Source organism: Oryza glaberrima, chromosome 11 (assembly GCF_000147395.1).
Source record: "Oryza glaberrima chromosome 11, OglaRS2, whole genome shotgun sequence".
In the NCBI taxonomy this organism is placed as follows: Eukaryota; Viridiplantae; Streptophyta; class Magnoliopsida; order Poales; family Poaceae; genus Oryza; species Oryza glaberrima.
The window spans coordinates 4,345,691-4,417,375 of record NC_068336.1 but is presented as its reverse complement, the minus strand read 5'-3'; the positions used below and the strand labels follow the sequence as shown (position 1 = coordinate 4,417,375).

General features: G+C 45.6%; 5 protein-coding genes and 1 pseudogene across 5 annotated transcripts in view; 2 read left to right on the top strand and 4 right to left on the bottom strand.

The window, feature by feature from the left end:
- Positions 1-15,884: 15,884 nt before the first annotated feature.
- Positions 15,885-21,274, bottom strand: LOC127754249 (uncharacterized; annotated as a pseudogene).
- A 1,582-nt stretch (positions 21,275-22,856) lies between these two features.
- Positions 22,857-23,468, bottom strand: LOC127754652 (uncharacterized). Its single transcript, XM_052280220.1, has one exon. The coding sequence runs from the start codon at positions 23,466-23,468 to the stop codon at positions 22,857-22,859; it is 612 nt and encodes a 203-aa protein (XP_052136180.1).
- Positions 23,469-44,903: 21,435 nt separating this feature from the next.
- LOC127754384 (heat shock cognate 70 kDa protein-like) lies at positions 44,904-49,942 on the top strand. The gene is made up of 3 exons (XM_052279888.1): positions 44,904-45,198; positions 48,099-49,581; positions 49,717-49,942. The coding sequence occupies exons 1-3, from the start codon at positions 44,979-44,981 to the stop codon at positions 49,748-49,750; spliced, it is 1,737 nt and encodes a 578-aa protein (XP_052135848.1). The 5' UTR covers positions 44,904-44,978; the 3' UTR covers positions 49,751-49,942.
- Positions 49,943-53,948: 4,006 nt separating this feature from the next.
- Positions 53,949-57,884, top strand: LOC127754275 (heat shock cognate 70 kDa protein-like). Its single transcript, XM_052279754.1, has 2 exons — positions 53,949-54,298; positions 56,066-57,884. The coding sequence occupies exons 1-2, from the start codon at positions 54,049-54,051 to the stop codon at positions 57,511-57,513; spliced, it is 1,698 nt and encodes a 565-aa protein (XP_052135714.1). The 5' UTR covers positions 53,949-54,048; the 3' UTR covers positions 57,514-57,884.
- Positions 57,885-62,734: 4,850 nt separating this feature from the next.
- LOC127754273 (heat shock cognate 70 kDa protein-like) lies at positions 62,735-65,391 on the bottom strand. The gene is made up of 2 exons (XM_052279753.1): positions 65,132-65,391; positions 62,735-64,420 (listed from the first exon to the last, which is right to left on the bottom strand). Exons 1-2 carry the CDS (start codon positions 65,379-65,381, stop codon positions 62,952-62,954), a joined length of 1,719 nt encoding a protein of 572 aa, XP_052135713.1. The 5' UTR covers positions 65,382-65,391; the 3' UTR covers positions 62,735-62,951.
- A 5,596-nt stretch (positions 65,392-70,987) lies between these two features.
- LOC127754277 (heat shock cognate 70 kDa protein 1-like) overlaps positions 70,988-71,685 on the bottom strand; it is a 1,982-nt gene continuing 1,284 nt past the window's right edge. Inside the window, exons 2-3 of the mRNA XM_052279755.1 lie at positions 71,213-71,685; positions 70,988-71,086 (exon numbers count right to left, since the gene is read on the bottom strand). The exon at positions 71,213-71,685 is cut by the window's right edge and continues 409 nt beyond it. Coding sequence (XP_052135715.1) covers positions 71,292-71,685 — 394 coding nt within the window. The 3' untranslated portion in view covers positions 70,988-71,086; positions 71,213-71,291. The remainder of the gene's footprint in view (positions 71,087-71,212) is intronic.

Sequence of the window (71,685 nt, the reverse complement as noted above, 5' to 3'; positions counted from 1 at the left end):
AGAGGGGGAGAAGCCGGCTGTAGCGGCAGCAACAACGACCGGAATCGAGCTCAGCCGGTGACAGTAACAGCAACCGGCGGATCAGGGCGTCGCCGGCCTTAGCCTGGCCGCCGGTGACAGCGCTCGCATAGGCGCCTACTCTCGCCCATCCCGTCTCGACGCGCGGTGCTATCCACGGAGGTGAGGCGGCGCGGAGGAGGGCGCCGGCGGAGGGGCGGCGCCGCCGGCGACAGCGCTCGTACAGGCGCCTCCTCTCGCCCATCCCGTCTCGATCTAGGGGAGAGAGGGTGGGGAAAAAGCTTAGGGATATGCGGGGCCCACATTTAGCTAGCGATTTTGGCTGGCCAAATTTGGCCAGCGCGAAGAGGAGTTTGGCCAACCGGATAACTTATCCAGTTGGCCAGTCTGTTGGATGCTCTCAGTCATGGTGCAGAGAGTGGATAGGCGTTGCGCGCTGAACTGGACTGTTTATCACTAATGCAGAGAGTGTTAGGCGTTACGGCCTATTTATTGCTGAGCATGCACTATTAATAAGATAACTGTATTAGTGATGCTGAACATGCCCTACTACAGGTCTTTGTAGTTTTCCCCAAGAGTGTCTTTGCATATATAGATGGCCAACAGTGATGGTATGGGTAACGTGGGGATTTACATTGTAGGCAATTTATTGCTGAGCATGCACTACTACAGGTCTTTGTAGTTTTCCCCAACAGTGTCTTTGCATAGATGGCCAACAGTGATGGTGCAATTCACCAGCTACAAAAACTGTGGGTAATGTGGGGATTACATTGTAGGCAATTGCAAAAATTGTAGGGAAAGATGGAAAATTATACTACGTACAAACCCTATTAGCCACTTAGAAAAATAATACTAATAGTGCTAACACTGCTGGCCACCTCAAAAAAACTGTCGGGAAAGTTGTAGATTCTTGTAAAGACTGTTAATAAGATAAGTGCATTAGGAAAGAGAGTTAATAACTACTCTCTCTATCTCAAATTGTAGATCATTTTGGCTTTTTTACATACATAACTTTTGCTATATATCTAGACATAATATATATGGATGAATAGTAAAATATATGAATCTAATGCCACAACGACACACAATTGAACGGGAGTATAGCTTACTACCCTCCACTTATCTGCGTGGTGTCCCATGTAGGCATAATTTTCTCTGTAATTTATGCATTCTGTTAAATTTTACCTTTGATCATAAATATTTTTTTACATAAACTCAGAACATATTTATATTATAAATATGTTATAAAGAATAGTTACATATTATAGACAACTGTAATATGGTAATAGCATTCATCAATTTCTGTCGAATATGAAAGTATTTTGCAGTATACTTTCAATCAAAGAATACTTTTATAATACGTAATAATTTATATTTTATATTAGAGCATCAATTTTAACATATCCATGCACCTTCTCTAAAATTTAATTTATGGTTTAAAGAGCCAGAGACATCCTTTTGCAGTTGCCAAAATGCTTGCTTAATATTATTATCAATTCAAACCAAGTCGCCAACGGAGCATATAGAGAAGGTTAGGCAAGTTATATCCTCAGCAATGCACATACATTTTTTCAAACCAGCGCCGATTTTTGAGGAAAAGAGGGGGAAATGGTGGAGGTGTGGGCAGCGTGCATGTCCGAAACTCGTTTTCCCGTCGCCGGTGAGTCCCTTCTTTCTTTTTCCTTTTCGGCCGGCCATGCTCGCGCTTCCTCCCTTTTCCCTAATCCCTCCAATCGATCCCCAGGTCCCGCCGGCCCTCGGCCTCCCCTCCTCCTGTGCCGGACACCGCCAAATCGTCGCTGTCGTCCTCGCCCGTAGGACACCGTCGCCATCTCGCCTCCCTCCGTCGGCCGCCTCTTTCCGCCGTCGCCCCGTGGTGAGCACCCCGGTTTCTTCCTCCTCTCCCTCCTAGCATCGTGCGCTGCCGCTTCCATGCGTGCGTCGCCGCCACGCCGTGTGCTCGGGCGGCCGGCTTGCCGCTACCCCGCTCGCCCGGGCCGACCGGTCCCCTTTGCCGCGCCTCCCTCGCGTGCGCCGCCGCTCCCCGTGCCGTCGCCGGTGGCCGCGTTGCCGCGCTCCGTCGCTCGGTCGGGCCGGCCTAAGCTGTGCCCGTGCCTAGCCACGCCACCCCGTGGCCGCCCGATCAGCTTGGGCTGATCTGGGCCATCGGTTCCCGTGGACCGGCGGTGGACCGCCTCTGTGGTCCGGTCCACGTTGGACCGACGCACTTGTGCCGCTAACCGGTGGGGCCCGCTTGCCGGCGCCGCCCCTCCTCCTTGATGTCGTCAGCATACCTTTTCCTTTGAGAAAATAAATACTAATTGCGCGATAAATTGATATTAATTCTAGAAATTCATTTAATGGCTCAAAACTTTCTAAAATTCATATCTAATTCATACGAACTCCAAATTGAGCCATTCAACTTGCAAAATTCATCTAAAATTGAGCTCTACATGTTTGTTTACTTTTTATGTACTGTTTCCTTGGTTTTTATTAGTGTTTTTCCTCGTTTTGCATGCCAGCGTGTAGAATCTATCATTTCGGAAGATCACGATCGCAAGGATAAGAGTTCAGAAGATCCAAGTGAAGAAGCAAGGCAAGTCACACATTCCCCTTGAGCATGTTGAGCCTACTTTACAAATAAATATGCATGTTTTGCCAATTACATGGGAATCGAGTTTACCTATCTGCTCGCTTGTGCCATGTTTACTTGATATTTGTCCTTTGTCAACCTTGGGTGATAAATCGACTAGCTTTTATTACTTATGTGACCTAGCTAGAACCATACGCTTAGCCATGCTTAATTACCACTAGCTCAGTTGATGGGATAATTATAGTATTAGACCTTTTTAGTATCATGATGAGCTGCGTGCTCGAGACATCTGGCCATGCTTCATGGTCGTAATTATCCAACTAAAATGTGACTGAATGGTGGGCTGTGGGTGCATGGTTTTGCTAGTCGCACCCATGGCAATTAAGGACCGGCTTGCGGGATGCCCTGGAAGAACTTATCGTACTTACCACAAGCCAGCGTGGGAAACAGCTGGGATTGTACTGTAGCTTTTCTCTAGCTGATGCTTCCAGGCAAGGGTGGGCGTGATGGAGCGGGGCGGGCACTGTGACGGCCTCTGTTGCTTCCGGATTCACCTAGGCACGAGAGGGGACTGCCCGTTGCCCGCTGGGGACGGGGGTGAAACCTGAGGTGTGGTGTGCTTGGTTAGAGGGGGTTATGCGAAGGGTCCTGTCATGGCCTGTTTCCGGTTTGTCGTGGTGGCATGTCAGCGCACGGAAACGTGTCGTGGGGCTGTGTCTTGTGGGTAGTTGTACACCTCTGATCAGAGTAAAACTATTCGAATAGCCGTGCCTGCGGTTATGGGCGGTCGACCAGATTCACCGTGATTAGTCCCACCTTAATAAATCGACTCAATACACTGTAGTTCATGTGAGTTGGTTGGACCTGTTCAACGTGGTGTAGCGTTGATCAGTGGAGATTTAATGTTACTTTAATTACTCAACAGTTTTACTGTTTTGCTCAATAAAATATTTTACAACTGCCTTTATGCAAATAGCCACAAACCGTCCTTGTGTTCCCCTAGCACGTCTGCATCGTTGGTGTGGCTTGCTGAGTACGGTGGTTGTACTCAGCCTTGCTATTATTCCCCCTTTTCAGAAGAGTAGTGTTTCCGAGCTGAAGACGAAGTTAGAAGACCAAGGCTCAGACCCCAGTTGAGTTTTGCCTGTGGAGTGGAGCTGAACCCCTGCTAGGATCGCCTTTTCCGCTGCTGTTGCTTTCTTTTCGGTGGGAGGACTAAGTGCCTCTTCTGTAAGTATTTTACACTTTATTTATGTTTGGAACTATATATTACTTGTCGTTTTGTGTACCCTGGATGGTCCTGGACAAGGATTTAATACACAAAATATTCTGAAAATTTGGGCTAAATTTCTGGGTGTGACAGTCACAAGCTGCCAGCGTAAACAGGTCTTCGCTAGCGGTCGCCTTAAGAAGTCCGCTTGCAAAAATAACCCTGTTTTTACTGGCGGACCTTTTATCCTGCCGCCAGCGAAAATCGATTTTCGCTGGCAAAGACCGCGTCGCGACGGCCCTTGAAAAAGTCACATTAAAAATCCACCTACCCATCCTTATCTTTATCTCCTCCGTCCTCCACTCCACCTACCCATCCTTATCTTATCTCCTCCTCCCTCCACTCCCTCTCTCCCTCCATCTAGATCCATAGCCGCGGGCGGTGAGCTCGGGCGCGGGTGGCGGCGTGCTCTGGCGCGGGCGACAGGGAGGGCGGAGGAGAGGGCTGGTGCAGGCGGCGACGAGCTCGGGCATGGGCAGCGGAGCTCGGGTGCGGATCCGCCACCGCCGGGCCATGGAGAGGGCGGATCCGCTGTGGCGGGGCCACGGGGAGGGCAAATCCATGGCCGCCGGTCCACGGGGAGGGTGCGGGCCGACGGTGCGGTGGTGGGAGAGGCGGTGGAGCTCGGCGTGTCGGTCAGCGGCCATGCGCATGATGAGCTCGAGGTGCGCCTGGTGGTTGCGGATCCGGAGATGGGTGTGGTCAGGTGGTGGGTCGTCGTCACGATCGCGGGAGGCCATGTGGAGTGAGATGAGGCGTGGCGGCTGCGGGAGGTTAGCCATCACCGGCCGACGCCCTCCGATGAGAAGGAGGAGAGTCCACTCCAACCCCAACCCCAACCCCAAGGAAAACAAAGGAGTCCCAGCAAAGGAGGGTCGACGGCGACAGCGGCGGAGAGCCGACGCCGACGACGGCAGTGTAAAATGAATGTTTGGATGTGAATTTAAATTTGTAATAGCGATGTTTGATGTTTGGATGTTTGCTCTTCAATGTTTGAATGCTGAAAACGAAGTGTAAAATCGATTGATTTTTGGATGTGAATTTAAATTTGGATATGATCTGAGATTTGGATGTGACGTGGGATTTGAATTGATATTTGCACCTCTAGCAAATTATTTTTTTTAAAAAATACCCTTTTACTGGCGGTTGACCTAAAGGTGCTGCCAGCAAAAATGGAATTTTGCTGGCGTCTAGCTTAAGACAACTACCAGCAAAAAAATAAATTTTTACTGGCGTCTGGCTTAAGACGTCCTTTAGCAAAAAAATCTATTTTTGCTAGTGGCTGGCTTACGACGGACGCTAGCAAAAATATTTCTTTGCTAGCGGTCAATAACCGCCAGCGAAGTTCTTGATCTTCACTGGCCTTTACTTTGTGGCGGCTTCAAATTTCACCAGCGAAAACCCGAAATGGTCGCCACTTAAAATGGTTTTTTAGTAATGTTCTTCACCATAGTGCTTGAGACAAGAACCAGAGAATAATTTATGTTGATACTATGTCTGTGAGCACATACTCCATTTCACAACTGCAAACCCCGAGGATGATTATAATCTACGTATAATAAACATATTAATAATTCATCATTTCTTTAGCTCCTTATATATTTAAATAAATGTTGGGTGTAATATAATATTAACATATTTACATATTACAGATGATTCGGATTAAATATCAACTCATTGAGGAGGATAGACTGTTGGCAGTTAATTCTGATGGACGAGATGATAAAATCCCAATAGAAAATTTTATTACGATGGACATCCACTTGATCAACTGAGCAGCTCCACGTCGAGAGGATCCTAGGAATTTGGAGGATAATGTATTGTATATACATTAATTTTACAAATACTAGCTAGTTTGATGTGTGTAAATTACTAAAAAATTGTAAATATAGTACTTATTACAATTAATGCGATGACATGCATAAAATACGAGCGAATACTTCTGCAAATACGAAGCAACAACTCGGATTAATATATGAAGCAACAATTATAATTTAGATGGAAAAGTTGAAAAAAAACTAGGATCTTTAGTTACCAAGTGGGAGCAGGGGTGTTCCTACACTATAGTACCCCGGGTCACCGGACACCGGGTAGAATTTCAATCTTTAGTTGTTTTAGCCTATATTAACTGTATCATTAGTTAAATATTAATAGAGTATTATATGTGTTATGACATGTAAAGGATCCCGGTAATTTTTGTTTTCGCCACTGATCTGGAGTAAAAGACCACGTGCGTCGGGACTAAAGAGACACCTTTAGTTCCTGTGGGCTTTTAGTTTCGAATGATTAACTACCGGTTAGCTTTTGGATATACTATATGTATGAACAGGCGCGACTTCACGCCGCGCACGTAGGTATATGCAAGATAAATTATGAAGATCAGTTAATTATTATTCTATAAACGGTGAATAAGCGTATGATTTATTTGACTGTGCCTCGTAGCAATGATTGAAAAAATCACATTACAAAGCCCGTGTCAATTTGAGCATGTTCGTTTCCAACGAACATACGCTTATTAAGAAGAATATCTGGCGACATGAGAGCAAGTTTAACAGTATAGTCCATAATAGCTCCAATTTATCTATAGTCAATCTAATAGCGAATTCATATAATAGTTGCTTACTATACTATTAATATATGGTCCCACATATTATACACACACTACGTCTTAAAGTTCGTGCTGCAGCTGGCTATAATCTGTAATCCGCTGCTTTTCTCTCTCATCTTTTATCTCATTAAAACATGCTTATAGTTGGCTAATAGTCTGCTATTGCTATTGTACCTGCTCTGACAGAAGCACGGCAGAGGGAGAGCGGGACATGGCGTGTCGCGATCGACATGGCTACTGTTCAATAAGAGGAAGTTTAATACTAAAGGTAACTACTAGCTACAATTCATCTATAGCCAATCTAATAGTCCATTCATATAATAAGTTATATACTACACTATTAATACCCAATCCCACATGTCATAATACACACATTATGTTTTGGAGTCCGTGCTACAGCTAGCTATAAATCTGAAGCCTATTGCTCTTCTCTCTCCTCATTTATCTTAAAATATGTTTATAGCTGGCTTATAGCATGCTATTGTACATGCTCTAAAGCACCGTAAGAAGTGCTAATCAAGATTCCCAAGGTAATCAAAATACTCCCTTCTTTCCCTCTCAAATTGATTATCATATAGATTTATGCACCTGGATCAAGGATAATTTAAATCATACCGATCAAGACACCATGCACACATTCTCCCATAATACATGCGTCGATCAAAACACCATGCTAATTACACCTTACTATACGCATATTCTCTCATGCTGTACTAATTGTATTTTGATGAAATCCGTGTCCATGCAGTTATATAATGAGCAATTTAAGAAATTTTGAATTCCATTGTATGATGATTAATTTGGGAAGGAGGGAGTAGCACACAGTAAAACGGCCACAACGGCGCTAATAAAGATAAGCTAATCAAGATTCGCAGACATTCAATTCATCCAAACACAAAACAGTACTGCCTCCGGTTCCATTTTAATTGACGTGTTGAACAATGACACGATCTACAAGATAGATCTTTGATCTTACTTTTCTATTATAATATATATTAAATAAATAAATACACGTTTACTTTTATTATAGTACTTTAAAAGATAAATCTATATATGTTGTTCTAATTCCTTTAAACTATTTATTTTTAAAGTTATTAATGGTCAAAGTTATAAAAGTTTAACTTTAATCTCGTTCAAAACGTTAATTAATATGGAAAACGTCAATTAATATGGAAGCTAGGGAGTCAGTACACACAGGCGACATTTCTTGCTAATCAAGATTCCCGGCAACAACTTTTGCTAATCAAGATTCTCACAATTAATTCACCCCAACCGGCACGCAGCCAACCCCAACGACACTAGACAAGCCATCGCTACAGCCACTATTAGCAAGGGTGTGGCTAACTATATTCTGATCCCTATGCACTTTCCTGAGAAGAATTTCCCTGTTTCCAGCCAGGAGATCACCTATCTCACTGACTAAATAAGTCATCTCCGACATTTCCTTCAGCTTCGATTGAATCATCTGAACAGCAAGCAGGCAGTCCTTTTCCACAACAACCGGACATAGATCGAGTCCACTGATAAGCCATAATAATTCCTGCCTTAATAGCCAAGAATTCAGCCTCAAGAGCACTGTTACATCGGCTAAGGTGGCTGCACGAAGCAACTATTGCTGCCCCATCAGAATCTCCCATAATAGCTCCGACGCCTCCCGATCCCACATGCGCATCAAAGGAACCATCAACATTAATTTTCATCCATCCCAGTTGTGGTTTCTCTCATGGGTTTACCTTGCCACCGGTAACCGTGCGGTTACCACGGTTACCGGGCTTAACGCGGGGTACGGTAATATAAATACCGCTGTAACCTCCTTAAATTTAAATAAATTTAAAAAATAATTTGAATTTTTGATAAATGTTGCACGGTTTTTTATGGTTTTTTACGGTTACCGCGTCTCATCTCTTCCTGGGAATATTGTCCTTATCTTCAGGAGCTGGATGATTTCCTGTCGCCCCCTTCAAAGTGAACTTCCCCTTCACTAGATCAACTGGCTGCTGTTGTCGGATAAGACATAGTAACTGAACATAACTTTCTATGAACCGCCTGGGAACCTCAATTGGAGGAGGCACTTTCCCATGCATAATCTCATTTCGGACGAACCAATTACGCCATAAAACCAGCATAAACATTGGTCACTCGTGATCTGGCAGCCGCTCCATCTGGTCAAACTGCCAAAACGGCCATACCCCTTCCCTAGTTATAACAGAAGAAAAGTTCCCAGAACTATGTATTGCTGCCCATAAAAATTTCGCTTGAGGACACCGGAAGAGAGCATGCAAAAAAAATTTCGCTTGAGGACACCGGAAGAGAGCATGCAAAGTGTCTTCCTTTTCTGTCCCACTAATCTGGCATGTGGCATCTCTTTCCAAGGTCCACTTAACCTTGTTTTCCAGAGTTGCAAGGCCATTAGACACTGTCTTCCATCCAAAAATGTTTACTTTCTAGGGGATATTGCACTTCCATATGATGTTCCAGGCATTCCTAGGAGTCATACCTGATGATCTTGAGCTCTCATTGGACAGCTTCATTCTCAACGCCCAACTGTAGGCATTCCTAACAGAGAACCTGCCATGTTGATCAGGGTGCCATGCAACGAAATCCTCTTCTTCTCTAGAAGGGATACGAATTTTGACTATAGTTTCAGCATCTATTGGCAGGAAAAGCCTTCTAACTTTCTCCTCATCCCACGATCTCTGCTCAATGAACAGTTCAGACACCCACTTGAGACGGCAATTGTTCTTCCGAGAGATAGGACGTCTCGAAAAGTCTCTTGGCAGCCAGGGTCTCGCCACATGCGAATTGATTTACCATTACCCACTCTCCAAATAATCCCTTCTTTAAGCAAAGCCAGGACAAACTCTATTGCTTCCAGCACAGTGAAGCACTGCCACTGAAACTTGTGTCCACTAGGGAACCATTTGGATAATATTTTGCTTTGAGCACCCTAGCACATAAGCTGTCGGGATTATCAATAAGTCTCCAAGCTTGTCTAGCAAGAAGTGCTTGGTTAAAAAGCTTGAAATCTCTGAAACCAAGTCCCCCCTGATTCTTTGGCTTGGTAAGACAATCCCAAGATTTCCAGTGAGTCTTCCTCTTCCCATTTTCTGCTCCCCACCAAAAATTCCTCGAAATTCTGGTCAGATCCTCACAAACAGAATCTGGTAACTTGAATAACCCTATCACATAAACAAGAATAGCCTGGAGAACTGCCTTAATCAGTATTTCTTTGCCGCCGCTAGAAAGAAAATTCTCACCCCATAGTATCACTCTTTTCCACATCTTGCTCTGCAAACTCTGAAACTTTCCTTTATGCATTCTACCATCAGGAGTAGGGAACCCTACATACCTGTCCTCAAAACCAGCGCTTGAGATTTGTAGGGTATGGCTGATGGCGTCCCTCACTTCAGTCGGGGAGGAATCACCAGACATTATAGAGCATTTCGAAGGATTAATCACTTGACCTGTTGCTGCCGCGTAGTTAGTCAAGGTATCCTTAACAGCCTCAGCCTGTAGATTGTCTGCTTTGAAGAACAAGAGAGTATCATCAATGAATAGGAGATGTGAAATGCCGGGTGCCCTCCGACATACTTGCACCGATGAAATTGCCCCCTGAATCACCTTTTCTTCTAGCAGTAAAGATAGCCCATCAGCAACAAACAAAAACAGGAAGGGAGATAAGGGGTCTCCCTGACGCAACCCACGAGAAGGAGCAAATTTAGGAAGAAGGGATCCATTGAATTTTATCGAGTACTTCACCGTGGTTATACATTGCATTATCCAGTTAACCCACCTGTCAAAGAACCCCATCCTAAACATTGCCTGCTCCAAATATCGCCAGTCCACGCGATCATAAGCCTTGGATAGGTCAAGCTTATAGGCACACGCTGCTTTGTTTGGGCTAGAATTTTTCTAAATGAAATGGAAGCACTCGAAGGCTAAAAGTGCATTGTCAGTAATCATTCTTCCAGGCATGAAGGCACTCTGACTTTGAGAAACCAGTTCGTCAAGCAAAGGACGTAACCTGTTCACCAGGCATTTGGATACCACCTTGTACAGAACATTACACAGATTGATTGGCCTAAAGTCCTTTAACTTCATCGGTTGATCCACTTTAGGGATGAGCACAATAGCTGTGTCATTAACCCCTTCTGGCATGATCCCTGACAGGAAGAAATCTTTCACCGCTCTGACAATATCGTCCTTAAGAACCCCCCAATTCCGCTGATAAAAACGGACCGGAATACCATCGGGACCAGATGCTTTAATCGGCCTGATTTGAAAGATAGCATTTGCAATTTCTTGATCCGAAAATTCTTTACATAGCTCTTCATTCATATCTGGGGAAACCTTTTGTTGAATCAATCGTGTTACCTTTGAATGATCCAGAGTACTATCAGCAGAAAACAAATTCTTGAAATAGTCTGTCGCCATATCTCCAGAACAGGAATTGAGGTCTTTACATTACCATCTAAATCTCGCAACATGGAAATCCTATTCTTCTTTGCACGCCAAACTGCTGTACTGTGGAAAAAACGGGTATTGTGATTTCCTTCTTTAAGCCAGTTTATGCGAGAGCACTGAAGCCAGAGCATTTCCTCCCTGTAAAGCAGTTTGTGTAGTTTATCTGACAAACGCCGCACTGATCCACTATCAGCATTTGACAGGGTAGCAGCAGCAAGCTCCTTCCGAACACTTTAAATCTCCCTACCCACATTCTTGCACTTTCGTTTACTCCAACTATGAAGATTCAACATTACTCTCCCCAAGGCCTTGTTAATATCAGACAAGTTCGCTTTATCCCCTGAAGAAATCCACTGATCCTCAACTACCTGTGGCAACTCTGCCTCTCTTTCCCAGAATATTTCGTAATGTAAACATCTCTTTTTGATCTGTGTATTTTGGTCAGCATAAAAGTGCAACACAATAGGCACATGGTCTGAACAAGGAGAGGTCAAATGGATAACTTGCGATCCACTGAAAATCTCACGCCAATTTTCATCTGCCACCGCACGGTCTAGGCGAACCTTCACGTTATTCCATCCAACCCTTTTGTTATCATACGTAAACAGCACCCCCTTAAAACCCAAGTCATGCAAATCACATGTCTGTAAGGTATCACGAAAGCTCAGCATCTGGGGTTCACTCCTTCGCCTCCTGGACATATGTTCAAATTGCCACAAGGTTTCACTGAAATCACCCATAACAAGCCAGGGAAGATTGGATGATTGTCTTAGCAAATTCAGTAATGACCACATCCGGTGCCTGTTCTCTACTTTAGGTTCACCATACACAAATGTAACATGCCACAAAGGATCATCCACAGACAAACGCACATACACATCAATATATCTTTCATTCATATCTTTTATTTCCACATGAACCGATTCATCTCAAAACAGAGCCAAACCACCACTTAAACCCTCACAATCAACTCCAGCAAAACCCCTTAAACCTAGCCTATTACGGATACGACACATCTTATCAACTTTCTGTCTAGTCTCACAAAGGAATACAAGCTTAGATCCTGCCTCGCGCGCTAAGGCACATAGATCTCAAACTGTCGTGGCGTTCCCGATACCACGACAGTTCCAACTTAAGCAACTCATTGCTCCTGGCGGGATCCCATCGTAGGACCCGCCAGTTTACTAGCAGCCCCGGGGTTGGTTGCTTCCATATCCTCCAAATCCTGCTTACATGTATCAACCTGCTTGAAGCGCTTAAGTTGCCTCCCTTGAAGGCTGGGTTCAGCTTGATCCTTCCTAGAGGTTGTATCCTCCTGCCCAAATTGAAGAAGAGCCTGCTTAACTCTTCCTGTTTCCTTGATTGCTCCTAGGTCTGGAGTTCTTCTCTTGAGTATATTGGTTGTATCTTCTGCCGAAGTCTCCCCAAAGGATGCAGGTTGATGTAGATTCGCAATTCCTGGAATCATATCTCCTTTCAGACTACTAGCAGAAACCGTGATATCCTTTGGATCCTTCACCTGTACAGGGATGCCTTGTAGTGGCCTCTGTTGTCCCTGAGATTTGCCAGAGACAGAAAGCTTGTTTGCCTGGCTAGCCAACTGATCATCAACTCTTTCATCCCCCGCTTCCTCCCTGGTATCAAAACCATCATGTGCATCCACCATTGGTGGGATAGCCTCATCCTACTTCTCCTCCTGAGCTTTCTTGGACGAAGAGGAGTTTGCACTCCCTGCACCCCGAAAAACTTGCTTACGAGGTACTGTGGAAGAATGCGTTGCTTTGACTTTGCTGACCTTCCTCTCATATGCCTTCAGCGGGGAGCAACGCAATTCTGCAGAGAACTGGAAGGGGGCATCACTGTTAGCAACCTTTTTCTAACAATCCTTGTCTGAGTGTCCAAAAAAACCGCAGCAGAAGCAAAAGTATGGAATCTGCTCGTAACGAACATCAAACCGTCTGACTACTTCAGTGCCCTGGGCATTGATTTTTATTGCTAGCTTGGATTTCAAAGGCTTCTTCACTAATAAGTCCACACCATAGTATAAAAAGCCGGACCGGGGACTGACCCGGTGAGCTCGTCAGTTCACCGGTCAGACCGCCGGTTCGTTGGTCGGACCGCGGTTCTATGTATTAAGTAATTTAGTGTTGATTCCATTCAACAACAACGATATTAGCATGGTGGTGTGTGAGTTGCCATTAGAACCAGCCGACCAGGGATCGATTCCCCTACACTGCATCCTTTTCTGAAACAAAAAAACATAGCAGGGTTAGGACTTGAGTGGCCCATTACGAAAATGTCATCTGATGGCCCAGTACGTATGAATCGGCCGATTCAGAAGTCTCCGGTTCAACGGTTTCTTGTGAAAACCTTGCATCCTTTTTTGAAACAAAAAAACATAGCAGGGCCTTAGGACTTGAGTGGCCCATTACGAAAATGTCATCTGATGGCCCAGAACGTATGAACCGGCCGGTTCAGAAGTCTCCGGTTCAACGGTTTCTTGTGAAAACCTTGCATCCTTTTTTGAAACAAAAAAACATAGCAGGGCCTTAGGACTTGAGTGGCCCATTACGAAAATGTCATCTGATGGCCCAGTACGTATGAACTGGCCGGTTCAGAAGTCTTCGGTTCGACGGTTTCTTGTGAAAACCGTCTGGTTCACACCAGGTCAATTGCATGAACGATCTTTGTAGCAAACCGAACCGGTGAGGAAGCTGGTTCTGGTTTTTTCCGATTGGACCGCCGGCCCGATCCGGTTTTTTGTACTATGGACCACACGAATACGGAAGAAATCATGCCTATTGTGACCATCCTCTTCCACATCAACCTCCCTCATATGACCAAACCGACTGCCATACAGCTCACCTCTAGCTTTTGTCATCAGAGCTAACAGAAGATCGTAGATTCTGATCCATATAGGAACCACCTCCAATGGAACTTTTTAGGGGCATGTCAGGCCATCAAAAGCAGCAACCAATAAAGCATCTCCTTTGTGTAGCCAGGGACCCCCCCTGAGAACAAAATTATAATCCCCTTCCGCGCTGAATGTAATGATAAACAAATTATCATGTAGGGACTTATAACTCATATCAGACCGTAGTGTCGTAGGCTCTCCGGACCTTCATTATATTTGAGAGATGAAGTGAATAATTCAAGTCATCAAACAAGCATAATGAAACATTCGACGCCTCGAGAGAGAAATATTGGAGACATTGCTGAGCCCTTAGCCTGCCTGTCAACTTCAGCCTGATATGTGCCCGTCAAACCACTCGAAGGCGGCGACCAGATGTGTTACACATTCAGGAGACTTGACAAAAATGGCTAAAGATCTACAACCTCTCAAATATTCCTAACTCATACTCATGTAAATCTAGTTCCCAGGATGTGCATTAGATTAACACTTTCATTTTAAGCATGATTATACATAGCAAACACAACTAAGATGAAAGAAACTTAAGACTTACAACAACTTAATAATTACATAGGCCGACCGGCCAAATAGACTTATTAGAGAACAGCGGAAGCTTAACTACCCAATCACAAGCACACCAACTAGGGGTTTACCCCATTAAGTTCTCATCCTAGAAGAAGCAATCGAAACCCGCATCACTCAAAGACTAAGTCTAAACCTGCAAACAAAAGGTTATATCAACAGCAAGAGTCAGTACATTAAACAAGTTAACGTACTGGCAAGCACAAGTCAATCCTACCATACTACATGTAAGGCATATATTCAAAGGAAGGCAATATGTAGTTCAATTTCAGCATAAAGCAAGTATTGTTTCACAATTCTTTTGTAAAGGAGTTGATGCTTCAATTAACAAAGACAAGTTTTAAGTTTCATTATTAACTTCTTCATAATTCCATTATAATCAATCTCTTATTGCCATACTTAACAATAAGTCATAATGTATCACCACACACACAACTCAACACATTTATCAATTTCAAACCAATGTCACATGATCACATTTTTAAAACATAGTCTATACTCATGACACATCACCAAAGCGCTCATGACCGTGAGCACGGCTAATCGATTAGTTTAAAGAACTCTGCAGAGTTTATACAGCTTTACCCACATGATATGAACTCTCTAGTTTCTTTTGAGTTTGCAAGACTCCACCACACTCTTCATGTTGAATGTGATCTAGAGGCCATAACGAAGCCTTTACACTACTTAGAGCCTAGCCTTGCACCAGCACGATACGTGTTCCTCCATCCTAGGCATACTTGGAATATACCTAGAACCGTTAAGTGGCGGGCCCACGCCTTAAACTTAACACCGTGGTGGCGGACACGACGGGAACCCACCACGTGGCACAATACCGTTGTATTGGACACGCTTAGTCACCTAAACTACCACGTCGGGGTAATCAGCTTAGGCCATCCCATACTAGCACATGTGGATGTACGAATAACTTTAAATGGGTGACACAAGTTCGGTCCTTATGGACTTGGGCAAACACTCCCCCTATCGGTATGCAACTAACACCATATGCACACCACTTGCCGCCCAAGTATAAAATCACATTTTACATATTTTAGTTCGCAAATACCCATCATATTCATTTTATTCTAGCAAAGGTTCACATATGAAAATCACATTTTAATTATAGATGGAATGAGCATTTGCATATTTCTAAACATGGCTAAGCAAGTAGTTGCACATAGAGCATATATAAACCCATTTGAGCACAAAGAGTATACTGTAACCATTTCTAGGGGTTCAAGCTGCAAGAGGCTCAATTATTCAAGGTAGGGAATGCAGCAAATAGGTCATAACTACCTTAACCCAATTTTAAATACCAATATAGTTTAAGTTCACATGCAACTTTGCAAACAAACATTTTCATTCCTCAAATCGTAGGATTCAATGTGTTCAAAGGATGGGAGGAGAAAACTTGCCTTGATCAGATAAATATTAGCACCTAATCCACTTCTTCACCGATTATGCAATTATCTAGATAAAGGACACGATATGCAATTAAACACCGAAAGAGCTGAAAATCCAAAATGCTCTAAAATGCATGATTTATGCACAGTGGGTTGGTACTGATCTAAAATGAATTTAGGTGAAATAATTCCTATTTTATTGTATTCTATTTGGGAGTTATGAATTTTAGAAGTTTTATCGGTTTATAGTAGTATAGTCTTAGGTAGTGTTATAAAATACTTTTGTAAATTGATTTTTATTATATTAGACTTCACAGGGGTGTGGAGACGTGTTTTATAAGACTAACACATTTTGTTTCACAATTTTTGGAGTTATAATGATTTTCTTATAGATTTTACAAGTTACAACGTGTTTTAGGCATATAGTGTTTTATATGTTCATGAATTTTGAGTTATAGGTTCAGAACATGCTACTTCTTGTTTAAGTTGAATAAAAGGAATAATTTGGTTAACTAAAACATTTTTATTTCACATGTTTATGGTCTTTACTACTATGGTTAATATTTTATAAACTAGAGATGCTCTAATCTAAACTAGCAATATATTATATTAACCTAGAAATTGTCATATGAGCTAGGTTCTTCTAAGTTTTAGTGGATGAGGATGGAACTATGGCTTCACTGGTCAATCAAGTTTTTATTTAGGTTTAATTAGACCTAAAGTGTATACATACTTATACATGTTTATGTATTACTTAAACAACACTATGTGTTTAAATTCTTATTTCACTAAGTTAAGGTTTTGATCTATGTTCTCTACGAAAGGTGCCAAATTTTATTTTACTATGTTGAAGATAACTATTTTCTGGTTCTATGGAAACTTTGTTCATTTCATTTGGACTAAAAATGAATTTTCTACAAGTTTTACAAATTAAAGGCTGCTTTATGTTAGTAAATCCTTATATGAATACTTAGAGACTTTTACTACACAGTAAGTATATAATCTTATCTCATAACACGGAAATATGGAAATACATGTTTTGGTGATCCTACAGAACTTAAGTTTATTCAAATTGAAGCTAAATTGGGTTCTACATGAATTTCTAAAGTTTAGCTGATCTAAAACTAATCATTTTAGATATAATAGTTTTAGAGGCATTTTATGCAAAGTAAGTAATTACTTTTATTTCACCTAATCAGAGAGTGCATGATGATGAATCTACAATTTTTGAGTTTGTTTCAAAATGAGTTGAGATGAATTTTCTATGTATTTTATAAGTTTGTACATGTTTTATGTATGACCTATCTTAGATAAATTTTAGAGACATTATTTGTACAGTGAGTGTCAAGTTTTATATTCCTGGAATAAAGTTCATAACTTCAAGAATCTTCAGCAACTGGAACCACTTCAAAACGAGCTATATTTGATTTTATATAGATTTTACAACTTTGTGCATTTTTCTGCTAAACATATATTTGTTTGGGCATTTTTGTCACGCCCGGAATTTCTATCTAAAATTCCAAACGCTTACATGTGTGTAAACCCTCGTCCAGGAATCAGCCGAGGTACACAATAACAAATTGATAATAGAGTACAATGATTACTCTAATTAATAAGCGAATATAAAGTCGTTACAGAGGTAGATAGTTCCTCTCAAACAATAAAGTTCTAAGCAGCCGAAAATAAAATAAACGGCGCAGGCGACTCCATCCCACAAGCAGCTCGACTAGGGCTACGCCTAACCATCCACACCATCAGCATCACTGTAGAACTCCTCCACTGATGAATGATTGCAAGGTGAGTATATGACATACTCAGCAAGCCACGCAGCAAATATGCAAGTGCAATAGATAACAAAGGATAGCATAATATAGTCTCATTTACATAAATGGCATTTAATAAATACTTCAGAATTTAATAAAACAGTAAAGTATTAATTAAACAAGATTAATCCAACGCTATACAACATACCCGTTGCATAGGCCCAACCATTCTGAACAACCAATCCCGGCTGCACAGTTCTATCTCCAAACCAGGAATATACCATTCCAAACCAGGAGCTAAACAAGTTATTACCAATTACAGCATCATTTATTATGGTGGGAGATGTGAAACTAATCACGAAAGACATTGTTAGACCCACCCATAACCGCGGGCACGGCTATTCGAATAGTTTAACTCTGGCCAGAGGTGTACCACTGTACCCACAAGACACAACCTCAACATCATGTCAACCATGCGTCCCGATACTTAACAAGTACCCGAATAGAGATTGTGACAATACCCTCTGCATAACACAATTCAAAGCAGTGCACCGTCCCCGGATCATAATCACCCCCTTGTAAACAAGGCATGGACTCCCCAGCGACCCCCGTGGGCTTATCTCCGCTACTTCACAGTCTGGTGCTCTACAATAAACCATACTATACAGAAAGTAAAGCCGTTGCCCACGCTGGCTTGTGGTTGGCACGGATAATGTTTCACAACCGAAAATCGTGAACCGGTCCTTAATTGTCATGAGCACGACTATCAAAAACATGTGCTCACAACCCACCATTATCATATTTTAGTTGACAAATTAATTAATTAACCAATCACGATCAACCATCGTGAGCTATCATTAAGCCATCATTAAATAATAGTGAATCATAAGTTATCCCATTTATATGAGCTAGTGTGTCTAAGCATGGCTAAGCATCCTATTTACTTTAGCTAAAACCATATAATGTTCTAGCTAATCAAATTATTAACCAAGTGACAAAGAATAGGGAATCAATAGCAAAAGGGCTATAACAAGGCAATAGGTTATTTCCACCCAATGACATTCAGAAATAAATGCAATAGTTGAATAGAAACAATAGCTTTAAACGGGATCAACATGCTCAAAGGGTTGTTTGGGATCTGTGTGACTTGCCTTGCTGGCCTTGGAACTCTTCAAAATCTTCTCCTGCGAAATCGGACTCTCCGGGAACGTCGGAATCTAAGGAGAAAAGAGCAAAAACACCAAAACAGCATATAAACAAGCATGAACAGTACATGTGGATATTTTTAACATGTAGATCTCAATTTTAGAAAAATTTAGAGACTTGAACCAACTAAATCCAAGCTAAGATGAATTAGTTATGAATTTTTAAAGATTAAATCGGATTAAACCATTTATATAGATTTCAATTGAATTATGACGCAATAATGAATTATTTTTTAAAAGGAAAAAGGAATTATTGCGTCAGCGGACTCGGGTTCACGGTGGACCGGGTGCACGGGGACGATCTACGGAACGGACAGCTAGGATCTAATCTTATCCAAAACGAACGGCCGAGATCTAATCGGTCTACCGCGGTCTATGGACGGACAGTGACGATGACGTCAGCGGTGACGCCATCACCGACGGCGGCTCAGGCACGCATGCTCGCCGGTGAACAACGGCGCGGCGGTGCAAACGGAGGGCATCTACGCGTAGCGGGCGACGCGGCGAACTCACCAAGGGCTTAGATGGCGGCGGACGGTCAACGGACGGTGACGGCGACGAGGTTGAAGCGGTGGCGGCGATCGGGTCGACGACGACGGCGATGCTCCGGCGATCCTCGGCGGCAATGGAGGACGGGACGAGGACGGCGACGACTTGGCGATCCCGACGGCGGCCTTCCCGAGCGACGACGACGACCGGAGCGGCGGCGGCGCACGGCTGGACTCGCGGCGGCGACGGCGACGCACGGCTTGACGTGGAGGCGGCGCTATAGGCGGCGGCGAGCTAAGGCGAGGGTGGCGACGGAGAGAGGAGGTCCTGGGGGTCCTTAAATAGGGGCTAGAGGGCGGCGATGGAGGCCCACGGTGACCGGCGACGGTGATGGAAGGTTTAGGGTTTGGGGGAGAGAGACGAATCCGATTCGAGATCGAACCCACCGATTTCCAAACGGATTTAGCCGATGATTCCAAAAGAGAAAAGATAGAGGAGATCGAGAGGATCATTTCCCCTCTACCAATTTGACCGGAGATGCAAAGGCACGGCCGAATTTGGAAGGGAGCGGCGGCGGCTACGCGTGGCGCGGCTAGGGCACGACGGCGCGAGGTTGACGAAGGCCTGACAGGTGGGCCCCACCTGTCAGCGGGAGGGAGCGCGCGCGTGGCGGCTGCGCTCAGCTGCGGGCCGACTGGGCCGGGGAGAGAGAGAGAGGCGGTTTTGGGCTGACTTTCGGCCCAAAGCCAAAAGAAGACTTTTAAAACCTTTTTCTATTTAAATTATTCATGAAATGCAATTCCATTTATTAAAAATACTTCCTTGGCTCAAATAAATCCCAGAAAAATCTAGGAACTATAGAATCAAGTAAAGTATTTAATAAAATTTTATCTAGCCCACTTTTATATTGGAATTTATTATTTAAAATTAGATCTTCTCTTCTAGGCTTTTAAAATTATTTCTAATAATTCCAGTTAAACAACAATTTATATATTTAGGGATTTTTAGGGTGTGACAATTTTCTTAATTATTCTTCAGATTTTAAAGGATGGGGTCCACATGGCTGTGAGGGACCAATATGCACAAAGGCCCTTGAGGTTTCTAGGAATCAACCCGCAGTCCTAGGCCCATATGTCAGTGTGTTTCTACAATTGTAAACGGATCCCTGCACTTAATCTAATTCACGGAAGTCATCCCTCTGCTCTAGACAGAGCAGAGCTAGCCATGGCTGAGCTCGATCTCGAGCTCGCCGGCAGCAAACGGTGGCTCGTTTGAGGTTGAGGTCAAGAGATAAAATGAAGAGCAAGCTCTCGCGATTCCATTCCTCTAGTTTTCTTGGTTAGAGGACATCGGAGTAGCGCCGATGGCGAGTGTGAGTGGCGGTGGTTTTTGGGGTGAAAGTGCATGTGTGCATGGAAGTCGATTCCAAACGAAAAGGATGCATGCATGTGGTCTTCTAGCCTTCAGGATGCTCACCGTGGGTCGAGCTAGGGTTGTCGAGGTCTTGGCGGCAGCGGTGACTTGTGGAACGGCTCGGCGACGGCGCTCCTCCTCGGGTGAACGACGACGGCTCGAACGGGACAATGAGTTGCTTCAAGCAAGCATGCACGAGGGTTGTGAGGTCAAGGAGATGGTGTATGCGCAAGGAATCGAACAATAGCTCACCGAGGCAGCGGTAATCGATGATGACGGCGGAGGCGATTCTAGATCGGCGCCGGTGAAGAAAAGATGCGTTCTCCAAGTCCTTCACATCTCCGGCTGGGGTTCTTGAGGCGTATTGAAGAGGAGGTTGAGGCGATGACGATGGCGCAGCGGCTTGCTCCGAGGTGGTCGAGAATGGCCGGACGACGACAATGGTTGAAGCGGCGGCGCTCCGGTGCGTGTTCCAGGGCATTGTCGGCGTGGCTTGCGTTTCCCGCGATGCACTGCACGAGAGGGGTTTAGGTCAAAAGAGGAAATGCTCGGCATTGTGTGGGGAGATGGGAACGCGAAAGAGATGGAGGTGACCTTGACTCAAACGGAGATGGCGAAGGTCGTCGTCACTACGACCGGCAGCGAGGTTGAGGATGACGGAGAGGCTGAGGACCTCTCCCTCGGCTTCTTCAGCTCCAGAGTGATGTGTGGAGTTGGGCGACTCAGTCTGGAGGAGATGGAGGCATGACTCAGTGACTTGAAGGCGTCGACACGTCGTCACCATGCGTCGACGCGTCCAGGACTCGGTCGGCTCTCGATCTCTCCCTCTCTGTGTTTCTTGGTCGGCTAAGGATGAGGGACAGAGGAAGGGCGAGCTGGAGAGGCTGCCAGGTGGGGCCAAGTCGATGGAAGCTAGGCTAGGAAGAGAGGTATGGGTAGGAGTTTGGGTAGACTTAGTTTTTGGATAATTTTCAGAATTATTTCTTCCCCCTAAGTTTGCAACTCAATATCTTAATATGTGGACCAGAAGAATTAGTGTAGATTTTACTGGTGGTAGATGTTTATATCTAGATTCCATTTTCTTTGATTGCACTTAAAAATAATGGGTAGACTGCTCATAGAAATTAAACAAAGATGGGCTATTAGAAAGCTAGATTGAATTTTTAGGAGGCTTAAACAGAGGAGGAAAATTCTAGAAAAATTATATTTAGGCATGATAAATAATCTAGTATTTGAATAAATTATTTTCCATGTTCACTTATGAGCAGTTAAATGTACTTTTGGATGAAGTATGGCTTTAGCCGATTAAAATTTAATTTGATTCCTTTTAGTTTTATGCTTTGACTGATTAATTTGTGGTATTAAACTTAGTTATTAACTTGTACCAATATTATAGTGAATTGCTTGTGCTAAACATTGTCTATCTAATTTTTTTCCATGGTTTTTAACTTGCACATAATATTTTATAGAATTAGGATTACTTTACTTTGTATATGTGTTCCCACTTCATAATTGCACCTAATATTGTTACAGGGATTACATTAAACTTCTTTTGGGCTGAGAAGATGATATTTGAGTTTAATATTAAGTCCATATGTTATCACCCAAGATTAACTATAGATTTGTTTAGTAATTTTAACCCTTTTAGTTTATGCTCATGAGACCTATTATGAAAAGCGAGACCAAAATCCAAATACACAAGGGACTCGAGCCTAGGCATGCATTATGCACATGTATGCTCAAAAGCTTGATGACATTTCATTTCTAGTCTAATTTTAGGAATGAAAAGGTTTTATTTTGTTCTCAAATTTTAATCATGCAATGGTTTAAGTTGGTCATCACCTAAATTAAAACGGAAATTTTTGGCTCTCAAAAATTGGAGAAGTTAACCTCTAACTATCTTGACAAGAAATTTTAAGTGCTAGAATTTCAGGTATGTTACACGTAGCCTCCACGCTCGACCCATGTCATCGAAGAGAGCACTCTGGTTCGGCACTTTGAGAGAATAGAAGCGAGCCAACACTGTCCAATGCCCTGTCTGCTTCAACTCCTCTTCCTCAATATTCACTTCAATCACATCCTCTTCTTCCCCTTCAATTTCCCCTTCTGTAAAGGCCATAGGTCCCTGTGGCCGGGATTAAGATCCAGCCCCTTCATGCTCTAACGCAGACAGCAAACTCTGCACAACAGTCTTCACTTTGGGATCCACTTTTGTCCCGGGTGGCAAATCTGTTCTCGCCGTCGAATCCCGCAGAACTAAGGATTTGTTCGTCGACACAATCGGAACCTCCTCAGACGGCTTCGGGTGGGTAATCATCGCCTTGATGATCCCTTTATCACCCCCACCGCCTGCGGACGCTATTGAAGTAGAACTGAAACCTTGACGACGAAAAGAGAATCGATCTATAGAACCTGGCTCCTGGTCGATTGCAACATGCGTTTGCTGCACCACCGATTCGTCCCTTAAAAAGAATTTCAGCAACAAGTCCCTTCTCCACCAATCATAACTCCAAAATAACCTTAGGTTACCAATCTTGGATACATCAAGTTTGACTCGGATGTCGAAAGGAGGGCGAAAACCTTCGGGCCCATGTATATCTTTCCAAGAATTGGATATAGTTCTCATAAAGAACACGGTGAACCCTAGGGCAGACCTCAATCTCGTATCAAATCCTAATTCCTCCCGGCTCAACCGAATAGCAGGCGTAGCCTCTGCAGACTTCCATAGCAGATTGGAGAAGGACTCCATCCATATCCAATTCAGAAGTTGAGGATCAGTCAGTGTCGCCCGGTCGCTCGGCCGCCGCCACAACCTATCCCTAAACCCTAACATCCCTAAGACTGAAAGTCACTTAACTAAAGACCATAACCAAATTGGATTCTGCAGCACGAAGCTTCTTCCCTGTGACGAACAGGCAAAGATAATTCATTTTCCAATATAATCATGGCAACATTGCCAATGCAATGCTAATATTATCATGACAATAGTCCCGAAAAAGGCAAAATTTGCTACAGGACGCTCAAAAATTGTGTAATTAGTTGTGGGACACCCGAAAGACGTGAATTTGCCCGAAGACACTCTAAAAGTGTAGTAATTTGCTGCAGGATACTAGGCGTATTAAAATATAATATCCACTGAATTGATGGGAGAGAAACCATGTAAAATAACAGTTTTGCCCCTTCTCTTCTTCCCCTTCTGCTCGGTACGCCGACGCCTGCCGCATTCTCGACTTGGCTGCCACCGCCACCGCCACGTCCTCCTCCTCCTCCGGCGCTTCCATCGATCCATATCGATTGATCGGTTTTAACGAACTAGGTTGGAGTAATCCATTAATTAAGTCCTCCTCCGGATTTGATTAAGCCCTACCTTGATTTTTGCTATATGCTCCTGAGCTGAATATTATTGCTAGTTAAACACAGACAACGGCAGCATGCACCTCGCCGCGTGCGCCTCCGCCACTGCCATTTCATCGCCATTGCCGCTGCCTTTGGCGGTGTTGATGTTAGTGTTGCCGCCATTGCCGGTGATGGAGACGTAGTGGTGGTCAGCGTAGCCGCCTAGTACAAGGAAGTGCGGGTGTGGGATGATGTAGGATCAAGGAGGCCGACTAGAGGGGGGTGAATAGGCGGTTTTAAAACATAATGGCACTTAAACAAAACTAACCTAAGTTGCTAGGCAAGGTGAGGTGCAAGGTTAACTAAGCAACTAAGTTAAGTTTTGCAAACCTAAGTGATATGGGCTCAAATATGTCTCTATGAATGTAAATAGCACAAATGTAAATGCAACAAATAAATGAGACAAGAGATAAGGAATTTTTCATCGAGGTTCGGAAACTCGCCGGTTTCCTAATCCCCGTTGAGGCGAGCCCAACTCCACCGCTCAACCACGAAGCCACCGCACGCCCCCTTCGTCAAGGGGTGGGCATGGCGGGAGCCGGCCCACGGAGAGGACTACCCAAGCCTCGATCACACGGGGTAGTTCTTCCGTCACTCCGAAGGTGGTGAACTCCAAACCACTCACAAACGGTGCCGGGCCTCCTCCACAATCTCCTCAGAGAGGTCACCGGGCAACACCTCCACAAGCCGTCTAGGAGGCGGCAACCTCCAAGAGTAACAAGTCTAGGATGCTTGCCGAGGATGATCAAGTGCTACACTAGCTATAACAATGAAGCAATGCACTTGGATTGGCTTAACTCACTCTCTAACACCTCACGATAAACTAAGTGCACAAGGGTGTCAGAGCTCTTGCAAAGGTTCAAGATAATGCAATGGAGTGCCAAAACCTTACCCTTGCTGCTAGGGAGTGGGTATATATACCCCCAACCACCAAAACTAGCCGTTGGAACCGAAATCCCCAACTTTATGCTCTGCCGGTCAGACCGCCGTTGTGAGGCCGATCAGACCGGACTACTTTGTAACGGCTAGAAAACTAGCCGTTATAGGGCAATCATTGAGCCCACTCAACCCGGCCGGTCTGACCGCAGTGTAGTGGCCGGTCAGACCGTCCACGGCTCGGTCAGACCACCGTCGGCTCGGTCTGACCGGTTGTGGCTCTGGCGGCTCTGTATCGCCACCAAAAACCAAAACTGTGCAACAGACCAGTGGGGCCGGTCAGACCGGCCTTACCACGCCGGTAAGACCGGCTAACAGACCCGGTCAGACCGGCCTAAGGCCCACGGTCAGACCGCAGGTCACTTTTCAGCTCAACCGACCGTTAGTAAAACGGCGATATCTCTTGACTCGGGTCTCGGAATTTGGCGTTCTTGGACTCTATGGAAAGCTTATTCAAAGGGCCATCCAACCCATGAAAAATCCATCCAAGAAACACAACTTAAGTCAAGGATAAAGGGCTCACACTCCAAAGGATATCCACTGGACATACCTACAAGATGTCACTCACTCCTATTGGACATGCCCACTTCTCTCTTGGTTTAGGACTTAAGAAAACTCATCACACTTGGTTAGACAAGCCCACAAAATGCACCTACATGCATATGAACTAATATGGCACAAGATCATCCACAAGCTCGCTTCATAGACTCCTCTTGATAGTACGGCGCCTAGGTAGCAAATCCGGTCTACACCAAACACCAAGACCGGGAAAAGACTAAGAAAACATTCTTAGCTACATTATACCTTTGCCTTGCGCCATCCATCTTGGGGTCAAGCTTGAGCCGAGATCAACACTTGTGACCATCCGGTTGAACCATGTTTATGCCGAGGTCTTGTCCATCCTTTGTCAAGACTTTATTCTCATCACAAGCTTGACTTCATTCTTGCCAACATGACGATGTCCTTGGCTTGGTGACCACTAACCCATGGTGTCATTCATTAGCCTCATCGTAGTGGGACCTATTCCTTTTCATACCTCAAAGGAGAACATTAGTCTCAACAAATCGGTTGTCATCCTTCATTTGATGACCAACCGGTTGCATATGAAAGATATGGATATGTTTGTTGAGTATTCATTAACATCACAAGTGTCATATACTCGTATGCAAGCTCAAGTGCAAAGATCCGATATAAATAATAGGTGAACAACATGGATCTAGAACATGCATAATAAATGTATAGGATTTGCTCCCCCTAAATATATGTATACAAATAAATATACAAGAGATGCAAGTGTATGCATAATTAGAGAATGACCAATGGGGGTTTATCCTATACATAAAGAGAAGGCATATGTAGTAATGATGTAGACCAACATAAAACATATACCTTCATGATCTCCATGTTCTCAATGTAAATGAGACTAAATAAGATAACATTCGAGTAAACATTAGTCTCACACTTATATATCAATAACATGGAAATCATATATATGAACCTATCAAAAAGTAGGAGATAAGAAGTGGTACATATCGTTTTATCTCCATACATTTCATCCTTGTCATGATTAAGGTCCATCACAAAAGAATGCATGTCTTCCACATCTCATTAACAGGAAATAACCTAGTAGACAATTTATGCAAAAGAGAGGTTAATCCCATAAACATCGGTTTATCATCTATCACCAAAGTAACAATTACACAAATTGTTTAATCCAAGATCTTTCAATCTTTTCTCTCTTTGGTGATGGATAATAACCCGATATAAACAATATAGAGAGATGAGATGAAAAATGATTTCAAATCAAGATAGAAATCTTATAATAAACAAAATATAGAATAAGCTCCTCCTCAAGATGTGCATACATATGGATATGAAGGAACGCATATGCACATAATCAATAAAGATCAAATAGGAAGCTCACACTATATTTTGGATCCACAAGAGAGACCAAGTTAGAATATGTGAAGTTTAATACATACCTCTCATCATTTTTACTTTCATATCCAAACGAGACTAGTCAAAGAAAGGCTCATAAAAACGTTAGTCTCATATAATTAGATTTGTCATTAATCACCGAAACCAAATTAAGGCACTTGAACTTACAGATGAAGAAGTGCCCTCCGGTGGCATCGGCCTCACGTCAGCTTATCTCTCCGGCGGCGGTGGTGGCGTCGAGCTAGCGGCTGGGCTCGCCGGGGAGGTGGCGGCGGCCTGAGACGAGGTGGTGGGCAGGCGCTTCCGCGCGGCAGACGTTGCCTGGGCGCCCATCCACGCTGCTCGGCTAGCGGGACTTCACCTTTGTCTGCCACATCGTGTACCGCATGTCCGGCAGCCGCTTCGGCGGCGGCGGCTTCGATGGTAGTCGGTGAGCCCGGCAGCAACGGCTTCGACGGCGGCGGTGGCGGTGGCGGTGGCGGTGGCGGTGGCGGTGGCGGTGGCGGTGGCGGTGGAGGCTACAGTGATGACTTCGACGATGGTCGACGAGCCCAGCAAGCGACTTCAACGATAGCAGTGGTAGCGGCTGTAGAATCGCACAAGAAAAAACAAACCTACCAGAGGGGGGTGAATGGTAGGAAAACCAAAACCCAAAAACTTTTAGCGGAAATAAAAGTTACCCTCAAATCAATGGAAATCTCAACATAGTCCTGTCGTCGTCGGTCGGACTACTCGCACGCCGCTGGTCTAACCGCCGCCTTGTCGCCGGTTGAACCGCCTCCCTGCTGCCGGTGTGACCGCCTGCCAGTTAGACTGATGAATTGCCTCCGGACAAACCGTCGGGACCTAGAAAAACACGTATGAACGAAACACTTTATTGCATCAATATGTGTTTACAAAGTGCACCTAAAGCACTCCTCTCTCAACTCACGAATTAGGATTGAAAGCTTGAACCAAACCCTAACTATTCTCTCCCAAAAAGTCGATCTCCTTCTAGCCTCAACCCCTTATATATTTATATCAAAAACCCCCTACTCAAAGTAGGTGTAGAACTTCTATTCCCAATAGAACTCAATCCATCAATTTGCTTTTTCTCCAAAACCACAGCCGCACCCAAGTCGACTCCTCCTGCCCTCGCTGCTGCTGCTTGCCGCCTGAGTCGGGTCGGCTTGTCACCACCGAGCCCAACTCGGTCGCCTAGGCCAGACCCACTGGCTGCTGCTGCTTTTGGACCACGTGCACAACAGCTGCGCACACCCAAGTAGGGGTGGACAGGAAGCTCGTGGCTCGTTAGCTCGCTCGGCTCGTGACAAACTCGGCTCGGCTCGGCTCATTTGATTTTCCTAACGAGCCGAGCTAGAAGTTTAGCTCGTTAGAGATAACGAGCCAGCTCGAGCTGGCTCGCGAGCCTTAACGAGCTAGGCTGCCAAACCACAAAGCCCATAGGCCCATTTATTTAGAAGGCCCAATAGACCAAAAACCAAAACCCTAGCTTTCCTTCCCCCTTCCCCCTTCCCTAGTGATGGCGGCTGAGCTCCCCGTCTCCCCGACATGCCGGCGCCACGCGACACGGCCCACGCGGCCACGCCCAATGCCGCCGCTCTGCGCCTCCATCCTAGCGACCGACGCCGCCACCTAACCCCAGCGCCCAACACCGCCGGCTCGCCGCTCTCCACCTCTCCCTGCCCCCACGCCCGACGCCGTCGGCGAGCTCGAGCTTGTCCCACGCGCCGCCGCCGCTCTCCGCCCCTCCCCCTATGCCTGACGCCGCCGGCGAGCTCGAGCTCGTCCCCTCCGCCGCCAAGCTCCTCCCCGTGGTCACCGGCGAGCTCGAGCTCGTTTCCTCCACCGCTAAGCTCCTCACCGTGGTCACCGGCAAGCTCGAGCTCGTTTCCTCCGCCGTCAAGCTCCTCCCCGTGGTCGCCGGCGAGCTGTCAAGGTGTCGGCGAGGTTGAGCTGCTTCCGTGCCTCCGTGGTTGCCGGCTGCCTCTAAACCTCACGAGCCTAACAAGCCGGCTCGAGCTTTCAAACGAGCCGAGCCGAGCTGGGTTTTTAGCTCGTTAGGATAACGAGCCGAGCCGAGCTAGCTCGTTATCCTAACGGGCCAAACCGAGCCGAGCCGAGCCAGCTCGACATCCACCCCTACAACCAAGCCCATATGCATGACAGCCTTACATCCAAACGACCACACACACGTGCCCAACCATTCTCAGCACATACACACACATGCATGTACTGATCACACATGGACAGCACACGTACATGTATCCTGCTCAGTACCTCGTGTACTGTAGCACATCTTTTTTTCTTCCAGTTTTCTACCAACGATTTCCTTCGCGAACACCGACGCTTGCACGCACACCTTGTGAAGCCCGTTGCAAAGATCTGTCACACACGGTGTCCATCAACCATGTGCCATCTCGTATCCAACTTCGTCACCCGGTATCTTTGACCGTTTGGACCTCAACTCCTCCCTGAGTCTAGTCCAGATCCCCACCGTTGACTGAAGTTGATCTCCAAGAATTCTGACTCTAGTCACCTTCTCACATGGTATCCCAACCTCACTAGACCTCTGCTCCTCTCTGAGCATAGTCCCGGTCCTCACCATTGACCAAGGCTGACCTCAAGTCACCTGCACACAATCAGATAAAGCAACCGTTTCTAGGCATAAATATCATAACCTAACCCACATTAGTCACACGCACTCACACCCAACATCCACATATCTTTTCAAACCAATTGATTGATTAAATCATTTGAATAGCCAATTGTTCATCACAAATATTAATTATGACAATGATTTCACAGCGGTGAGCGACGATGGTCAACAAGCCCAGCAGCGGCGGCGGCTTCGATGGCGACAGTGGCGACAGAGGTGGCTACGGCCAGGGCAGTGGGGATTAGATAGGGCTGAGGGAAATTTTGTCTTTTTAAATTTCTATCCCATCTTTGTGATAAGAAATGATAAAATATTATCCCAGGCGTCCTACAGCAAATTACATAAATGGGCAAAGATCTCGTAAGAAACAGCACAGATTACCATGAACAAAGAGTAGCAAAAGCATTTACTATCCATGTTGTCCTGGATGCCTCCAAGGAGATTAACCCGCAAGAAACCTCATGATCACCACATCTGAAAAATCAGGAGACGACTCCCGATCGGGCGCTCGATCGGGAGAGGGTAAAATCGGGCGCTGACGTCAGCATGACGTCAGCGCCCGATTTACGTGCAATTACTTTAAAATAATTTTTCTCTTAAATTACTTATCCAAATCATGATCCGATTGCAACATTAAATTCGTTGCAATTAAATCTTCAAAACAAATCCACACATGGATATATTCCGACGAAAAAAATTAGCTTATTATTGAATTATTTTTAAATGTTACACGATGTTCTACCAGGCATATCGGAATTGTTTCACTAAGTAGATCAAAAATGTTTCACTCGTTTAAATCAGATGTTGTTTCACCTTACATAAAAATAATGTTTCAGCAAATAGCGAAAGAATATTTCCATTCACTGCAACATTAGATCTATACATAGTGAAACATTGTGAGTACACTGGGTGAAACATTTTTCGGTGGAACAAAAATAAACAAAATTCCCTTAATAGGGGGTTTCCAAAATATGTGGGTTTTTTGTTGCAATGGAATGTTTTGTTCACTGCAACATTAGATCTATACATAGTGAAACATTGTGAGTACACTAGGTGAAACATTTTTAGTGGAACAAAAAATAAACCAATTCCCTTAATAGAGAGTTTCCAAAATATGTGGGTTTTTTGTTGCAATGGAGTTGTGTGTGTGTGAATAAGTGGTAGGTGGGGACAGGGGATATGTGGTGGAGGCCCAGATAGGCTGATGCGCACGTGATAGGGGAAGGGGGGAGTGACCGATTTACTCCCCCCCCGGATCGGTCAACCGATCTTAAGTATTTTCGGAAAAATCATCGATCACATCAGTACGATGCAGCATGGTAGAATAACCAGAGTAGCATCAAATCGTGACAACATATTTTAGTACCAGGCATGTATATCTAGGGTTGTCAGCGAGCCGAGCTCGAGCGAGCTTGTCTGTGTTAACAGTGAAATTTGTTAATCGGCAAAGATGTCATCGGCTTAGAATCATTATCAGCTGCAGCATCTCGGAATCAGCCGATGGGAGTTATCAAGTCGCCAATAGTTGGATTCCTGCTATATTCGGTTAAGGAAATCAATCTACTGAAGGAAGCTTATCCCTAAGTGACCGAGTGTAAAGAGGATGCGACGTGGCAGTTTATCTATTAATTAGGAATAGTTTGTTAGTTTCCTTTTATCTTTAGGAAAGTGTGTTTAGGAAGGTTTCTTTCTTGTCCGACAAGGACTTGTATCAACCCATGGGTATAAATATGTACACTCGGGGTCACTGTAATCTATCTCTACGATCAATACAATTCGGCGTCGCCACCTTTTACCTTTTCTACTTTATTTTATCATCCGGCGGGACTTGGCACCTGACGCGGGGCTGCATCGGTGTTCGATCTCCGGCGAAAGGGTAAGTCCAATGTTCCGTCGGCCCAGGCAATTGTATCGTTTACGTCGGCGTCGTTTAAGGCTGCATCAGTACATTCAACCTCTTGGATTGCTCTGGTTTGGATGATATATTTGCCTACCTATTTATCATGTCTCTGTTAATCTAGTCTTAGCATATCAATTTAGCTCTATCGGCTGTCTCTCGTTTTAGGGTTTCTGCCGGTATCGGCTAAATCGCGTTGCTAGATTAGATTAGCCTAGGCATCTACCACCCTGAAAATCAGTCAACGGCTTGATTGTCTAGATATTGTGTTTCTTTTCATACTTAGTGCTGCATCAGTTAAGTTTGATCTACTAAGTCGTGCTTAGAACCATAATCTCTAGCCTGCTTATCGATTGCCAATAAGGGTTTCATCGGGGTTTCAGCCGGTGAGTTATCTGGACGTTGCATCGGCTCATAAGGATTGCATATACATATAAGTTGGATTTAGCCGATGACAACAAAGGTTTCATTGTTTAATCTAATCTTGTGGATTTCATGACATCGGACCTCCAGCCGATGGGTGCTTTAACCTTCGGATCAATACTTGTTCTACTATATCATATTGTTAGCCGATTGGTTTCTACTAGATTATATTGCTATATTACATCATCATTAGCCGATTGCCTTTATAACATTATCTACGTTGGACATATAGCCGATTGCTTAAACCTTATCGCTATCGGCTAGTATCAGCATCAGCTATTATTGGCTATCGGCTGGAACTACTCCATCGGCTTGTTAGCCGATCAGCTGTTTTGATCTACTATTTGCATATCTTGTCAGTTGTAGGACCAAACTGACTGGCACGCCCACATCTCATTAATCTTTGGACCTACACAGGAGCTAAGCAGATCTCCCATGCCGGTGTGTTCGATTTTTCATCAACAGTCTGCCCAAGCTCGAGCTCGACACAAGCTCGAGCCGAGCCTACTGCACCTTCGAGCTTTTAGGCAAGCTCGGTTCGAGCTCGTTCATAAGTAGTGTAATATATATTTTAATGATAATATCTTGATAAGTATAATTATTTTCTAGTTAATCACACTAAGGGCAACAACAATGTATATGACAAAAGTAGTCTATAGAGATGGGACCCACATATATGAACTTTAACTATTGTAACCTTCACAATGTATATGGATAGCAAATAGTATTAATAGGAGAGAAGAGATAGAGACAAATAGTATATTTTATTCTCTATGGGCAGCCCATATGCTTATGGGTAGATTTTGTTATTTCTTTCCTATGGACTAGTTCCACAATGTTGCTAGGTGGCTGAATCAAATATTATATTGCTTATGGACTACTTTTGGAGTACATTGTGGATGCCCTAATAAAAGAGTAGAAAATAATTAAAATAAATATATTGTGCTAACACATGCTAATTTATTGTGTAAATAGATACTGATATATATATTTATTGATTAGTTTATTATATTAATAAGGTGAACAGGCTCAGTAGAAACTCGAGCTCGGCTCGGTAAAGCTCGTGAGCTTTTGCTCAGGCTTGAGTTCGGCTCGTTTGGAGCTCGAGCCGAGCTCGAATCGAGCCTAGGACGAGCCAAGCTCGCCGAGCTTTTTTGACAGCCCTATGTATAGCTCTAAAGAATACATACCGAGCTGCAGAAGCATTGCAAGTTATCTCTGCCTAGTAAGCTAGATAACAGCGCCACGACAGAACGGATTTCTATAACTTATCATCAGCCAGAGCTCTCTCAAACAGATTGTGTATTCTATTGTCCGATCCAGCTTTGCACAATTCAAAGGACAAAGAAAAAGAAGTAATCTGGTAAACACATAAATGAGTCCAAATAGCTAGCATGCATGACATGTTTTAGAATTTTAATAAGGGGTACTTGAAAGAAGTAATTTAATTAGGAGATCTATATTCTAGATTGTTCATTGAGTTCATTTACTGATTTCCTAGCAAGCACTCTACAATCACCAGACAGAAAACTAATATACATTAAATTGTCATGGCTGCTCATTTTAATAGTGTTACTGTGTTTCAAACCTCATCATCATTAGATTCATCCTCTCCTGAAGTATCACCTTCCTCGTCACTGTTAGCATCACCAGCTTTTGATTTCCCATAATTCTTTCTGTCCTCTACAATTAATAGCCAATGGTATAGATGCAGCAGCAGTAGACTTAAGTGCGGCAAGCTTACTTGGACTGCCTTGAGCTTCTTTAATCTTATCATCTGATAGTAATTAACACAAAAGAGTGTATCATTTGAAGATTCTGTTACCAGCTTGCATTAGCATGTGTATCAGATTCTAGCATAAAAAGAAACAAAGACGGAAAACTTCAAACTACACAAGCATACACTTTATGTAAGTTCAATTAACGTGCTATCTTAAGTAAAGGCATATACTCCGTATATAACTAACAATTCTTATCATCAAGATAACTGGAAATCCATTTTGTTTATTCCTCTTCATAGCATAATACTACCTCCGTCCGTGAATATAAGGGATATTCACTATTTCCGTGTAACGTTTGACCACTCGTCTTATTCAAAAAATTGTGCAAATATAAAAAACGAAAAGTTATGTTTAAAGTACTTTGGATAATAAAGTAAGTCACAAATAAAATAAATAATAATTTTAAAATTTTTTGAATAAGACGAATAGTTAAACGGTACAAGCAAAATGTCAAAATCTCTTATATTCACAGATGGAGGGAGTAGTATGCTTAATTGACCAAGCAAAGCTCCCAGACCATTCTTTTATTTTTCTTTAAAAAATGATGCTTTTGCTAACACTAAACTAAACCATCCAAAAAATCATATATTTGTATATACAATGTAGGGCACATTAATTACTCTATCGAGGTATCAACAAACTTGTGAGTTTTAGGAAGACTATTTCAGCATCACAGTGATTGCTAGTCGTTGCTAACAAAAATATGAAAGAAAAATAGGTAGGTAGTTACCTCGGTTTCTGTAGGCTGTTGAGCTGTTTACCAATGTACTCACAGAACTGCTCAATCATATCAGAGCAAGAAACATGGTTAATCTCAATTATCAGCCCATCCATCTGCATTCCAGAGAGGAAAGTATAGATACAGAATACAACATCAGCAATTCAGTCACCACCAATTTCCTCTACCAGAAAGACCAGAATTTCATCATTAATCATTAAACCATGTGCCAAAAAGGTATAACCTTTTCCATGTAAAAAAAAGGGGAAATAAGAGTGCAACTTTCTCGGATTCCCCTTGAACCCAAAATCCTTCAACAGCATAACAATGCAATGCAGCATCGAGAATGAGTTAACCTATATAATTTAGCCGTCCAAATGCATGTGTGTCGAGGCCATTGGTGAGGAGGTCGGCTATGTCCTTCCTCATGAATCGAATCATCGCCTGTTTCTTCCGCCGTATGTATAGATGGCCAAACGGGCGGCCCGGCCCGGCATGACCCAGGCACGGTCATGCTCAGGCCAAAATCTGTCGGGCCGGCACGGCCTGACCAACACACCGGCCATGCCGTGCCGGCCCATGGGCTGCACCTCCGGCTCAGGCATGGCCCACCAGCACTCGGGCCATGCCATGCCGGCCCATAGGCACGGGTGGCCCATCGGGCCTTTTTTTAAATGTCTATTTTCCCTCCCTCCTCTTTGGGCTGTGACATATATATAGCTAAAATAAGTCTAGTTTCCCACCCTCCTCTTTGGGTTGACATAGGTATAGCTAAATAAGTCTATTTTACGTCCCTGTTCTTTGGACTGTGGTATATAATATGTCTATTTTTACTCCTTATACTTTGTGCGTCGGGCCTGGCCTGCCTACCCATCGTGCGGTGCCGGCCCGATCGTGCCGGGCCAGCCCAACGTGCCGGTGGGGAGGCCCAGGTAGGGATGGCAATTTTGCCCATGGGTCCAGGTATCCGTGGATACCCGACCCAATGGGCATGGGCGTGGGTGTGATTTTTTACCCATGGGCATGCCCGCCCGACACCCGTAGACATCGTGGGCAACAGCCAGGTTTCATTTTTTACCTGTGGGTAACCCATGCCCGACCCGATACATATGTATTAGCTAATTTCGACTTATCTCTTAATTCTTTTACCCCTTTCTCTTGGTTCATTTGTGATACTAACTAATAATAAATTGTGATGTAATTTAAATTATTGTTGATAACTGATAATTTGGTAAATTGTTGATTTTATTTCTCTTTATTAAATTACATATCTTTCGAGTTATTATTCATGTGAGATCCATTTGGTACCCGTCGGGCATACCCGTGCCCGTCGGGCATGGGTACGGGCACAGAGTTTTGCCCGCTAACCCTAGTGGGTAGGGTTTTGCTCTACCCGTGCCCAACCCGACCCGTTGCCATCCATAGGCCCAGGCACGGCCCGGCGGTCGGGCCGGGCCAGCACGGGCCCGACCTCCGTCGGGCCGGGCCGTGCTTGGGCTGGGCCAAAATGTCGTGCCGTGAGCCGGGCCATCGGGCCTCGGGCCTTATGGCCATCTATAGCCGTATGACAGCTAGCCGCCTGCAGATGCACTTGAATGCGTGCTTGCTGCATCAATTGTTCAAGAACCGAACAATTGGTCAAACCTTCTCCATGAACTTAAAAAAAATCAAGTTAGAATCAAATCGCAAGCCTAAGAATTTGGAGCCCAAAACTACATTCGTGCAATCCAAGAAAATAATCTACCAATCAATCTGAACCGAACGCGGTAGGTTAAGCAACTCAAGAACCCAGGGAAAAACAAGAAGCAAGAACCCCGGGACCCGAGAACCCCAAAAGGTAGCTCCTCAAATAACCAAATTGGACTCAACTTAACTCAAACCCTAGTACCCGAGAAGGTAAGTCGTCACCTGTTAGGAGAGGAGAGTGACGAGCGGAATCAGGATCGACGACGATGGTGGTGGCGTGAGAAGTAGGAACGGGAGGTGGGGGAGGGCGAGCGGCGGCATAGGTGGCCGGCCTCCTTTGCTGCCACGCCATCTCCCTGAAGTCCAAGCCGTGCGCACACCCCTGCTGTCTTCAACGGAGGGGAGCCCGTTCAGGCCGGCATGGCCAACGGAGGTAGGCCCGTGTCACCACTGGTGCTGCTCCAGATCTGAAGAGGGAGAAGGACACTGGAGCCAGGTCCGACGCCACAGCGAGGTTAGTGAAAAGAAGGGGCATAGCCGCAGGCCCCGACGCCGCCACAAGGTGAGAGAGGAGACACCGGTGCCGGCTCGGACTGGTAGAGCGCGCGTGCCACCGCCACAAGGGAAGGAGGCATCGGCGGGACGACTGGCCGACTCCGCCGCCAACGCAGTGTTAGCAACCCAATCACCAAACAACAAGAAATTTCACCATGACCAACTATCCAGTCAATAGTGGTGTTTTAGAGGTGGAAGATGGAGCAATACAAGGGGCTCGAAGGTTCTAGAAGCTAGGGGAATGGAGAGGTGGAGGAAGGAGAATGATACTCGACAAGGAGCCAAGCCGGCCTCCAGGTCGCCGTCGCCGCGCCTGTTCTGTTCGATGCCCCCTGGAAGAGCAGTTGTTGTTTCTTTTGTATATCTTTCTTTGGATGTACTTGGACCATCCTGTGTGAATTGAGTACATGCCCATTAGCAGCCCATTTGGTTCCTAACAATCCCCTCTTCTTAACATTCGGATTGTCCTCAAGCCGATGCAAATTGTTACCACTGCCACTAGGATCCCAGGGTGTCTGAAATTCTTGGATACAACTAGCAAGTCTGTCATCGTCAAATAGATTTATAGCTTGGATCATCTTGAAATGAAAAGGATGAACTGTATTGCTGTTCTTCTTGTAGTCACCCAATTCATCGAGGATGGAAACTTGTGTGCTTACTCTGGATGGCAATTTGCAGATCATTGCTAGCAACTTGTCGGGACCAAGTACATGTACACAAAACCTTGGTAATTGCAGCAGTTCAGAACCAGCTGTATTCCACCAAACCACTGGTACCACATCATTCTTCTTCTCCAATGAATGCAGCAACCTTGTCACCATTTGATAAATCACGACCTTGACAGATAACTCAACAACCACCCTTTCCACTGCATTTCTAATCAATCTGAGCGTAGGTACCACTCGAATGACATGTTTCATACTTCTTGAACAATTCAGGACATGCGAAGCCCTCATTTGCTCTACATATAGTGCTATCGTGCAAGAAACATACCACTTTGGACAGTACGTGTGCTCAGTAATTTGATCTTCACTTCTTAATATTGCCATGGCATGGGTTGTGAACAATGTGGTAACACCAACTCCAACACAACTATTGACTGCTACATGTTGTATTACAGCAACCCCAAAAAACAAGTGAGCCAACTGAATTCTACACTTTTTTTCCGTTTATATTAGAGATCTGGCCAACCATAGCATAATCCATTGGAATTCCTTTAAACCTTGCCTGGTCAAGTAACAGCCATGGAACCTTAACTTCTATGTAATTCCAAGCCTCTTGCAATTTCACTATGTTCAGCAAAATAAGACCCCCAGGACTGATATTATCATAAATTGACGAGCATTTAGAAATGATAGATCATATGGTGGCCATGGATTTAATCGAGTTGGTGGAGGCCATGGTTTTAGCTCAGCCCAATGCAAGTTTATAATCATCACCTTAGTAGGAAGTAATCCAATATTCTGAATTACTAAAGCAAAATCACTTACTTCAATTGGCGGTGGCCATGGTGGCAACTTAAACTCTTCGACCCAGCAGTAACTAAATTCCAACCCATGTGTTGGTCTTGAATCCCAGTTGCCCAACCCTAGTTCATAGGTGTTTGTAGACATAGTCACCTTGCTGTCGCACTCAAGGCATTTCATCAAACACTTAGTGACCATGAATGTCATAGGGTCCATTTCAGCGATCAACCATGGCGAGAAGACTTCAGATGATGCATCAGGTACTAGAACACCCTCAGGCACACCCATCATGGTCTGGCATGTGACCCTGGCAAAGTCTGCGCCACCCTTGACACCAAGGCCAACCGTCGAACAGTTGGCGGGCATTACCTTGGTACTATCAGGGGTGTTGATGTGGGTGCCTCCAGTGGTGCTGTCAGTAGCTACCAACTCCATTGATGACTCGACAGAGGTGACGCAAGTAACCTCTATAGCCACAGTGATATCAGCCTTGGCGTCAGAGCTAGAGCATATCGTCGAACACTTGGTAGGCATTGGAGGAGGTGGTGCCATGGGTGTTGGAGATAATGTAGCCTTGAGGATGGCGCTGGTTGCCCTGTTGGCAGTAATCATCTCCCCGGTAGCCTTGCTCCTATTAGCTTCTATCTCGTCCAACTTCTCCAAAATCCGATCAATCTTCTCATCACACCTACGCTTAGCCTTCATTTGTTCAAGCATCTCCAATATCCGATCTATAGCTTCATCCATCCTTTCCCTTCTTTGTTCATGGTGGAATTGATGGGGACGGCCTCAGATATCTTTTGGATCTTCTTTGGACACCTCTCCTTGGCTTAACATTTCATCGAATAGGTTATGGGCGTTGGTACCATGAACAGTAGCTTTGCCCAAATCCAATGACCAACTACACGGGCCGCCGCCATAGTACTTCCCCGTTGCCTCCATGCTTGAAATCCCACAAATCGGCGACTCTGATACCATATTGTTAGCAACCCAATCACCAAACAACAAGAAATTTCACCATGAACAACTATCCAGTCAATAGTGGTGTTTTAGAGGTGGAAGATGGGGCAATACAAGGGGCTAGAAGGTTCTAGAAGCTGGGAGAATGGAGAGGTGCGGGAAGGAGAATGATACTTATTGAGGGGTGAACCTCTGCAGCGGGAGGACGTGAGACCCCCCTTTGTGAGTTCGGCTAGGGGAATAAGGCGCGATGATCGAGAGTATATCTTCGCTGTGTATTGCGCTAGCATGGTGGATGGCGGTCGAGAAGGAGAGAAGGGATTTATCCAGGTTCGGGCCGCTGGAAAGCGTAACACCCTACTCCTGTGCGTGGATTCAAGCTTATGCTATTACTAGAGTTCTCAAACCCTAGGGAGATAGATGGCTAACTTCCTTCTAAGGTTCAAGCTTCCAAGAGTCGTCCGCCTGCTCGGTAGGCAAGGTCCTGCTTTTATAAATCAAGGGGTTGCCACATGCACCGCCTCTACACATATCGTCCTTGGAGGGGGGGCCCACATCAACCTGGGCTGAGCTGCCAACCATGCCTTAGGCCGGAAGCAAGGTGGCCGCTTGTCCTCAGGTGGGTCCCAGCGCCGTCCTTTGTCTGACACGGGGGACACCCCCCATCATTCCCTCTTAAATTCATGGCGACTTTGGTGAATGCATGCACAAGGAGGCACTAATTGTACATTGGTCTCCGAGTGTTGATGGGACGGGGCATACCTGCCCCCACGCCGCCTTACACAGGGCGGGGCGTGGGGGCGCTGCCGCCCGTCCCATCCGCCTGTGACCGGTCTCTGCCCGGTCAAGGATGATTGACGCACATCCATCAACTAGGCGTCGCACGACCAGCCACGCCACATTAAATGCGGCGGGGTTGTTGGGCCACCGCCCATCAATGCGCCTGGTAGCGCCCTTTCCTCCACCCACTTGGCTACCACGTGGTAGCTGAGCGAGGGCCTCGGGGTGACGCAGCCCCTCGAGACCGAGGGGCACGACAGGATACCCCGAGGCCCCTAGGCAGTTACGGGCGCCTTTTGGCTACTTACTTCCTACGCGCCAGACCCCTCCCGATTGGGGTGGGGGGGAGGGCAGGCCGCGCAGCCACGTGGCTAGGGGAAAGGACTCTTTTCCCCTTAGCGTGGGTATCCCCGGGCCCACACCACCGACAATACTCGACAAGGAGCCAAGCTGGCCTCCAGGTCGCCGCTGCCGTTCTTCCAGCCGCCGCCGTGCCTGTTCTGTTCGATGCCCCCTAGAAGAGCAGCTGTCATTTCTTTTATATATCTTTCTTTGGATGTACTTGGGCCATCTCGTGTGAATTGAGTACAGGCCCATTAGCAGCCCATTTGGTTCCTAACACGCAAGTCCCCCTGCCACTGCCACCACAAGGGGAGGGAGGGGGCAGCATGGCAGTTCTGCCAGCGCTAGGTGCCGGATCTGCCGTCCCCCCACCGCCACCGCCGCCACCACAAGTTGAGGAAGAAGAAGGGGAGCACCGGCGGGCACCGTGTCCTCCCTCCCCCCGTCGGTGCCACCACAAGGGGAGGGCGGCTTCGACGGATGCACGGAGGTGCGGGAGACGGCGGCGACGCGCTTAGTGGTGGCAGCAGCGGCCCACGGGGGAAGAACACTGACGGCGGCTCCAACAGGCGCGCGGAGGCGCGGGGAGACGGCGGCGGCGCGCTGGGGGAGGAAACGAGGAGGTGGCCGGGTAGGGTTTGGGAGTGACGTACATACGTGGTTGTTTTTTGAAAAAGACCCTGCGTAAGAAAGAAACTTTCCTAAAAGATAAAAGGAAAACATAGTGTCCTTATGGGACACTAAACACACTTTCCTAAAAATAAAAGAAATCTAGCAAACTCTTCCTAATTAATAGAGCTCCATCGGCCAATTCCAGAGCTCTGAAGCCGATACTGACTCTAGACCGATGATGACTTCGGGGCTTACCGAATTTCGTTGTTAACACGTACAAGTATACATATTCACCAATTATTTGTGACAAGTTGTTGCAAAGCAACTTGTGGAATGGATTGAGGCGTGAGCCTCTTTCCGATAACTAAAACTTGACACACTAGAGTTTTGCAAAGGAAACCTTTTGAGCAATGGCTAGTTTTCGCAAATAAAACCATTCGCCTACTTTGGTAGCCGCACATGTCATCTTTCCTATGGTCAGCTTGCTGAGTACGAAAGTACTCACCCTTGCTATACATAATTATATTAGTCTTTGAAGACGAAGGAGGAGATGATCCCACCACCGAGGAGTTAGGAGCATGCCAACTATGAAGACTTTCAGGGTTTCGGGCCTAGTTACCAAACTGTGCCTGTGGAATAAGTTAGTCGCTTAGGTGCTTAGCCTAGCGCTTAGTCGTTAAGTTGTCTTCCGCTGTTAGCTTCTGCTCTGTTGTCTTCGCTTTGTCGTTATCTTCCGTGTTGCATTGTTGTCCATCTGGGGTCTGTCCACGATGGCAACTTATGTAAGGACTATCCCAGTGATGTAATATTAGTATTAGACTGCTTTGAATCACCGATGTTCTGTGTGTACCAGCTTGTGTATCTTAGGACTGGTACATGTTACACAAGTACAGTATCGTGGCCTCTGGACCTATGAGGTTTGGGGCGCCACAAAACTCCCAATCCCTTTCCCTTGAGTTGATAAACAAGCTATTGAAGTTTGCTCAAGTTTATAGCAAAATTTATCAATATCTATAACACCAAATAAGTTTCATTAAATGTAATATTAAATATAGTTTAGTAATATATTTGTTTTGTGTTGATGATGTTGATATATTTTTGTACAAACTTAGTCAAATATAAAAAGGTTTGACTAAAAAAATTCAAAATGATTCATAATATGAAATGGAGGTAGTAGTTTAGTATATATGATCTTTTATAACATGAAACGTCGTTCAAAAAATATATATGCCATACAAATTGTTCTGAACTTCTGGTGCTGATTTGTAATTGTGGCTTGCACCGGTTACTGATTTTACCGTCGCCCATCGGTCCACATAACACTTGATGAAAATAATTCTTACCAGAAGATTTCATATAACCCTTAACAGTATAATATAATTTCATGGATACAGTAGTATCGCGTGCTCGATCAGGCCACTCCCTCGATCATCAGGCAGGCCATGCAAAATCCCCGACTCAACATTGTGACGCTGAAGATGAGGAAAGAAATATCAAACAGTTGATTTTTTTCCCAATTCGTCAGTGGTCAAAGTTCTTCTTGTTAAATTGATCATAAACAGCCACACCAAGAGCAAAAGTCCCTGCAAATCGACCCATCTTTCAGCCAGGTTTCTTTTAGAAGAAGTGAGGAACCAACAGTTCTCAAAAAAAAAAAAAAGAGGAGCCAACGAGAATTCAGAAAACAATACAACGGTTGTGTACTGTGCTAGCTGGAGTAATTTTTTTTCTACGGATGCAATTTCTTCGAATAAATTTTTACGAGTGCGTGCTCACGCCTAACATGCTACTGAAGCAAAGTAAATAAATGAGTGAATTACACTTCGGGCCATGTTTTATTACCAAAGTTTCACTTTGGACCACCCTATACATAATCTTTTCGCTTTGGACTAGGTAACTTTACCTTTGTTGCACAATGAACTACCCTAACTCTTTTCGCTTGTGATGTCTAGCGTCTCTTTTGACAAAAGTATGTCATACATGTAAGTATGAAAGTTTCCTGGCATGCCGTTAACAATTTGCTCGAAATCATTGAAGAAATGAAAATATGTTTTAGGGTGGTTCATTGTGCAACAAAGGCACAGTTACCTAATTCAAAGTGAAAAGATTAGATAAAGGGTGGTCCAAAGTAAAACTTTGGTAATAAAATATGGCCCAAAGTGAAATTAACTCATAATTGTCAGAGTATCGCGTATGATATGATTCACATGCCATAACAGTAAACAGTAAAATAAAAATAAACATGTTTAAAGTAACATTCAAACACATAGGCTATAATTAAACTTTGTTTAGAGTAATCATTCAAGCAAATCAAATCAGTTATACTATTATATCAAACTGAGTATAGTCTAATATTATTTGGTCCAATATATTATTGCCGATATTTAGAAATAAATAAACAAATGTACCTGTGCACTTACCCTGAGAATGCACCTGAGCATCTTGTGTCGTGTTTCCACACGAGCGTCCGCCATCGTGGAATCACACGTGAGCGAATCCACGAGCTGCTCTCCTACTTCGGCATCCGGCGGCGATGGCGGCTCCTCATCCGAGTTCGTCATGCCGTAGATGATGACGAACAACTCCGTCATACCCATGGCAATGCAGTAAAAAATTACTAGAGGAGAAGTTGCGTGCTCCCTACAAAACCCGTTAGACCCACTCATGATAGATCATCTTACACTTTTATATTATTATTCCATTATTATTGGGGGAATGTTAAGGATGGTATAACATTCAAACGTGATGGATCTGGTACCTGACCGGTATTAGATGATACCTCGCAAGTAATGCCTGATATATACCTGATAGAAATCGCCTGATACCAGTTAGGTATCAGGACATGATATTTCAGATGTATTAGGACCTGATATCTAACTGGTACCGTCCCGTCCGACCAGTATTTCATTATATTAGCTGCTATTGTTAAATTGTGCGATTTCTTTTTCTTTTTCTCCGATAGAATGAAAATTTCAAAGCCATGAGAGCGGATACGATGGTTGTGGCTCCTTCCCAATTTAAAGAGTGAAAAATATAAATAAAAAATAATTCATGGCTCCCTCAACTTTATATCGAGTTTGTTTGACATCCCTTATCCTCAGTACCAAAAATCTTCACCCCTAAACTATACAAAACCGTGCAATTTATGTCCCATAATAGTATAGTTGCCTAGCATCCTAGTCATGAAAAAAATTAAAGTACATGGGACCCACATGTTAGTCGCCCTATTCTTCCTTCTCTTTCTTCCTGGATAGGAATGGGGACGGGGAGGGATTGGGACGGGCGGTGGCCGGTGTGGCGATGGTGGCGGGCTGCTGGATCCTTACGCAGGCGGCGTCCACCCCCTTTGCCGCTTCCACCTCCACCCGCCTTAGCTGCCTCCGCCTTCGCTCATCGCCGCACTTGCGATTCTTTCTTTTCTTTCTTCTCTTCTCTTCGTCAGCCGTCCCCAACCCAATCCCACACGACCACCTCTTCTTCTTCCTCTCGCCTCCCCCTGCGCATCCGCCTCACTTCATTCTCTTCCCATGGCGGATGCTGCTTCTGCTGAAGCTCGCACATGAGAGGTGATGGTGATGGCTAGCCGGCATCAACATGCCGAGCGGCGACGGGGACCATTCTACGGCCACCCAAGAGTTTCACCTGCCGCGGCCTCTCCCCGCACCACTACGTCCTCGATTCCACAGCCGCGTCCGACGAGGGGGACAACAACAACGTCGCCGTAGCCACAGCTGGCGGTTGGGGCGAAAATAGGAGCGCAGCGGCTATACTGCTATGGGACCTGAATTGCACGTTTTGTAAAGTTTAGGGGTGAAGATTTTTTGGTATTGAGGATAAGGGATGTCAAACAAACGGTGTAAAGTTAAGGAACTGCAGGTGAACTTATTCCCATATGTATTGATTGATTTCCCAATTCAGTTGGGCCGTGAAGAGGACACGGCTCGTTCCTGGTAGTACATTTGAAGCGTCGGCCCAAAAAGCTCCGCCGCAATTAATGGGCGCTTCGATTCTGGTTCCATTCCACCAACTCATCTCCACTTTCTCCGCCGGTTCGCCCTACATAAACTGAGCAACCGCCCTCGCCGGCCAGCCTCTGATTGCGGAGATCTGATGGCGGCCTCCAACACCACCAAGAGCCCGGCGATCGGCATCGACCTCGGGACGACCTACTCGTGCGTGGCCGTATGGCGGCACGACCGCAGCGAGGCCATCACCAACGACCAGGGCAACCGCATCACCCCCTCCTGCGTCGCCTTCACCGCCGCCGACAGGTTCGTCGGCGACGCCGCCGAGAATCAGGCCGCGCTCAACCCCACCAACACCATCTTCGGTCAGAGAAACACTCACTCGTTTACACTACTACTCCATGCTAGCTTCTTGTTATTGTTCTTCCATCTTACGAGGACTAGAAGGAACTTGTACTGCTATGTGCTGCAGGGCCTCTGAATCTCTAGCTGCCTGTTCATACTTCTGCGTTTTTTTTTTAACCTTTTGTTAATGGAATACTCCGGCCAAGAAAAGCATTCCCTTTAAACTAAGGTAGTTGGTTGGTTTGGTGGATAATGTTGTGGGCGAGCGAGGGATGTCGGCCAAAAAAAAATTATTACCTCAGTATCGTGGATGGATGAGTGGATCTGGCTGATGGTTACCAATTTATTATATTGCTTACATTGTACACATATACTATCTACTCCACTTCCCATCAATATCTTGGGGATTTGCCTATACAAAGTACTCCCACCGTCCCATTAATAATGAATTAGGATGGATGTGAGGATAAATGTATCTTGATTTTTTATAAGACTGATAAAGTATATGCAATTACATTTTGTACTATACTATAGATATTACTACCTCCATATTTTAATGTACGACGCCGTTGACTTTTTATCCAACGATGAATATCTATTATATTATTAAAACAGCTTTGAAAGGAGGCACAACGTTCACTGTGGGGGTTAGAAATTCCCACATTAATCGGATAAAAAGAAAAGGAGAGTCCAAGCAGAAATACATTTCCAAAATAGCTGAAATTCGGAATTAAAAATAAGCAATATGGAAAGAAGTGTCCATATAAGAACCTAATACGAGATAAATCGAAATTCGAAATAAAAATAAAATAAAATCTAAAATTAGAAAATAAAAAGGAGAGTCCATGTAGGAATACAATTTAAAAATAACTGAAATTCGGAATTAAAAATAAGAAATATTGAGAGAAGAGTCCATATAAGAACCCAATACGAGATTAGATAATATTCAGCATAAAAATAAAAATAAAATCCGAAATTAGCAAAAAGAAAAGAAGAATTCAAGTAGGAATACAATTTAAAATCAACTGAAATTCGGAATTAAAAATAAGCAATATCGATAAGAACCCAATACGAGATTAATTAAAATTCAAAATAAAATAATAAAATAATATCCTAAATTAGAAGAACTAAAAGAGAGTTCAAGTAGGAATATAATTTTGAAACAACTGAAATTCAAAAAATAAAAAATAAAAATATTAAAAGAACACTATATGGTATTAATTAAAATTTGAAAAAAACAATAAATTCTGAAATTAGAAAAAGAAAAAAAAGATTTCAATTAGGAATATAATTTATAAATAACTAAAATTGGTGATAAAAAATAAAGACCATTGAAAGAAAAGACCATGTAAAACACATGACGAGATAAATTAAGTAACGGGCATACAAAGAAGTAGAGTGGTGGCGGTTGATACGACATATAAAAATTATAAATAAAACACCAAATTGAATCCTAATAATGATTAAAAGGAGGTACAACAGGTAGGCCGTGAAGCAAACGGACAAGGCAGTTGCCGGGACTTCTAGAAAGTAAAAAAATAAACCCTATTCATAATCATATTCGATTTTTAAAATCTCAATGACAATAAAAAGGAGAAGCAGCGGGCGGGATATATAGGAGTATAGTTGCAGAGCCGCCGACGGTTGGCAGGACTTCTAAAAAAATAAAAAATGAATTCCAATGATAGTTATGTTAGATTCTTAGAATCCCAATGACAATAAAGAGTAGGCGTGTCGGATGGGCCGTAGAGGAGTATAGTGACATCGTTTGATGGGACTTCTAAAAATTATAAAAAATGAAACCCAACAAGAGAATAAACTCTAAAAACTACAAGGTCCAATTTTTAAAGGTTTGAAACTTCTAAAAAGTAAAAAAATAACCCTAATGATAATGGTGTTCGATTTTAAAATCTCAATGACAATAAAAAAGAGAGGCAGCAGGCGAGTCATAGAGGAGTACAATGGCAAAGCCACTGATGGTTTGGCGGGACTTCTAGAAAGTAAAAAATGAACCCGAACGATAATTATGTTCAAATTTTAAAATCCCAATAACAATAAAGAGAAAAGACAACGGACGGGCAGTAGAGGAGTATAATGGCAGCGTTTAACGAGACTTCTAGAAATTCTAAAAAAAGAACCCAACAAGAAAATAAACTCTAAAAACTATTTGATCCAATTTTTAAAGGTTCCAAGAAGAATGAATAGAAATAGTGGTAGATAAGTAATTAAAGAAGAAGATGACAAAAGTAAGGATAGCAACTAGCGTGACTTTTAAAAACTATATAATTAGAAATACGGGGATGATAAAGTTTGGTCTTTCAAAGTCTTGAGTCAGCCAGATAGCTATTTAATATTTTTTAAGTAAAATCATAAAAAATATATATATATGATTTTGTTTGGGTGCTAGCCGCGCAATTGCGCGGGCCACCCAGCTAGTTCATCTTATTAAAAAAATTTATGCCATTGTCATTTATTTTATTGTGACTAGATTCATCATCAAATATTCTTTAAGCATGATATAAATATTTTTATATTTACACAAAAATTTTGAATAAAACAAATGATCAAACGTTGGTCGAAAAGTCAACGGCGTCATACATTAAAATACGGAGGGAGTATAAATTACTGGAAATATACGGCTGTGTTCGCTAGAGCTCGTTGAACAGTGCGCACGGAAAACGGAACGGTCCATTAGTGCGTGATTAAGTAAGTATTAGCTAAACTTTTATAAAAAAAAATGGATCAATATAATTTTTTAAACAACTTTCGTATAGAAACTTTTTACAAAAAACACACCGTTTAGCAGTTTAAAAACGTGCGTGCGGAAAACGAGGAAGATGAGTTGGAAACCTGAGTAAAGAACACAGCCTAAGCTATCTTTGTTTCACCCAAGTGCTTACATGACTTAAAATTATTGCAGAAGCGAAGCGACTGATCGGCCGCCGGTTCAGCGATAAATCTGTACAAGAGGACATCAAGCTTTGGCCGTTCAAAGTCATCGCTGGCCCTGACGACCGGCCGACGATCGTGGTACAGCATGAGGGCAAGGAGATGCAGTTCGTGCCCGAGGAGATCTCCGCCATGGTGCTCTCCAAGCTGAGGGACGCCGCCGTGGCCTACCTCGGCGAGCCCGTCACGGACGCCGTCATCACCGTCCCCGTCTACTTCAACAACGCCCAGCGCGAGGCCACCCTCGACGCCGCCGCCATCGCCGGCCTCAATGTCATGCGCATCATCAACGAGCCCTCCGCCGCCGCCATCGCCTACGGCCTCGACAAGATGCCGCCGCCGCCGGCCAGCGGCGGCGGTGCAGCTGTGAGAACGGTGCTCATCTTTGATCTTGGTGGCGGCACCCTCGACGTCTCCCTCCTTAACATTTGTCGTCCGGGCAACAACAGCAACAGCGGCGACAATGGCAGCAGCTTCGAGTTCGAGGTGAAGGCCGTCGCCGGCGACACTCACCTCGGCGGCGCCGACTTCGACAACGCGATGGTGAAGCACTGCGTCAACGAGTTCATCCGGAAGCACGACGTGGCTGAAGAAAGCATCAGGAGCAACCAGAAGGCGATCCGGAGGCTGAGGTCGGCGTGCGAGAGAGCCAAGAGGTTGCTGTCCTTCACGGCGCAGACCAGTATCGAGGTCGACTCGCTCCACGACGGCGTCGACTTCTGCGCCAAGATGAGCCGGTCCCGGTTCGAGGAGCTCAACAAGGAGCTGTTCGGCAGGTGCGTCAAGGCCGTGGAGAAGTGCCTCGAGGACGCCAAGATGGACAAGGGCGACGTGCACGACGTCGTGCTCGTGGGCGGCTCCAGCCGCATCCCCAAGCTGCAGAGCATGCTCCACGACTTCTTCCAGGAGAAGAAGCTCCGCCACAGCGTCAATCCCGACGAGGCCGTCGCGTACGGCGCCGCCATCCAGGCCTCCGTCCTCAACGGCGACTCCGACGACAAGAAGCGGGTGATGATCCTGCGCGACATCACGCCCCTCTCGCTAGGGATCAGGGTCAACAGCGATCACACAATGAGCGTCGTGATCCCGAGGAACACCTTCATCCCGACCAAGAACGTGCGGCGCTACACCACCCAATTCGACAATCAGACCGGCGTGAGCATCAATGTGTTCGAGGGCGAGAGCGCGAGCACCCTCGACAACAACCTGCTCGGCAAGTTCGTGCTGTCCGGCATCCTCCCTGCGCCCAGGGGAGTGCCCCAGATCGACGTCACGTTCGAGTTCGACACCAATGGCGTCCTGCACGTGTCCGCGGAGGACATGGGCACCGGGAGGAAGAACAGCATCACCATCACCAACCACAGTGGGCGGCTGAAGAAGGAGGACGTCGAGCGCATGTCGCGGGAGGCCAGGAGCTACAACCGGAAGCGCAAGCGCACCAGATCATCGCTCCAGTTAAGTATAGTAAATCATGTCATATATACCGTCTTAATTGGTTTAATTTTTGTTGCAATGCATCCATCCATATGCTTTGTGCTAATTCTGTTAAGGTAACTTTTGGTTTGGCATGCACGTATGTATTTCTACAGGATGAATTCTGGGAACCTGGTGATCTTGGAGTAATCTTCTGCACCTGCTAGCTCTGGATGACTTACATCTGGCAATCGAACTAATTAGTTAATTTAAGTGTTGGGGAACAGTTTGTGTTAGTAAATTTAGTTGCTGGACTTAATCTTGTTCTATATACATCATTACCTAATTAATCGAGCTTTTGTGGAAGACGCATGATGATATACTGATGTGTGTTCGATGGAGCCGTAAGAGCAGCTTTAGTTGCAATTTGCCTTGTAGATGTTGTAGTTGCAGCAACAGCGAGGAACGACCGGCATGGAAAATAAGACGGTGAAGAACATTGCTGGTCGGTGAAGCGTAGATCGCCGTTGATCAACCTAAAAGTTTGCAGTCCTTAGGCCATATTCAACACTCCAGCGTGGAGCGTTATCTCACTATACGGAGGGGGGGGGGGAGAATATTTCCGCCAACTCGGCCGGGACGACGTCACGACACAACGGCAGAGGGCTGCATAGTTTGGGTAGCTTTTGGGCAAGGCACGGGAGAGCCGTGTTGGGGAGATGCCTCGCTCGCACCGTTGCTGCAACTACCTCCCGCGCGAAGATGGCGTGGAGCCGAGGAGGTAGACAGGGAAGAAGATGGCCCTGGTCCCAGCGCTGCCGTGGCTCGATCTAGCGCCACCACCTCGATCCACCGCCGCCGCAGGAGCTCGATCCGCCGCTACCGCCTAGGGCCGGGGAGAGTGGCGGTGTTGGGGGGGGGGGGATATTTCCGCCAGCTCGGCCGGGACGACGTCACGACACAACGGCAGAGGGCTGCGTAGTTTGGGTAGCTTTTGGGCGAGGCACGGGCGAGAGCCGCGTTGGGGAGATGCCTCGTCCGCGTCGTTGCAACTACCTCCCGCGCAAAGATGGCGTGGAGCCGAGGAGGTAGATGGGGAAGAAGAAGATGGCCCTGATCCCAGCACCGCTGTGGCTCGATCTAGCGCCACCACCTCGATCCGCCGCTGCCGCAGGAGCTCGATCCGCCGCTACCGCCTAGGAGCACCGCTGTGGCTCGATCTAGCGCCACCACCTCGATCCGCCGCCGCCGCAGGAGCTCGATCCGCCGCTACCGCCTAGGAGCACCGCTGTGGCTCGATCTAGCGCCACCACCTCGATCCGCCGCCGCCGCAGGAGCTCGATCCGCCGCTACCGCCTAGGACCGGGGAGAGTGGCGGCGTCGGGGAAGGGAGAGTCGGAGGGAGAGAGAGGAGGTGCTGGGAGAGATAGGGAGGAGAGAGGGGTTGATATTTATATATGTCTGTGATTTTTAGGGGGTATACTGCCAATAATGAACGCATATACAAATAAAAATAATCCAAGAATTTAAATGTAAAATGGGACCGACTGACAAGTGCTGCAGTGCAAAAATGAGATAGGGTAGGGGTATGGTTTGCATTGTGTGAGACATATTCCTAGCCGGGTCTCTAGTCACTTTTGCTTGCTCACGTGGATGGTGGTGGTGCTCCTTGCGTTGAACATGGCCTTAGTAGCGAGTAGAGTTTGTTTCGTTTGACCTCGCAATAAGTTGCATCGAAGAGATTCATACATAGGTGTGTTTAGTTCACGCGAAAATTGAAAGTTTGATTAAAATTGAAATGATGTGACGAAAAAGTTGGAAGTTTGTGTGTAAGAAAGTTTTGATGTGATGAAAAAGTTAGAAGTTTAAAGAAAAAGTTGGAAACTGAACTAGGCCATAATTAATGGACTCAAAGTCTCGAACCAAATCGGTAAGACGCAAACACGTGGTAGCACCGGATGCGACTTATATCTTGAAAAGGACCATGCCAAGAAATTATAGTTGAAGTTTTTTTCTTTGAAACTAGTAATATGCTTCCGCTTCCGCTAAATGCCACGGTGTAATTTTATGTCTTTAATGACTTTTAAAATCTTGAATTTTCTATTTATCACACAAGGTACACTCCAAATTAATAGTTTCACCGTGTATAACAAAATAACAATTGTTGGTTATCTCGTTAACGTCTTATTAAAATATCTAGGTGGAACGAATACTAAAATTTGCCGATTGCAAAAATACATATTCATAGAGACACATTTTAACATATAGTCTTGTTATCAGCCTGATGGAAACGGATGCTTGTAGCACGAGATAGTATGGAAAATATAATCACAAAATATTCCACTTCCACCTAAATGGTGATTGTGTGCTGTACAATAAAACAAAATTGGGATCAGTGATGAATCTTGATCAATCTAGTCTAAAAATGGGATGAGAGCAATGACGAATAACGGTTTGATCATAAAAAATCAGTTTCACTCAACCTTTGCATATTTTTAGACATCACAAACAAAATCAGGGTTGATCATCTCGTGTCAAAAGAATAATGGGATGAGAGCACAGAATCAATATGTATGAATGCACCTTAGCAGAACACTGTGAATCAGAACAGGTTAAAAATTATAGTCACTACAGGTTGTGCGCTAATGAATGGAAGCTAATGACGCAATTAATCATCCTTATTAGTGATTAATTAATTATTAATAATACTTAACAATAATTAATTAATTGCTAATTGTGCTAATTAATCTGCAATAGTTTGGTGCGGTCTCGCGCACTCGCCGCACGAGGTTTCGTGTTCCCTATTGCGCGAGACCGTGATGCATGCAATTGTATACTTCCGTGTATATTTCTGTAAGATCATTGAAAAAAATACTTTGGCATTTCAAACTTTTTCTTTAAATTTTTAACTTTTCTATCACATCAAAATTTTCTTACACGCATAAATTTTAAAGTTTGAAGTGTGTTTAGTTTCTGAAAAATATTAGAAGTTTAAAAGAAAGTTAAGAGTTTTGGAAAGAAAAAGTTAGAAATTTATATGGGTAGAAAAGTTTCTATGTGATATAATGCGATGGAAAATTAGAAATAGGTAAAAACTAAACACGGCCAAAATGTACATGACGGGGCGGCAGGAGGGAGGCGTGCACGGCACGCGCGCGGGAGCAGGTGGATGCGACCGGGGGGGGGGGGGGGGGGGGGGGGACCCCGTAAGGCAGGGTGGCCTGGGAGGGATGTCGCGTCAGGTCAGGTGGATGTGACGCGGCGTGGCCTACCCGGCTGGATTCGTGGGTGGAGTACGGCGCGGACTTGGGGGGGCGAAAAGGCGCGGGGCATTGCATGGGCGCCTGGGCGGTGGTGATGATGGCGGCCACAGAGGGTCCTGCCTCGTGCGCCGCGGCAGAGCGAGGTCTCACGATTTCCAGGGATTGTTTTGGGGAATCGAGGATGATTTCTGATTTTTCCAGGGCAAAACATGTACTCCCTCAGTAAAAAAATTCCTACCATCTTTTAGAAAATTTAGTGGGAAGTTAAAAGTCTGACTGTGTTTAAATCTAAAGTTGGATCTAAAGTTCAGTCTTTTTCATCACATAAACCTATCATATACGTATAACTTTTCAGTCACATTATCTTTAATTTCAACTAAAATCTAAACTTTGCACTGAACTTAACACAACCCTTGTTTAGTTTCAAAGTTTTTTTTTCAAACTTCCAACTTTCTATCACATCAAACCTTTCATACACAAACAACTTTTCAGTCACGTCGTCTCAACCAAATTCTAAATTTTGGGCCGAACTAAACACATCCAAAATAACCAAAATAACCCATCAATGAAAAATGTAGTAATATTGATAGGGTACGTAGAGGGCATGTATGGGGTAAAACTTCTTGTTTTATGTGCTGAAGACATGTAGTAGCTTGTTTAGCAACTCGAGAGAAGAAAAATGATTGGTAGTTTACACGAGGGAATTAATGGTGAGATTAAGATGAGAATTTGTTTTTTAATCCTAATATCTGGTTTGGTAAAGGTGGTGGAAATTAATAGAGAGTTTAGTTGAAGATTAGGTCATTAATAAAAACGAATGGCTGAGATTTATTTTGGCAAAGTAAAGGAGAAATTTACTCCCAATTACCACTCCTACACAAATATCGAAAAGGAGGGAGTTTCTCCCTCGATTATCTATCTTCATTCCACCAAAATTTTTATGTATTCTAATCAAACAAAACAATTAATAGCCGTATCCCTCTAAACTCCTAATTCCTTCTAAAAACTCTTTTCAACCCAAAAGAGCGGTAGAAAGAAGTTGAGTTTTTTTAGACCGAGGGAGTAGGGCTCGAGGGTATTGATTGATTGATCTCTCATTTCTCACTTCCAGTGGGCCACGACCTCGAGGGAGGCTCGTTCAATATTCCTCGTTCCATTTCAAAGCGTCAGCCAGCCCAAACAGCAAACACTCGTTTCGTTGCAAGCGTGCGTTCTCCCGAGATACTCGCCTCAGATTGCGGAGAGATGGCCGCCTCCTCCGGCAACGGCAAGCAGGGCGGCGGCGGCGGCGGCGGGCCGGCGGTGGGCATCGACCTCGGGACGACCTACTCGTGCGTCGCGGTGTGGCGGCACGACCGCGGCGAGGTCATCGCCAACGACCAGGGCAACCGCCTCACGCCCTCCTGCGTCGCCTTCGCCGCCGACGACGATGAGAGCTTCGTCGGCGACGCCGCCTTCAACCAGGCCGCACTCAACCCAACCAACACCATCTTTGGTGAGAACTAGCTGCTTCCTACTCCAAAAAACGAATTTAAGATTGGATGTAACACGTTCTAGCATAGTACTTTACATCTAATATTAGATTGGTTTTTCATGAGATGGAGCGAGTAGCTAGTTTCTTCACTCACTTATATTCCTGTTGCTGTCTTCTACTCTCGTCACAAGAGTGTCAATACAATTCAAGTAGCAACGAATAGAGTGTCAATATAATCAAAGTGGCCACAAATAGTATGTGTCAGTCAAATCAAAATTTGGTCATTGATTTATCCTGATTTTCTGAGGTATTCATGTAGACATTTTTTTCCTCTTATGATATATATATTCTTAGCATGGTGTTTACTACTCCTTAACCTATAAGGATTAATTTGAGAATGATGATTATTTTGATGTTCTTGGTCTTGGTGCCCTTTGCTTAGGGGGTGAAACAAATTGGGATGGAGGGAGTCCTAGATTATTAGATGTGGATACTGCTGTTTTTTGCTGTTAGTTTTCCAAAGAGAAAGGATGGATACTGCGTTCTGTTTCTTTGCTGGTGTAGCTTCTTAGATACTACTAGTCCTGTAATGGTCAGGCTGGGATGTTCTTTTGTAGCTATTGATTAGGGGCATTCCTCTCTCTTTGATACTAGCTAGTTTTCTTTTTTCTTTTGTTGTCAAGACCTGCTGTAATGTTTCATCATTTATAGTAAGAGAAATGGGGATGCTTTGCACCCTAGTTCAAAAAAAAAAGATTATTAGATGTGGAATGGATTTGTCTACTACACCATATTAAAAAAAAAACCTATCATTACCATTCCAAGAACTAGCAGGAACTAGTAGTACAGCAAGTATAATTTGTACGGTTGCAAGGTATACAAGCCTCTTAGAGCAAGTTCAATAGTATAGCCTACTGCTAGCTCCAAATCATCTATAGTCAATGTAATAGCCAATTCATATAATAGTTGCTTACTATACTATTAATACATGGTCCCATCTATCATACACACATTGTATCTTGGAGTCCGTGCTGCAGCTAGCTACAGATCTGTAACCCGTTGCTTTTCTCTCTCTTCCTTTATCTCTTTAAAATATGTTTATAGCTAGCTTATAGCCTGCTATTGTACCTGCTCTTAGAATTTCTGTTTCTGCCTTTTCACATTTCTGTGTATTTTTTTTTAACCTTTGTGTTTACTCGACCACAGGTCAACCTTTTCATTATACGAGACTCTTAAAGGCCCTGTTTAGATGGGACTAAAACTTTTAAGTCCCTATCACATCGGATGTTTGGACACTAATTATAAATATTAAACGTAGACTATTAATAAAACCCAGCCATAATCTTGGACTAATTCGCGAGACGAATCTTTTGAGCCTAATTAATCCATGATTAGCCTATGTGATGCTACAGTAAACATTCTCTACTTATGGATTAATTAGGCTTAAAAAATTAGTCTCGCGAATTAGCTTTCATTTATTTAATTAGTTTTGTAACTAGTCTATATTTAATACTCTAAATTAGTGTCTAAATACAGGGACTAAACTTAAGTCTCTAGATCCAAGCACCACCTTAGTTGCCATTACGACTGTTTAGTTTCCCTGTGCACTTGTAGTAAACACTTCTGCCGTACAAACCTGGTGGATTAGATTTGTAGCTGCAAGATCAAATATTTTTACTGAAATGGTAGGAGTCTGAAATAAAAAAAATATCGCAACTAGCTAGGCTATTTATATTTCACCCAATTGCTTATTACCGCATGATTTAAAGTTAATTATTACTACTGCAGAAGTGAAGCGACTGATTGGCCGCCGATTCAGCGATGATTCTGTACAAAAAGATATCAAGCTTTGGCCTTTCAAAGTCGTGGCAGGTCAAGAGGACAGGCCGATGATCGTGGTGCGACATGGAGGCAAGGAGAGGCAGTTCATGCCTGAGGAGATCTCCTCCATGGTGCTCGCCAAGATGAGGGAGACGGCCGAGGTGTACCTCAGCAAGACGGTCAAGAACGCCGTCATCACCGTCCCGGTCTACTTCAACAACGCGCAGCGGCAGGCCACCATAGATGCCGGCGCCATCGCCGGCCTCAACGTGATGCGCATCATCAACGAGCCCACCGCCGCCGCCCTCGCCTACGGTCTCGAGAAGATGCCCGTGAGCAACAAAGGGAGGATGGTGCTCGTGTTCGATCTCGGTGGCGGCACATTCGACATTTCCCTTCTCAACATTGATCCAGGCGTCGACATCGACATGGGCCTCTTCGAGGTGAAGGCCACCGCCGGTGACACTCACCTTGGCGGAGCTGATTTCGACAACGAGCTGGTGAAGTACTCATTGCGAGAGTTCATTCGGAAACATGGGTCGATGGACATCAAGAGCAACCACAAGGCGTTAAGGAGATTGAGAACCGCCTGCGAGAGAGCGAAGAGGATGCTGTCATCCACGACGCAGACCACCATTGAGGTAGACTCGCTCCATCAAGGCATCGACTTCCGCGTCACCCTCACCCGGTCCCGATTCGAGTTGCTGAACAAGGATCTCTTCAGCAAGTGCATGGTGGCTATGGAGAATTGCCTCCGCGACGCCAAGGTTGACAAGAACAGCGTTCACGACGTCGTCCTCGTGGGCGGCTCCACCCGCATACCGAAGGTGCAGATGATGCTGAGTGAGTTCTTCGATGGGAAGGAGCTCTGCCGCAGCATCAACCCTGATGAAGCCGTCGCGTATGGCGCCGCCATCCAGGCCTCCATTTTAAGCGGCGGAACCGACGACAAGAGGTTGGTGGATATGCTTCTGCGTGAGGTCACGCCGCTCTCACTAGGGATCGAGAGCAGCGATGACTTTACTCGTCATAAAATGAGTCTAGTGATCCCGAGAAACACTGCCATCCCGACCAAGAAGGTGGAAGGATTCACTACCTTCTACGACAACCAGATCGACGTGAGCTTTCCGGTGTACGAGGGTGAGAGCGCAAGCACCAAGGACAACAACCTGCTCGGCGAGTTCACGCTATATGGCATCCCCCCGGCACCCAAGCAAGTGCCCTCTATCGATGTCACCTTTGAAATTGATGCCAACGGGGTCTTGCACGTGTCTGCGGAGCACATGGACACCGGGAGGAAGAACAGCATCACCATCGCTAACCGCAGCGGACGGCTGAACAAGGAGGAAATCAAGCGCATGGCTCTGGAGGCCGAGAGGCACAAGATAAAGCGGATCAAGCAAACCAATCCATGATTCTGCAACCTGCCATAATGTAAGATGTCTCATCCCAACTACCATAATCCAAGAAGTTCTATCATCGGCATCCTAATGCAATGGGCAGCTAGTACCTACAGGTATTCGATCATGGTATATCGATAGTTGCATTGGATGCTAAATGCTAGTGTGGTTATGCAACTTCTAGCTTGGCACATGTATGGCCATAGAGTAGCTTTAGCTTTTATTAATTGTTTCTGGAACAGTGTTTTAATTGGTGATATTAGAGTAATCTTCTGTATCTGTTTAGTGTCTTTCATTAGTGAAACTTTGGTAGTAGTTTCAGTTTTCCTTCCACAGACAGTTGTCTGATGTCAAAATGGCATAATATATAAGTGAAACGAAGGGAAATGCTGATTGCTTGACAAAAAAAAAACATAAAGAAACAAGAACTGGAACACAGCTCAATGTGTCTTTTGTATCATGAGGAGAAAATCGTATTGATGTCCTGCTGGTACCAAACTACCAATGCTGTTGGCAAAGACTTATTTTCTCACCGGACCAATGTTTATGCTAAACAATCAGGTCGCTGCTCTGTTTAAACTTTCAAGCTTAAGCAAGCAGAGATGACCACATGTATCGTTCTCATTTAAACGTGGGGAAGATCGAAGCGATAAGAATTGTGTGAGGAATATCGTCTCCGGAAAAAGGACAATATGCCACTCTTTTCGGTGGGTTTCGATGAAATACCACCCAATACGATTCAAAGGATAAAATGCCACTCAACATGTTATCTTTATGATATTTTGCCACTTTGAGAGGTTTTAATACCAAAATACCCTTGAGAGAGAGGGGAGGGGGAGCGCTGGTGAAGACGCCGCCGGTAAGCGCGTGGGGGTGGCGCCGGAGGCGGTGAGCGTGTGCGGGCAGCGTCGGATGTGAGCTGCGAGTGCACGCGCGGGCAGCGTTGGAGAGCCCTATGCGTCGTCGTCGTTGTCACCTCCTCCTCCCTCCCATCAGCGCTGCCCTCCTCCCCCATCGCCGCCGCCTCCTTCCCGATAAGCGCCGCCGTCTTCCTCCCCCCGTTCGCCCGTCGCAGCCTGTCCCCATGCGCTCACTGCCCGCTGCCGGCGAGCATGAGCGCCGTCCGGCTCAACCTTCCCCGCTCCTCCCTCTTCCTCTCTATCCACAGCTAGGGGTATTTTGGTTTTAAAATCCCTCAAAGTGGTAAAATATTCTGAAAGTAACATATTGTGTGGTATTTTATCCTTTGCAACGTATTAGGTGGCATTTCATCGAAACCCACCAAATAAAGTGACATATTGTCCTTTTTCTCGGTGAATTAGGCAAAACTGGTTATTGGGTTTTCTTTGGTTAGCAAAGGCCAACGGCGGTCCAATGGCGCCGGCGATGGAGGGAGCCGTGGGGCGGCAAGAGAGGCCAGTGATGTCGGCGGCAGGGCTGGCAGCGGCGAATAGAGGAAAATGGCGGCGACACTCCGGTGAGATTACAGAGGGGCGCAGTGTTCAGTGAACACCAAGGCAGCGAGGGTTCTGCTCGGGCTGGGGAAGGTGGTGATGACCTCTCAATTCCGATTGTTGCTGCTTTGATTGTATTGACACTCGAGACGAGAGACGACTGAAGAACATACCAAGGAATATGTGTAAGAAACAGCGCTCATGTGAAATCAACCGCTAGCGAACAACCCCATCACACTGCTCAACCTAAACATAGCGAGCTGATCTATGACTATACACCAAGGGCTATGAATGATGTGGCATATATGATGACTCACAAGGCCATTGACTATGAACCTTGGACTTGTATTCGATTCATTAAGGCCATGTTTAGTTAAAAAAAACTTTTCCCAAAAACATCACAACGAATTTTCGGACACATATATAAAGAATTAAATATAGATAAAAATAAAAACTAATTACACAGTTTACATGTAAATCGCGAGACGAATCTTTTGAGCCTAATTAAATCATGATTAGTTATAAGTTACAGTAATCCACATGTGCTAATGACAGATTAATTAGGCTCAAAAGATTGGTCTCGCGGTTTTCAGGCGAGTTATGAAATTAGTTTTTTCATTCGGGTCCGAAAACACCTTCCGACATCCGGTCAAATGTCCGAAGTGACACCCCAAAATTTTTATTTCACCAACTAAACAAGCCCTAAGCAAACAAGCAAAAATTTAAACTCGACTCTACTCATTAAAAGTCACGCGAAACCATATGACTCATGTGCACGTTCCCATTACGTGCAATGATCGGATCCCATATTGTGCTAATTAACTCAAAGAAATGGAGTCGGGAGAAACATGACTCGTGTGGGTTGAGAAACGCACATATTTCCTCCCTTCAAAACACTAAGGAGATTGAGAAGAGGAATTAAGGAGATTAAGAAGATACATAAAACGAGATAGATCATTAGCACATAATTAATTCAGTATTAACTATTTTAAATTTTAAAAATAGATTCATATAATTTTTGAAATCAACTTTCCTATATTATTTTTTGCGTGACACTGAAAAATCTCGACCTCACATCGATCAGCCAACGTAGTCGCTTAGGCTGAGTTTGTTCCTCGGGTTGAGAACTCATCCCTCGCACACATAAAACGAAACAACTCATTAGCACATAATTAATTAAGTATTATCTATTTTTTAAAAAATAAATTAATATAATTTTTTAAAATAACTTTCATACAGAATTTTTTTTAAAAAAGATACTATTTAGTAGTTAAAAAAAATGTGCACGAGAAGTTGAGTTGTGCTCTCTTTCGTCGCCACCGTGTTGCAAGTAGTGCGTCCGCGCCTCGGTCGAACTGGATCGATAGTGTGCTTAATTTACTTTCTCACAGAACAACTCGACCACTTCCTAATAACTCGATTGCCTGCCACTAACTTTCTGAATATTCGTAAACAAATTAATTAAAAACGTACAACGCTTAATTCTACCTCGATTCGTTCGATTTTCTATGTGTTTCCAAGAAAATACGCATGCACATGTAACTTGTGCAACAATGCATACAAGTATAGTAGTTAACGCTGGACTAATTTTATCATACAGATAGTCAATGCCTTTTAATTTGTGAGAAAATTTACGATCGTACCAAAACTTTACTGTAAAATATTATTTTGGTAACTCAAAGTATATCTGATAAGGTACCAAATTTTTCCTCCCGAGTAAAATTAGCCTTAATTTGTTCATCAAGTTTGTCCTTGCTAATTAACTGAAACATTTTTCTTAAATTGAGTTGACTTTTTTCTAAATCAAATTTTTTATATTCATGTTTCAATTTTTTTTATATCGATGCAACTATCCAATAATCAAATTCCTGTAGCAGCACATTGCATTAGGATGCCGATCGACGATACTCCCTTCATCCATAAAAGTTACGCATATTTCACATTTGAGTTTTTTCAAATATGTTAATCCTATTTATAGTCTTTATGCATTTAAGACTTAAATGAAAAGATAAATTAAATATTTGATTAGAATCTATGGAGTCATCCAAATACTCATTGGTTACATGCTTGCATTTATTTCTTGATTTTGTAACATGCAAGATATATAATTTAATATCTTATTCTTGGTCTTGATGACAAAAGTAATATGTGTAACTTGTGTGCATGGAGGAAGTAGTACTTCTCTGGTCTAGTCCGCACATTGCAACGGTGACGTCGCGCAGAAGCATATCCACCAACAGCCTTCAGCCACTTATAATGGACACATGGATAGCGGCGCCATACACGATGGCTTATCATCGGGGTTGATGCGCTGCGGCAGAGCTCCTTCCCGTCGAAGAATTCACTAAGCGTCTTCTGCACCTTGGGTATGCGGGTTGAATTGCCCACTAGGATGACATCGTGTACGCTGTTCTTGTCCACCTTGGCGTCGTGCAGAGGCAATTCTCCATAGCCTCTATGCACTTGCTAAAGAAATCCTTATTTAGGTCCTCGAATCAGGACCGATTGCTGGTGATGCGGAGGTCGATGCCTTGATGGAGTGAGTCTACCTCAATGGTGTGGTATGTGCCATGGCGGCTATCGGAGTTAGCTTATCCTTGCTAGCAGCACCCGATTTCTTCTCTGTGGAGCTTCTCCCCTTCCACGTGGGGTACTCCATCTAGCGAGATGATATAGCGGTGGTGGCTGGGTAAGGGGGATTTTCTAATGAAGCGGCATTGCGGGATCTGGCGGGAGGTGTCGAGGGCTGCTCAGGAGACCTGACAAAAGCGAGCTTGGACTCAATGGCGAAGCTGCATGCTGGCAGAGGATGGTTGGGTGGCGGAGCTTGGGGATGACGACGACAAGTGGAAACGAGGATGTTGCAGGCTAAAGCCTAACTCGGGGTTTCCTGAGCCAAAAAGACGACGTTTTCGGATGCCGCGATCTCCGGGGGCATTGTCGAGCTTCTATCCTTCCCTACTTTGGTAGGATTTTCCGGGTGAAAACTCAGCCAGTTGGACGGCCGACGGTGGCACCTATGGTGTCACGACCTTCCTGGAGGCATTGCTCACGAGGTCTTTGCTTCCCGCCTTTGCCACCTTCTCTTAGTTTGGTCCTCATTGGTTTCTCTGTGGTCGTCATAGGTTGATGTGGGGGATGACCAGATCTTCTTCTCTCTCACCCTCTCCCACCTCAACCCTTCTACATGAGGATGACTAGGAGCTTGTTGTCAATCTCCTTTGAGGTTTCAGTGTTTGGCAGGGCGTTGCGAGTTGCGACCCCAAGTAGGTCTAGCAACGATTGTTCACGCACTCACGTTTAGCGGCCTCTAACTGGGTGCTAGTGGCTCTCCTGGGTTGTGCAAGGAGCTACTAGCTTGCAGAGGTGGTGTGTGGTGTGTTTGTATTTTCCTAGTTACAGTATTTTAGGATTGTAATCTTGTAATTTTGTTCTATTATATCAATATGAAACTTTGCACTGTCTTCTGTGGGTCACTTGAAAAAGAAAAAATTCTACACATGATACAAAAGGTATATTCCTGTAATGTGTAATGTGTCTGCACTATGAATTCTAGTTTGAGTCGTGTTCCAGATCTGGTTAGTTTCTATATCGGTTTTTCTATCATGAATCAGCATCCTTTCTTTTAGGGATACAAGAACTAAAAATCACTTTAATTAAGCCATTTTGACATCAGACAACTGCATCTGTGGAGGTTAAACTGAAACTACTACTCCGATCCCAATTTTCCGCAAATGCAATACAAGAAACAGATATAGAACAGAAGATTACTCTAATATCACGAATTGAAACATTGTTTCAGAAACAATTAATAAAAGCATTAGCTAGGCTATGACCGTACATGTGCCAAGCCAGAAGTTGCATAACAATACTAGCATTAAAGCACATCCAGTGCAAATACCCAATAATTAATCAAATCCCTATAGCCGCCCATTGCATTAGGATGGCAATGGCAATGATAATTCTTGGATCATGGTAGCTAGGTTGCAGAGTCCACGTTTAGTTCCCTTGGACAGGTTCGATTTGCAGTTGCTTGATCCGATTCATCTTGTACCTCTCGGCCTCCAGAGCCATCCGCTCGATTTCCTCCTTGTTCAGCCTGCCACTGCGGTTACTGATGGTGATGCTGTTCTTCTGCCCGGTGTCCTTGTCCTCCGCGGACACGTTCAGGACTCCATTGGCGTCGATGTCGAATGTGACATCCAAACGGGGCACTCCCCTAGGCGCTTGGAGTATGCCGCATAGATCGAACTCGCCGAGCAGGTTGTTGTCTTTGATGCTTGCGCTCTCACCCTCGTACACCTTACAGGTTACGCTGATCTGGTTGTCGTAGCGGGTAGTGAAGCCTTCGGCCACCTTCTTGGTGGGGATGGCAGTGTTCCTCGGGATCACCACGCTCATTATACAAGACATAGAATCATTTTCGGTCTCTATCCCCAGCGAGAGCGGCGTAACGTCGCGCAGAAGCATATCCACCAGCCTCTTATCATCGGTCCCGCCACATAAAACGGAGGCCTGGATGGCGGCGCCACACGCGACGGCTTCATCGGGGTTGATGCTGCGGCAGAGCTCCTTCCCGTCGAAGAACTCACTCAGCATCTTCTGCACCTTGGGTATGCGGGTGGAGCCGCCCACGAGGACGACATCGTCAACACTCCCCTTGTCCACCTTGGCGTCGCGGAGGCAATTCTCCATAGCCACCATGCACTTGCCGAAGAGATCCTTGTTCAGCTCCTCGAACCGGGACCGGGTGATGGTGACGCGGAAGTCGATGCCCTGATGGAGCGAGTCCACCTCAATGGTGGTCTGCGCCATGGATGACAGCATCCTCTTCGCTCTCTCACAGGCTGTCCTCAATCTCCTTAACGCCTTCTGGTTGCTTTCAATGTCCATCGACCCATGTTTCCGCTTGAACTCTCGCAGGGAGTAATTCACCAACTCGTTGTCGAAATCCGCTCCACCGAGGTGAGTGTCACCGGCGGTGGCCTTCACCTCGAAGAGGCCCATGTCAGTGTTGACCCCCGGATCGATGTTAAGGAGGGAAACATCGAAGGTGCCGCCACCGAGATCAAACACGAGCACCATCCTCCCCTTGTTGCTGACGGGCATCTGCTCGAGGCCGTAGGCGAGGGCGGCGGCGGTGGGCTCGTTGATGATGCGCATCACGTTGAGGCCGGCGATGGCGCCGGCGTCAATGGTGGCCTGCCGCTGCGCGTTGTTGAAGTAGACGGGGACGGTGATGACGGCGTTCTTGACCGTCTTTCCGAGATACACCTCAGCTGTCTCCCTCATCTTGGCGAGCACCATAGAGGAGATCTCCTCTGGCATGAACTGCTTCTCCTTGCCTTCATGCCGCTCCACAATCATCGGTTTGTCCTCACGACCTGCCACGACTTTGAAAGGCCAAAGCTTGATATCTTGTTGCACAGACTCATCACTGAATCGGCGGCCAATCAGTCGCTTCACCTCTGCACGCAATAATTGAAGTCTAATCATCGTGTAGGAAATCGGGTGAAAGATACTGTAAATATTAGGCTAGTTCCAATACTAATCCTTTCTTTTTATAAAGCTAATGCCTACCAAACATCTAAAACTCAACATGCAAGCGTACTTTATTAGCATTTCTAAAACCTAGTACATGTAAACATGTGGCATTAACTTATTAAGCACACAGAAGCAGCAAACATATAGTAATTACATCTACAATTTATTATTTTATTTTAAAACTAAGCATACACAAGCTAAATCATTATTGTCAAATCATTTTCCTAATATTTCAATCCAAATCATTTCATCATTTCTCCAATAACTAACATATATCCCGTAGCAAAAGCGTGGGACATCATCTAGTATTTTTATTTGAGACTCATACCATATCTGCAAAAATATTGACTTGCAGCTACGAATCTAATCATTTTTTTAAGCAAAGGTAAGTATGAAAAAGACACAAAGAGAAATTTAAGTGTCTTGGACCATGCAACCGTACAAACTTGCTACTAAGTTCTTGGAATTGGATGATCGGTGTTTTGTGACATGGTGTCCTATAGTAGGCAAATCCACATCACATCTATTAGTAGTGCACACAACGCAAAAATATGCACTACTTTTCGGAGAGAAAATGTTCTCTCCATGAGAGCAGAAACTATAGGAAACAGGTCGTGTGTACTCCAGTTTCTGACCGAAGATGGTGTTGGAGGGGTTGAGGGCGGCCTGGTTGACAGCCGCGTCGCCGACGAACCTCTCGTCGTCGTCGTAGTCGGCGAAGGCGACGCAGGACGGCGTGAGGCGGTTGCCCTGGTCGTTGGCGATGACCTCGCCGCGGTTGTGCCGCCACACCGCCACGCACGAGTAGGTCGTCCCGAGGTCGATGCCCACCGCCGGCCCGCCGCCGCCGCCGCCCTGCTTGCCGTTGCCGGAGGAGGCGGCCATCTCTCCGCAATCTGAGGCGAGTATTTTTCACGGAACGCTCGCACGTCGTCGTCTTATTTATATAAGGCCACGAACGTACGATATATGGCGATGACGATTTCGAGGCCGAGCGTTTGGGCTGACGCTTGAAATGGAATTTTGAAGGATTAAGTTCACTTTGTGTCCCTCTATTTGTCGCACAGTACAAAACCAGGTACGACGGGTCCCCCAACTTACGAAACCGTTTAAATGAACTCACTCGGCAGTATTGTGTCCAGGTTTTGGTTGAGGTGACGCCTACGTGGCTACTTTTATCTAGGTCTTTGACCAACGTGGCACTTACGTGACAATTAGATACGAAAAATAATAAAACCCGTGTAACCCACATGTTAGTTTCATACACAAATAATAAAAAATAGTGGGCCCATGTGGACCCACACCTCATCCTCACTACTCTCTTCTCTCTATCCTCTCTCCCTCCCTCTTCTCTCTCTCCAGCTGGCGGAGCGGGGTGGGCGGCGAACGGAGCGGCCGGCCGACGGAGCAGGTTGGGCAGCGGCCGGAGCGACGGTGGGTCGGTGGCTGGAGCCGCAGCGTGTCGTGGGTGGAGCGGCGACGCGTCGTGGGCAGAGCGGCCTGCCAGCGGGGGAGAAGTTGCGACGGTGGCCAAAGGGGCTCGCGGCGACAACTCCCCTCCCTCCCTCTCAGATCTGGCCAGAGGGGGGAGGGGGAGAGCGGTGGTCGGCAGTGCTCCCCTCCCCTCTCTCTCTCTCAGACATGGCGCAGGGCGGACGGCGGCGTGACACGGCCGTCTAGCGACGGCGGCTGCATGCAGCGTCGGCGGCGGTGTTCCCACCTCCCAGATCTGGCCGACGGCGGCCCTTCCCTCCCCTCCCCTCCCGGATCCAGTTGTGTCGTGGGGAGGGCAGTGACGGTGGCTGCATGCAGCGATGGAGGCGGGATGTCGGCGGCGGCGGCAACGCTCCCCTCCCCTCCAGGATCTGGCTGCATTGTGGAGAGAGCGGCGGTGGCGGCGGCCGCATGCAACGGCTGAGGTGGGAGGTCGGCGGCGACGCTCCCATCTCCTAGATCCGGACGGTGACCCTTCCCTCCTCTTCCCTCCCCTCCTAAATCTAGCTACGTTGTAGGGAGGGCGGCGGCGTAGACAGCAGCGGAGGCGGCTTGAAGGCAGGAGGTCGGTGGCGGTCGGCGGCACGGTGAGCTTGTGGCGGCGCTCTCACCTCCTAGATCAGGCGATGGCTGCGCAACTCCCCTCTCCTCCCTCTCCCTCCCAAAATCCTAATACCATATCTGGCCAGTGGGGAGGGTGGCGGCGGGTTGGGCTAGTGTAACGCCCCGATTTTCATTCGGGATTAAAAATCATTTAATAATGCATTTTCTAGAAATTAAATAAAAGTTAAACCAATTTAATCAAGTGGAATTATGGAGGAAATTAAATTTCCTTTAAAAATCATTGGTCGGGAATATTATGTAATATTCTTTGTGCCCTAATGTACTCTCTAGAATTTTTCGTGAATTTTCGGAGCTCAAGAAATAATTTTAAAAGCACCAAGTTCATTTTAACCAACTAAATAAAAAGAAAAACAATTAAAATCCCCCTTCCTCTCTTTGGGCCATTTTCGGCCCAAGTCTTCCTTCTCTCCCACGGCCCGCGCGCCCCTTTTCTCTCCCTCTCGGGCCGGCCTTCTCCCTCGGCCCGCTCGGCTCTCTCTCTCTCCCTCAAGTCTGTTTTATCTCCCTCGCCCGTTTTCCCCTCTCTCTCTCCCCGACAGGTGGGACCCGAGGCCCCACCTGTCATCTTCTTCCCCAACCTCCCGTCGCCCCAACTGCCGCCATGGCCGCCGGTTTCGCCCCACGACGCCGCGGCTCCCGCGCTCCACCCCGCCCCACGAGCGCGTGAAATCAATCCCCTCCACCTCCTCCATCTTTCCCCCCACTCTCCCTGCGAAAATCGGCGCCGGTAACCCCTCCATCACCCCACGTCGGCGCCCCACTTCGCCGGTCGATTCCGCCACGTCCGGCCTCGATCCCGCCTTCCCGAGCCCATAAAAAGCACCCCCGTGCTCCCCTCGTCCATTTCCCCTTATTTCCCGAGCCCGGCACTCTCTCCCTCGCTCTCCCCACGCCGCTCCCGCGCGCCGCCACACTCCGGCGAACTCCGGCCGTTGCTTCCCGTCGCTAGGGTCACCGCCGCATTGCTCCGCCGCCGCCGCTGGCTTTGCCGCCTCAAGGCACGCTCGGCCGCCGTTTCTTCCTCCCTTCCACCACGCGAACCACCTCTCCACCGTACTCCCTCTCTCCATCGGTCCCCGGCGAGCTCCGGCCACCTCTAGCCACCGCCCTAGCCACTGCCGCGCCGCGCCATTTGCACCGCCGGCTTCTCCGTGCCTCGCCGCACCCTGTCCTCCGCTCTGTTTCCCCATTTAATCGCGCAACCACCCTTCCACCGTGCATCCCAAGACACCTCCACCCTACGCCGCCGGGCCGCCGTTCCGCCTTCGTCCCGAGGAGCGCCGATGCCGAGCTCCCCCGCCTTTCCCCGCCCCTCGTCGTCGCGTCCTTGGTGAGCTCCTCCTCTCCCTCCTTGCCTCCCTCCTCTGTCTCCCGTGCGTGCTGCAGCGCCGGTGGCCGCCGCCGGCGACCACCGGGCCGTGCGCCGCCGCCGTTAGGTCGGCCAGCCGGCTTGTTGCCGCCCCGCTCGCCTAGGCCGCCCGGATCCCCTTGCCGCGCCGCGCCGCCGCTTTCCCGCATGCGTTGGCCGTCGCCGCAGGAGGCCGCGCCGCCGTGAGCCGTCGCTCGGCCGGGCCGGCCTGAGCCGTGCCCGTGCTCAACCGCGCCACCCCGTGGCCGCCCGATCAGCTCGGGCTGATCTGGGCCGTCGGTTCCCGTGGACCGGCGGTGGACCACCCCGTGGTCCCGGTCCACGGTGGACCGACGCCCTTGTGTCGCTGACTGGTGGGGCCCGCATGTCGGCGCGGCCGCCCCTTGCTGACGTCAGCGAATGCTTTTTCCTTTGAGAAAATAATTGATAATTGCGCAATAAATCATTAATAATTATAGAAATCCATTTAAATGGCTCAAAACTTCTAAAATTCGTATTTAATTCATTCGAACTCCGAATTGGGCCATTCAAATTGCAAAATTCATCTAAAATTGAGCTCTACATGTTTGTTTACTTTTTATGTACTGTTTCCTTGGTTTTATTAGGGTTTTTTCTCGTTTTGCGTGCCAGCGGTAGAATCCGTCGTTTCGGAAGATCGCGGTCGCGAGGAAAAGAGTTCAGAAAATCCAAGTGAAGAAGCAAGGCAAGTCACACATTCCCCTTGAGCATGTTGATCCCAATTTACAAATGTTTTACCGTTTGCAAATAAATATGCATGTTTTGCTAATTACATGGGATCAGGGGTTTACCTATCTGCTCGCTTGTGCCATGTTTACTTGATATCTGTCCTTTGTCAACCTTGGGTGATAAATCGACTAGCTCATGTTACTTATGTGACCTAGCTAGAACTATATGCTTAGCCATGCTTAATTACCACTAGCTCAGTCGATGGGATAATTGCAGTATTAGACATTCTAGTATCTTGTTGAGCTGCGTGCTCGAGACATCTGGCCATGTTTCATGGTCGTAATTATCCAACTAAAATGCGACTGAATGGTGGGCTGTGGGTGCATGGTTTTGTGAGTCGCACCCATGGCAATTAAGGACCGGTTCACGGGAAACCCTGGAAGACTTACAGTGCTTACCACAAGCGGGAGTGGGTAACTGCTTGATCTGAAGTATAGCTCGACCCTTTCCTAGGCACCGGTGGCGAGGGTGGGCATGATGGAGTTGGGTCGGCCGGGGTGGCCGGTTGTCCAGCTGCCGGATTCACGCGGCGCAAGAGGGGACTGCCCACTGCCTTTTGAGGGGTGGGGGTGAAACCTTAGCGTGGTGTGGATGGTTAGGGGAGGGTTATGCGAAGGGTCTCGTCACAATCACTCGACATGGTGACGTGTGCATCATGGGCACATGATGACGCGGTGACATGTCGGTGGGTTGTGTCTTGTGGGTACAGTTGTACACCTCTAGCCAGAGTAAAACTATTCGAATAGCCGTGCCCGCGGTTATGGGCGATCGACTAGATTCACCGTGATTAGTCTCACCCCTAATAAATCGACTCAATACACTGTAGTTTAGGTGGGTTGGTTGGGCCTGTTCAACGTGGTGTAGCGTTGATCAGTGGAGATTTAATATTACCTTAATTACTCAACTGTTTTACTGTTTTGCTCAATAAAATGATTTACAACCGCATTTATGCAAATAGCCACAAACCGTCCTTGTATCCCCTTGCACGTCTGCATCGTTGGTGTGGCTTGCTGAGTACGGTGGTTGTACTCAGCCTTGCTATTATTTCCCCTTTTCAGAAGTGTAGTATTTCTGAGCTGAAGACGAAGTTGGAAGACCAAGGCTCAGACCCCAGTTGAGTTTTGCCTGTGGAGTGGAGCTGAAGCCCCGCTAGGATCGCCTTTTTTGCTGCTTCTGCTTTTGTTTCGGTGTGAGGACTAAGTGTCTCTTCTGTAAGTATGTTACGCTTTATTTATGTTTGGAACTGTGTATTACTTGTCGTTTTGTGTACCCTGGCTGGTCCTGAACAGGAATTTAATACACAAAATAGTCTGGAAATTTGGGCTAAATTTCTGGGCGTGACAGCTAGGGGCCGCAAAAAAATTTTTATGCTGAAAATATTTTTGCAGGCAGGTAGATTTAGCTGCCTTTGGATGCAGGTGGAGGTGATGGCCACATGTAAAAATGTTTTTCCAAGTACTGTACATACATAGTGATAGTAGTACATGCCAAACCAAAAGTCACACGACAGCACTAGTATGATTTGCTTAAATTAAAACAAGACAATATTGTATGATTTACTTAAAGCAAGATCAGCACCGGCTTGACGGCATTTTCGCGAGCACCACCGGAGGAGCTCGAGATGAATGGATATTGAGGGGACGACATGCGTTGATCTTGATCTTGGCGGTGTTTTTGCGTGTCTTGTGCAGAGTCGGTTTGGTGGAGGAGAGGAACGCAGCTCATGGTGCAGGGGGAAGGTTGGAAGAGAAACCGTAGCATATCAGATGGGTTGATTGTGGGGCCCGCAAATCGTGTTTTATGTAATTTTCAACCATACCATTTTTTGCGTAAAGTTGTAAAAAAACCATTTTTTGCGTAAAGTTGTAAAAAAAATGTCTACGTTTAGTTTGTTGCTAAATTTAGTACATACATGAAAAATTCTGTAAAAATTTTAGCAATATTGTTATTTTTCTAAAATTTGGTAAGGTTTATTTTGGCTACAATCTGAATAGTGCCTTAATCTTTTTCGCATTGAATGTTGTGCTACCGCCGGGCTCCAAAATAGTTCAATGCCGGTTGCAGGCTGTTGCTGCAACTGCAGCATCTACAACTACAATGCCAATTGCAACTAAAGCGGCTCTTACGGCTCCATCAAATTAACACACATCAGTATAACATCATCTTCCACATAATCTGAATTAGGTAATCATGTATATAGAACAAGATTAAGTTTAGCAAAAAAAAATTACTACAGTAACACAAATTGTTCCCCAACACTTGAATTAATTAATTAGTTCGATTGCCAGATGCAAAGACATCCAGCTAGCAGGGTGCAGAAGATTACTCCAAGATCACCAGGTTCCCAGAATTTATCCTGCAGAAATACATGCATACGTACATACATGCCAAACCAAAAGTTACCGTGACAGAATTATCACAAAGCATAAAACAAAAATTAAACCAAGACGGTACATATGACATGATTTTTTACTATACTTACTGGAGGGATGATCTGGTGCGCTTGCGCTTACGGTTGTAGCTCCTGGCCTCCCGCGACATGCGCTCGACGTCCTCCTTCTTCAGCCGCCCACTGTGGTTGGTGATGGTGATGCTGTTCTTCCTCCCCGTGTCCATGTCCTCCGCGGACACGTGCAGGACGCCATTGGTGTCGAACTCGAACGTGACGTCGACCTCAACCTCTTGGCTCTCTCGCACGCCGACCTCAGCCTCCGGATCGCCTTCTGGTTGCTCCTGATGCTTTCTTCAGCCACGTCGTGCTTCCGGATGAACTCGTTGATGTAGTGCTTCACCATCGCGTTGTCGAAGTCGGCGCCGCCGAGGTGAGTGTCGCCGGCGACGGCCTTCACCTCGAACTCGAAGCTGCTGCCATTATCGCCGCTGTTGCTGTTGTTGCCCGGACGACCAATGTTAAGGAGGGAGACGTCGAGGGTGCCGCCACCGAGATCAAAGATG

Coding starts and splice junctions, on each gene's coding strand:
- LOC127754652 (XM_052280220.1), bottom strand. CDS start 23,468: ATGGAGTCCTTCTCCAATCTGCTATGGAAGTCTGCAGAGGCTACGCCT.
- LOC127754384 (XM_052279888.1), top strand. CDS start 44,979: ATGGCGGCCTCCAACACCACCAAGAGCCCGGCGATCGGCATCGACCTC. Junction 45,199..48,098: donor CCCCACCAACACCATCTTCG/GTCAGAGAAACA, acceptor AAATTATTGCAG/AAGCGAAGCGACTGATCGGC. Junction 49,582..49,716: donor CGCACCAGATCATCGCTCCA/GTTAAGTATAGT, acceptor GTATTTCTACAG/GATGAATTCTGGGAACCTGG.
- LOC127754275 (XM_052279754.1), top strand. CDS start 54,049: ATGGCCGCCTCCTCCGGCAACGGCAAGCAGGGCGGCGGCGGCGGCGGC. Junction 54,299..56,065: donor CCCAACCAACACCATCTTTG/GTGAGAACTAGC, acceptor TTACTACTGCAG/AAGTGAAGCGACTGATTGGC.
- LOC127754273 (XM_052279753.1), bottom strand. CDS start 65,381: ATGGCCGCCTCCTCCGGCAACGGCAAGCAGGGCGGCGGCGGCGGCGGG. Junction 64,421..65,131: donor CCCCTCCAACACCATCTTCG/GTCAGAAACTGG, acceptor TATTGCGTGCAG/AGGTGAAGCGACTGATTGGC.